Source organism: Rhinatrema bivittatum, chromosome 2 (genome assembly GCF_901001135.1).
Source record: "Rhinatrema bivittatum chromosome 2, aRhiBiv1.1, whole genome shotgun sequence".
Lineage (NCBI taxonomy): Eukaryota > Metazoa > Chordata > Amphibia > Gymnophiona > Rhinatrematidae > Rhinatrema > Rhinatrema bivittatum.
Window position 1 is genome coordinate 804,053,039 of NC_042616.1, and position 71,173 is coordinate 804,124,211.

Below are 71,173 nucleotides of genomic sequence, written 5' to 3' on the forward strand. Positions count from 1 at the left end.
TGTAAAAACAAGGATCCACCCACAGTTATCACAAATAATAACAAAGATTCCACAAACTTGTCCGGAGGGAAGTGGTGGAAATCCAGGTAATATCCCTCTTGAATGATGGATAGGACCCACTTGTCTGAAGTTATCTCAACCCATCTTTGGCAGAATTGGGCAAGTCTGCCCCCTATGGCTTCTTCCTTTGGATGGGTCGGCTGATTTTCATTGTGGGGTGCGGCTGGGGCCTGAGCCCGAGCTGGCTCTCCTTTTGTTGTACTTGTTCCGAAAAGACTGGCTCTGGCCTGAGGGGCGGGCCGCTTGATATGAGCTTCTATATGGGTTGAAGCTCTGTGATCCTCTGCCCCTGGAGGTTCGGGGGAAGGATCGCTGGTTTCTCTTATTATTGTCTTCCAGTAGCCGCGGCAGTGGGGACTCGCCCCATTTGTTGGCTAGTTTCTCTAGTTTGCTTCCAAACAGGAGTGTTCCCTTGAAAGGCATCCTTGTCAGCCTCATTTTGGAGGATGCGTCGGCTGACCAGTTTCAGAGCCAGATTTGTCTTCTGGCTGCCACGGTGGATGACACTCCTCTAGCTGCGGTGCATACCAGATCAGAAGCGGCATCCGCGAGGAATGATACTGTTGGTTCCAGGGCCTCCCCAGGAGTGTTGTTCCTGGTCTGTGCTAAGCAGGCGCATGTCACCACAGCACAGCAGGCCGCGATCTGTAAGGACATAGTGGAGACGTCAAAGGACTGTTTGAGGATAGATTCCAGACGTCTGTCTTGAGCATCCTTGAGTGCTGCTCCTCCCTCCACCGGGATAGTAGTGCGATTCGAGACCACGCAGACCATGGCATCCACTTTCGGACATGCCAGGAGATCTTTGGCAGCTGGGTCCAGAGGGTACATGGCTGCCAGAGCGCGGCCCCTTTTGAATGTAGTTTCTGGGGCATCCCATTCCAGGTCAATTAGTTGCTGGACGGCTTGTAATAGTGGGAAATGGTGGGAGGTCTGACGGAGTCCCTCTAGTAGTGGGTTCGTCTTAGGTTCCCCCGAGGCACTTGTGCCAGGGATAGCAAGCTCTTTTAAGCTGTGTGTGACCAGGTCTGGAAGCTCGTCCTTGGTGAAGAAGCGTCTCATGGTTCGGTGGGGCTCTGTCCCTGGAGGGAGTTCCCCTTCCTTCAGGGGTTCTGAATCCTCATCCGAGTTGTCCGTGTCCCCGAAGGTGAAGCTTCTGGATGGTGGGATCACTTCCCTGGGCATAGAGGGTCCCGGGATGTTGAGGTCCTCTGATGGAGCCTGTGGCCGTATTATAGGAGGCCCTGGTTGCATGTGGACGAAGGTATGCAGACCTTTGAAGAATTTCACCCAGGAGATAGATGCTGGGTCTAGACTATGGGGCGCCGTGTCCCTGGGGAGCCCCGCTTGAGGGGGGGTCTTGCTGTGCAATGCTAGGTCCGGCACACTGCTCGAGAGGCTGGAACCCGGTACCGGCTGGGGAGGGCCATGAGTTGGATCCCCGCCTAGGACCTCTTCGCACTGTATACACAGGGACGTGGCTTCCTCATGCTGTGCAGCACTAATGTGGCATGCTAGGCAAAGGCATGGTGCCATGGCTTGTGCGCGTAAGATACAGTTGTGTGCTCTGGTGCATCAAAGTTGTGCACTTAGGTTTGGTGGGCGCTCCGGGAGATGTGCGCGCTGTTATGCACACAGATCGAAGTTATGCGCCCGGCACAGTAAGCGTGTGGCTATGTGCGTCGCTTGTGCGCATGGTACTTGGGTACGCGACGTTGTGCGCACAAGGTATTTGTGCGCACGGCTCGCCTCTGTGCGCATGCATCAGAACGGCGGTCAGGGCGGCGAACAGATCAAAATGGTGATGGCGACCACGTGGACAATATGGCGACCACCTCGGAGGGTCTCCACGTGGGAGGACCCTCGGATCTAACCGGGGTCTAGCCCTGCTAGGGCAGATCAACCCAGTGGCACTGGTGCCGCCTGGCGACCTGTACGATTCCTCGAGCTTCGGAGACCAGAGACTTTTAACTAGATTTCTACCTTACCTTGTCTCGGCGCTTCCCAGTCTCGTTCCGGGTGGTCTCCGGCTGCGGGGGGAGAGGGAAAATACCTTCACCGCCGCGCACGAAGTTGCACCCGCTGCCTCTCAGCCTCACCCAATGTCGGGGGCTAGGTCCTCGCCGAGGGTAGGCCGTCGGACCGAGGCTTACCTCCGAGGGATCGTGGAAATCACCTCGAGAATTCTCAACTGGGGGAGGGACCCAATGGGTGTCACCGTAGGAGAGCAGGGCTCGTCTGTAGAGGTAAGATTTCTTATTTTGGTTTTCTTTGGTAAAATTACTCTAAAGCTGTGCGAGCGAGCATAGAGTCCCTAACTGCTATGGAGACGGAAAATATTGAAGAACTGCACTTCCTGCAGGGGTATATGTACTAGTGCTGACGTCAGATTGAAATCTTGATCCGTCTCCAACTGCTATCAGGAGTACACTATACCCACTGGTCCTGAGTCCATCTGCTACACGCTAGGAAATAGATGGTTAGCACATTATATTATTAGTGAGCACATTACAAATGATAGGGCAGTCCGAGGCCTACGTTGACTTCTGACTCATAGACTGTGTATATCTCTACTACCAGTTCAGTATGTGGTAGTCAGATTCGGTTCTGCTGAATTACATCTTGCACCTAAAGATTTAAATTGTGATCCCAAGATAATCCAAATCCTCGACTAGCAGATAAAGGATATCCACTGCAGTTGGTATAAGAAAACTTATAGGATTTCAACATGATCTGCTGGAGAAAAGTCAGAGAATGCTACTGTACCCTGTGAAAGTTATACTTAACTTCTTTAATGTCATCCCATGTAATTACAGATGTAATGGCAGAATGATTAAGCTCCTTTATTGCCCTTACATAAGAGAAAAATAGGGTGCAGCAATCTCACATTGTGTGCATTTACAGCATTGCAGGGATGTTTTAAAGAGAGAGAGCACGCACAATAAAAAAGCCTATTCTCCCCCCCCCCTTTAATAACATGCAATTGACAGGTTGCCCCCAACCTTATAAAAACTGTCTAGCTTTTCCCATGCCAACCTGAAAACAAAGTCAAATTAAGGGTCCGCACATTTGCGCGCATTTCCCGGTGCGCGCACATGAACACACTTATTTTATAACATGCACGTGTTTATGCGCACATGCTAGAAAATCAACTACCCGTACATATATGCACGCACGATTTTATATCGACGAATGCTGTCTCGACTGCGAAAGTGGAGGGAATCTTAGTAGATTCATGCGGCAACGCATTAGGCCTACTCCTCAGTTCCCTCCCAATTTGCCCCAATAAAAGGGAGGACTTCCTAAACCCCCATCTAACTAGCCTCCCTTTTACCTGTTATGTTTTGTAAGGTTTGGGCGGACCCTTGGACACTGTAGCAGCTGACCACACCCACGGCAGCTGACCACACCCACTGAGAGGAGAGGATCACCTTGCTGGTGGCTGAAAGGAATCAGTAAGTTTTTGCTTGGGACATTGTCTTTTTTAAAAGTATTGGGGCAAAGTTAACTATTTGGAAATCTTATTTAGTGTGTTTGTGTGTGTGTGCTTTTAATAGTCAGAAAGGCAGGGAATAAACAAGTTAGACTGTTTGTATTTTTAAATAGTCAGTTAATAAGGTAGCTAGTAAGCAGTAGGTAGTGTGTTTATTTTTAAAATTCTGCAGAACTGAGTGTTCTGCAGACTTTTAAAGAACTGAGTGTTTGTATTTAAAAAAAAAAAAAAAAAACCCCACAAACCCCCCCCCCCCCCAAAAAAAAAAGTAGCCAGAAGCTAGAAATAAGCTAGGAGCAGTGTATACCTAAGTAAAAAGGTTGAAAGGTTCAGCTCAGTTACTCACCTTGGAAAGGTGTTGAGGTAGTGTGATTGGGTTGAATAGGTACCAACATTTGTTAATCAAGAGAGCAGTGAGTCACTCTGGCTGACTAACTGAATTTAGACCCCCGCTGGACTTGCCAAAAGTCCAGCGGAGGTCCAGGAGCAACCTCCTGCACGCACCATTGGTAATACGGCCCCGTATTGCCAATGAAGCCGGCACTACCTTTGCCCTCACTGTGTCATACGGGCGACCGTGGCCCGTATGACATAGTGAGGGCAAAGGTAGCGCCGGCGCCATTTTGAAGATTGGCAATACGGCCCCGTATTGCCAATGGCGCGTGCAGGAGGTCGTTCCCGGACCCCCGCTGGACTTTTGGCAAGTCTTGGGGGGGTCAGGAGACCCCCCCAAGCTGGCCAAAAGACCCTGGGGGTCCAGCGGGGGTCCGGGGGTGATCTCCTGCACGCGTGACGTCGGGAGTCAGGAACCAAAATGGCGCCGGCGCTACCTTTGCCCTGTCACATGATAAGGGCAAAGGGCCACCGGCGCCATTGCTTTTAACGCAGTCGTGGCCAGAGAGAGGGAGATCGCGCCGGGACCCCCCCACTGGACCCCAGGAAATTTAAAACATTTTGGGGGGGTTCAGGAGGGTGGGGGATTTGTTTTAAAGGTTCGAGGTGGGTTTTAGGATTTTTTTGGTGTGCCGGTTTTCCCTCCCTCCCCCGATTTACGATTTTTAACGATTTAAAAAAAAAACCAAAAAAAAAACACAACGATAAGATTTACCTCCCCCCCAGCCAAAATCGATCGTTAAGACGATTGATCACACGATTCACACCCCTATTCACTAATACATTTAAAGGACGTTAGACACATTCCTACTCCCATAGCAACCTAAAACTTAACTAGGAACTGATCAAAATTGAGATGAAGGCAGCAGTCCCGCAGCAAGAGGGGGGCTTCCCAGTCTTTTGCATCGAGTGTCATATGTATAATTTTTTACCCACAGATGAGAAGTTGAACATGTGCATGCGATGCAAAGAGCTCCTGGCTCTCAGAGAACGAGTCTGATCTCTGGAGGCTAGAGTGGCAGACCTGGAGGAGCTGAGGCAGACAGAAAGGTATATAGATGAGACCTTCAGGGACATAGTAGCCAAGTCCCAACTTCAGACTGGCAGCCCTGGTGCTGCCTTGGAGGAAGAAGGTCTCATGATGGGAGAGCATCAACCGGGTGCAGCAGGAAAGGATCCTGCAGCAAGGACCTGCTCTCCAGGTGATGCATTGTCCTTTCGCACTGAGGATATCTCCCCAAGGCCTACTGCCCAGGAGGGAAGGGTTAGGTCGGCCGTCATAGTTGGTGATTTGATTATTAGGAATGTAGATAGCTGGGTGGCTGGTGGGCGTGAGGATCGCCTGGTAACTTGCCTGCCTGGTGCGAAGGTGGCGGACCTCACGCGTCACCTAGATAGGATTTTAGACAGTACTGGGGAGGAGCTGACTGTCGTGGTACATGTGGGCACCAACGACATAGGAAAATGTGGGAGGGAGGTTCTGGAAGCCAAATTTAGGCTATTAGGTAGAAAGTTTAAATCCAGAACCTTCAGGGTAGCGTTCTCTAAAATGCTCCCTGTTCCACGCGCAGGTCACCAGAGGCAGGCAGAGCTCCAGAGTCTCAATGCATGGATGAGACGATGGTGCAAGGAAGAGGGATTCAGTTTTGTTAGGAACTGGGGAACCTTTTGGGGAAGGGGGAGTCTCTTCCGAAGGGATGGGCTCCACCTTAACAAGGGTGGAACCAGACTGCTGGCGCTAACCTTTAAAAAGGAGATAGAGCAGCTTTTAAACTAGAACAAAGGGGAAAGCCGACAGTTGCTCAGCAGCACATGGTTCGGAGAGAGGTATCTTTAAAGGATACTAATGATGCATTAGAATTAGGGCATCCCGACAGTGAGGTTCCAATAATTAGAAAAGTAGTCCAAGTGCCTGTAACTAAAAACTCACCTGAGCTAAAAAATTCTAACTTATCCCTATCAATTAAAAAGCAGAATAAAAATACAAACAAAAAACAAACTTTGAAATGTTTGTATGCTAATGCCAGAAGTCTAAGAAGTAAGATGGGAGAATTAGAATGTATAGCAGTAAATGATGACATAGACTTAATTGGCATCTCAGAGACATGGTGGAAAGAGGATAACTAATGGGACAGTGCTATACCGGGTACAAATTATATCGCAATGACAGAGAGGAGCAGTCGGGAGGAGGTGTGGCGCTTTATGTCCGGGATGGCATAGAGTCCAACAGCATAAACATCCTGCATGAGACTAAATACAAAATTGAATCTTTATGGGTAGAAATCCCTTGTGTGTCAGGGAAGACTACAGTGATAGGGGTATACTACCGTCCACCTGGTCAAGATGGTGAGATGGACAGTGAAATGCTAAGAGAAATTAGGGAAGCTAACCAAATTGGTAGTGCAGTAATAATGGGAGACTTCAATTACCCCAATATAGACTGGGTAAATGTATCATCGGGTCACGCTAGAGAGATAATGTTCCTGGATGGAATAAATGATAGCTTTATGGAGCAATTGGTTCAGGAACCGAAGAGAGAGGGAGCAATTTTAGATCTGATTCTCAGTGGAGCACAGGACTTGGTGAGAGAGGTAACGGTGGTGGGGCCGCTTGGCAATAGTGATCATAATATGATCAAATTTGATTTAATGACTGGAAGAGGAACAGTGTGCAAATCCACGGTTCTCATGCTAAACCTTCAAAAGAGAAACTTTGATAAAATGAGAAAAATTGTTAGAAACAAACTGAAAGGAGCAGCTACAAAAGTAAAAAATGTCCAAGAGGCGTGGTCATTGTTAAAAAATACCATTCTAGAAGCACAGTCCAGATGTATTCCACACATTAAGAAAGGTGGAAAGAAGGCAAAACGATTACCGGCATGGTTAAAAGGGAAGGTGAAAGAAGCTATTTTAGCCAAAAGATCTTCATTCAAAAGTTGGAAGAAAGATCCAACAGAAGAAAATAAGATAAAGAATAAACGTTGGCAAGTTAAATGTAAGACATTGATAAGACAGGCTAAGAGAGAATTTGAAAAGAAGTTGGCCGTAGAGGAAAAAACTCACAGTAAAAACTTTTTAAAATATATCCGAAGCAGAAAGCCTGTGAGGGAGTCAGTTGGACCGTCAGATGATCGAGGGGTTAAAGGGGCACTTAGAGAAGATAAGGCCATCGCGGAAAGATTAAATGATTTCTTTGCTTCGGTGTTTACTGAAGAGGATGTTGGGGAGGTACCCGTAATGGAGAAGGTTTTCATGGGTAATGATTCAGATGGAATGAATCAAATCACGGTGAACCTAGAAGACGTGGTAGGCCTGATTGACAAACTGAAGAGTAGTAAATCACCTGGACCGGATGGTATACACCCCAGAGTTCTGAAGGAACTAAAAAATGAAATTTCAGACCTATTAGTAAAAATTTGTAACTTATCATTAAAATCATCCATTGTACCTGAAGACTGGAGGATAGCAAATGTAACCCCAATATTTAAAAAGGGCTTCAGGGGCGATCCGGGAAACTACAGACCGGTTAGCCTGACTTCAGTGCCAGGAAAAATAGTGGAAAGTGTTCTAAACATCAAAATCACAGAACATATAGAAAGACATGGTTTAATGGAACAAAGTCAGCATGGCTTTACCCAGGGCAAGTCTTGCCTCACAAATCTGCTTCACTTTTTTGAAGGAGTTAATAAACATGTGGATAAAGGTGAACCAGTAGATATAGTATACTTGGATTTTCAGAAGGCGTTTGACAAAGTTCCTCATGAGAGGCTTCTAGGAAAAGTAAAAAGTCATGGGATAGATGGCGATGTCCTTTCGTGGATTGCAAACTGGCTAAAAGACAGGAAACAGAGAGTAGGATTGAATGGGCAATTTTCTCAGTGGAAGGGAGTGGACAGTGGAGTGCCTCAGGGATCTGTATTGGGACCCTTACTGTTCAATATATTTATAAATGATCTGGAAAGAAATACGACGAGTGAGATAATCAAATTTGCAGATGACACAAAATTGTTCAGAGTAGTTAAATCACAAGCAGATTGTGATAAATTGCAGGAAGACCTTGTGAGACTGGAAATTGGGCATCCAAATGGCAGATGAAATTTAATGTGGATAAGTGCAAGGTGATGCATATAGGGAAAAATAACCCATGCTATAATTACACAATGTTGGGTTCCATATTGGGTGCTACAACCCAAGAAAGAGATCTAGGTGTCATAGTGGATAACACATTGAAATCGTCGGTGCAGTGTGCTGCGGCAGTCAAAAAAGCAAACAGAATGTTGGGAATTATTAGAAAAGGAATGGTGAATAAAACGGAAAATGTCATAATGCCTCTGTATCGCTCCATGGTGAGACCGCACCTTGAATACTGTGTACAATTCTGGTTGCCGCATCTCAAAAAAGATATAATTGCGATGGAGAAGGTACAGAGAAGGGCTACCAAAATGATAAGGGGAATGGAACAGCTCCCCTATGAGGAAAGTCTAAAGAGGTTAGGACTTTTCAGCTTGAAGAAGAGACGGCCGTGGGGGAATATGATAGAGGTGTTTAAAATCATGAGAGGTCTAGAATGGGTAGATGTGAATAGGTTATTTACTCTTTCGGATAATAGAAAGAGTAGAGGGCACGCTATGAAGTTAGCATGTGGCACATTTAAAACTAATCGGAGAAAGTTTTTTTTTACTCAACGCACAATTAAACTCTGGAATTTGTTGACAGAGGATGTGGTTAGTGCAGTTAGTATAGCTGTGTTTAAAAAAAGGATTGGATAAGTTCTTGGAGGAGAAGTCCATTACCTGCTATTAAGTTCACCTAGAGAATAGCCACTGCCATTAGCAATGGTTACATGGAATAGACTTAGTTTTTGGGTACTTGCCAGGTTCCTATGACCTGGATTGGCCACTGTTGGAAACAGGATGCTGGGCTTGATGGACCCTTGGTCTGACCCAGTATGGCATGTTCTTATGTTCTTAAGTCCCGTGAGGGGCCACAGGTCAGGCTCAGCTCTGGACACACAAACACAGATTATATCTTTATTTAGACAGTTTGTGAAGCCACCAGAGGTGGCGGTAGTGAGTAGAAGATTGAGCCCGGCTGGGCTAGTATTCCTCAGGGCGCTGTAACAGCGGTTCCTCCGGTAGCAGTGCTGTAGTGAAAAGAACTGAGAGAATGAGTACAAGAAGACATTCACAGAGTCCCCAGTACTGAGAAACCCCGAGATAGGGAGAGATGGCCCTCGAGGAGCGAGTACCAGATCCCTGGGAGCAGAGACTCATTGGCAAGTACTCACGCAGCAGTTCCAAGTAGGAGATGGCACTGGCGCTGGAATGGAGGCAGGCCCTCGAGGAGCGAGTACCTGGTTCCAGGGAAACAGCTCTGAGGAGTAGGTGGTAGTAGTACTCACAGATGGTGTCAGTAGCGAATTCTTCCAAGTAGAAGAGGAGAAGGACACAGGCAGTGAGTCAGGGTATATGGGCCCTGATAGCGACCTGAAAGAAGCAGAGAGGCCCCTGAGGAGCTGGTACCCCGTTAGCATAAAAGAGTCCAATAGAAGTTGGAGGCAGAGTAGCTGGATACGGAGAGCGAATCTTATCCATAGGAAATCCCTTGCTAACTCAACGGCTAGCAATAAACAGTAGGCTTAAATATCCGGGAAGCGTGACGTCATCACAGGGGGTCGCCCCTGAGGTATGCGCCATAGAGGAAATAAGAATGAGGGCCGCGCGGCGCACGTGCGCCCTAAGGTACCTGAGAAGAATGGCGGGAGGCAGCCCCCAAGTCGATCTGGGGACGCCGCAGCACCAAACGTACACAAGGCGGAGTCGCAAAAAAAGAAAGGTAGGCGGAGTGAAGCCGTTGGGCAGTGACGGTTGCAACAGTACCCCCCTTCAAAGGGCGGTCTCCTCTGCGGGTACCAGGTTTTGGTTTCTAAGGATACGAGAGATGGAACTGATGGAGCATCTCTTTGTCAAGGATATTTGCCAGAGGCTCCCAAGAATTTTCTTCGGGGCCGAAACCTTCCCATGAAAGAAGGTATTCCCAAGTCTTGCCTTGTCTTCGGACATCAAGGACGGCTTCGAGCTTGTATTCTACGTCATCTTCTGCATTGATGGGTGATGGTTCCTGAGACTTGGAAGAGAACTCACTGAGAATGAATGGTTTCAGAAGTGAAATAAAATATAACAATCAGCAGTATACTGGTATTTTTTATGATGCACCCCACTGCCAACAAAATTTGTTGGACCCTCAAAACTTGAGTCAGAATTTATAACAAACTCGTTTGTAATATCGGGTCGCTTTGCTTTTATTTAAATAACATTTCTATTTTGTTCATATTTTTGTGTATTATTCATAAAAAACAACATCTCAAATGAGCTGACGAATTTAAGGTCCTTCCAGTGGACTAATAATTCTACATAATGCTGAGACGAAAAAGGAAAACTTTCCAGTCACCATCCAAAGAACTCAGTTTAAAACTTAATACTTAACGTCCAGGAAACATCTCTTGAAGCCTGGCGCTGGTTTCCCGATGTATGCATTCCCAGAAGCCATGGTCAATGCTGGCAGATCCTCGTGTGCACTTGAGGATGATGACTGGAAAGTTTTCCTTTTTCGTCTCAGCATTATGTAGGATTATTAGTCCACTGAAAGAACCTTAAATTCGTCAGCTCATTTGAACAAAATAGAAATGTTATTTAAATAAAAGCAAAGCGACCCGATATTACAAACGAGTCTGTTATAAATTCTGACTCGAGTTTTGAGGGTCCAACAAATTTTGTTGGCAGTGGAGTGCGTCATAAAAAATACCAGTATACTGCTGATTGTTATATTTTGTTTACAAATTAGTGTACTGGAATACACATTTGGTGTTGGTGGGCTATTTTGTGATTGGTTTCAGAAGTGAAACATGAAAAGTGTTGTCGACGTTCAATCCAGGTGGTAGCTTCAGACTGTAAGTGATGTTGCCAAGACGTCGAAGGATTGGAAATGGTCCAACGTAGTGAGGAGCAAGTCGAGTGGAGAGAAATTTCAGTCTAAGGTGCTTAGTGGAAAGCCAGACTTTTTCACCAGGTTGAAAGATAGGCACTTTGGAATGATGAGCGTCATAACATCTTTTGGCTCGGTCACTCGCTTTGAGTAGCATTTCTTTCAGCTGAGTCCATAATTGATGGATATCATCAGCAGTGGATTGAGCTGCTGGGGACGTCACTGAGAGCTTCGGTGGAAGTGGCGGAGATGGTAAACATCCATATACCACTTCAAAAGGTGTTGATCCAGTGGATGTTGCTGGATGAGAATTAAGGGCGAATTCAGCCCATGTTAACAGTTCAACCCAGTTATTCTGACGGCAACTCACATAGGCCCGAATGAACTGTTTCAGGGTCCTATTCATCCGTTCTGTTTGGCCATTTGATTGAGGATGATAGGCTGATGTATAGTCTAGAGAGATGTCGAAAAGTTTGCAGAAAGCCTTCCAGAATTTTGCCGTGAAGTTGTGATCCTCTATCCGATACTATGTGCTTCGGTAGGCCGTGAAGGCGAAAGATGTGTGTTATGAAGAGCTTCGCAAGCTCCAAGGCTAAAGGTAAGTCAGGCAGAACCACGAAATGGGCCATCTTGCTGAAACGGTCGACTGTGACCCAAATGGTATTCATACCTCCAGAGAGGGGAAGATCAACTACAAAGTCAGTAGCGATATGCGTCCAGGGCTGCTCAAGAGCTGGAAGCAGTTGCAGCAATCCCCACGGTTGGCCAGATGTAGGTTTGTGCTTGGCACAGTTGGCACAAGATGCTACATAGGAGAATGTATCTTCCTTGATAGTTGGCCACCAATAATACATCTGGAGTTTCAACAAGGTACGGCGTTGACCAGGATGGCCAGCCAGCTTGGAATCATGAGCTCAATACAGCACTTTCTTCCTGAGATGTTTAGGCATGATGGTTTTTACCAGCGGGCACAGAATGGGTAGCACCCAAGGTGACTTTCTTCGGGTCGATTATATGCTGAGGTTCTTCTGGAACATCCTCCGAGAGAAAGGAGCGTGACAGGGCATCAGCTCTGGTGTTCTTGTCTCTGGGGCGATATTTGAGCACAAAGTCAAAACGGTTAAAAAATAAGGACCACCTGGCTTGTCTATGGTTAAGACGTTGCGTGTGGCGGAGATACTCTAGATTCTTATGATCTGTAAACACGGTAATTTGATGTTGAGCACCTTCGAGCTAAGGCCGCCATTCCTCGAATGCCAACTTAATAGGCAGGAGCTCTTTATCTTTGATCCCATAGTTCTTCTCTGCCGGAGAGAAACGTCGCAAGAAGAAAGAGCAGGGACGTAATGCTTTGGAGTCTCCGGTTTGGCTCAAAACAACCCCCATACAGACGTCAGAGGCGTCGACCTCCACAATGAATGGCTTGTTGGGGTCTCCTTCCGGGTCATTGCAGTTAAGGGCACAGTTAAAGAAGAGTAATTCTTTATGAAGCTTCTATAATAATTGGTGAACCCCAAAAATAGTCTCAGGGCCTTCAGGATGGTAGGTTGGTACCAATTTTTAATACTCTCTAGTTTTTGGGGATCCATCTGGAAGCCATCTTTAGACACAATGTAGCCAAGAAAAGGCACAGAGTCCTTAAGGAATTCGCACTTGGATAGCTTGATGTAGAGCTGATGTTCTCGTAGTCTTCGTAGTACTTGTTTGACGTCCTCAAGATGGGTAGACAAGTCCTGAGAAAATATCAGGATATCATCTAGGTACCCCACGACACTCTTGTACAACAGGTCCCGCAAGATGTCGTTCATCATGTTCTGAAACACAGCGGGTGCGTTGCACAGGCCGAACGGCATTACTAAGTACTCGAAATGACCATCTCGAGTGTTAAAGGCTGTTTTCCATTCATCGTCACTGCGATTGTGAACTAAGTTGTAGGCCCCCTTCAGGTCAAGTTTCGAGAATATTTTGGCACCTTGAAGCTGGTCGAACAGCTCTGAGATTAAAGGCAGGGGATATCGATCTTTGATCATGATCTCATTCAGACCTCGATAGTCGATACAAGGACGCAAGGTACCGTCCTTCTTCCCCACGAAGAAGAATCCTGCGCCGGCTGGAGACTTTGATGGTCTAATGAATCCCTTCTGTAAATTTTCCTCGATATACTCAGACATAGCCTTGTTCTCTATAGCAGAGAGTGGATAGACACGTCCTTTAGGAGGTTCAGTGTTAGTGTTATGGCACAGTCGGAAGATCTGTGTGGGGGAAGGATGTCAGCAGCTTCTTTGGAGAACACATCACTGAATGATGCATACTGAGGCGGCAGTCCTGGAATCACTGGAGTTGTAGGCATGCAGAGGACAGGAGAAACCTCCTTAAGTCACTTGCCATGACAACCTGGGCCCCAACGGGAGAGTTCCAAGGTGACCCAGTCGAATTGAGGCTGATGCGACTGCAACCAGGGTAACCCCAGAACGATAGGGTGCATAGCCTTTTCTAACACAAAGAAGGAAATTGACTCACTATGGAGGGCTCCGGTGCGAAGGGATACCGGTTCAGTACACCAGGTCACATCACCCGGCAAAGGCTTTCCATGGATAGATGATAAGAGCAGTGGAACTTCCAAAGTGACGAGGGGAATCCTCAAATGTTCCACTAGGCGTCGAAGTATAAAGTTGCCTCCTGCCCCTGAATCCACCAGGGCAAGAGTTTGAACTTCGGAAGGTCCGCAGATCAGGGAGACTGGGAGAGATAGTGGAGGAGAGGTCGTGGTAAGGCCTAAGAACAGTCCTCCCGCAGGACGTAGGCCCGTCCATTTCCCGGATGAATTGGGCATGTTGGGACATCATGACCAGTCTGTCCACAGTACATACACAGGCCATGCCTCTTCCGAAGTCTTCTCTCTTTTGAAGTCAGGTGACTGCGACTAAGTTGCATCGGTTCTTCTCCACTGGCGACAGGTAATTCTGGAACTATCTGGAGTGCACGTTTAGCACAAACCTCCTTCTGAACCGGTCTAGTGGTAGGCTTGAGTTCTTTCACCTTATCACGAAGCCGGTGATTAATTCTAGTAGCCAAAGCCACTAGTTCATCCAGTGAGTTAGGTGTCTCATGAGCGGCCAGCTCGTCTTTCAAGCGAGTATCCAGACCTCTGAAGAGGGTTTTCAGGCATTTGGAATCCCAGCAAAGTTCCGTTGCAAGAGTCTTAAACTCTATTGTAAAATCAGCCAGTGGTTGGTCACTCGAGCAGGATCGTCAAAAACGGACTTAAACAAATCCAAAAAGCCGTCAATATCCTGCAGAATTGGATCCTTACGTTCCGAAAGCATTGAGGCCCAAGAAAAGGCTCTTCCATCAAGATAAGATAGAATATAAGTAGTCTTGGCGTAGGCCGTGGGGAAGTGAAAAGGCTGTAATGCAAAATGCATGCAGCACTGATTTAGAAAACCTCTAGTCCTTTGAATCTCTCCAGAGAAACGAACTGGAGCAGCCAGAGGTACAGTAGTCTTTATAGTTACTTCAGATAACTGACCTTCATTACTGGAAGTGGTGCCTTGATTCTTCTGTGCGTGTAGCTGATGGAACGCAGAAGTGAGTTTCTCCTATGCGTCTTGTTGTTCAGCAATGCGCAAGGCCAGGCCCGGAATTGCCTGCAGAGCATTGAGCTGTGCCGGATCCATGGAGTTAGCAATCTGTTATGTTTTGTAAGGTTTGGGTGGACCCTTGGACACTGTGGCTGCTGACCATGCCCACGGGGAGAAGTCCCATGAGGGGCCACAGGTCAGGCTCAGCTCTGGACACACAAACACAGATTATATCTTTATTTAGACAGTTTGTGAAGCCACCAGAGGTGGCGGTAGTGAGTAGAAGATGGAGCCCAGCTGGCCTAGTATTCCTCAGGGCGCTGGAATAGCGGTTCCTCTGGTAGCAGTGCTGTAGTGAAAAGAACTGAGAGAATGAATATAATAAGACATTCACAGAGTCCCCAGTATGGAGAAGCCCTGAGATAGGGAGAGCTGGTCCTCGACGAGCGAGTACCAGATCCCTGGGAGCAGAGACTCGTTGGCAAGTACTCACGCAGCAGTTCCATGTAGGAGATGGCACTAGTGCTGGCACGGAGGCAGGCCCTCGAGGAGCGAGTACCTGGTTCCAGGGAAACATTTCTGAGGAGTAGATGGTAGTAGTACTCACAGATGGTGTCTTTAGCAAATTCTTCCAAGTTGAAGAGAAGGACACAGGCAGCAAGTCAGGGAACATGGGACCGAGTACCAGTTCCTGCTAGCAACCTGAAAGAAGCAGAGAGGCCCCGAGGAGCGGGTACCCCATTAGCAGAAAAGAGTCCAATAGAAGTTGGAGGCAGAGTAGCTGGGTATGGAGAGCGAATCCCATCCGTAGGAAATCCCTTACTCACTCAACTGCTAGCAATAAATAGTAGGCTTAAATATCCGGGCAGCGTGACGTCATCACAGGGGAACGCCCCTGAGGTTCGTGCCATAGAGGAAATAAGAATGAGGGCCACGCGGCGCGTGCGCCCCAAGGTACCTGAGGAGCATGGCGGAAGGCAGCGCCCAAGCCGGTCCGGGGATGCCGGAGAGGACGGCGGGCAGACGCCGCAGCAGCCAGACGTCCACAGGGAGCAGGAGTCGTCGCAGAAAAAGAAAGGTAGGCGGAGTGAAGCCGTCGGGCAGCAACGGTTACAACATTACCCTACGAACTTCAGTCCTTAAAATCCCGCTAACTACCCTTTTTTTCATATTTATCTACTTACACGCAGCCCAAAGTAAAAGCAAGTTACGCAGTTGTGGGATCCCAGCATGCACTAGCGTGCATAACGGACTGCATGCTGCAGTCCCAGTCCGCCCATGCCCCGCCCTCTCCCCACCCTTTTCTGGCAAACCTTTTTTATCCATGTACTGGGAGATACATACGTATCTCCCAGTACATGTCCATGTACTGGCAAATCCAGGAGATACATGCGTATCTCCTGGATTTGCCAGTACATGGACATGTACTGGCAAATCCAGTACATACTGGATTTGCCACATGTACTGGGAGATACATGCGTACATACTGGATTTGGAGATGTACTGGATCCAGTACATACTGGATTTGCCAGTACATGTACTGGGAGATACATGCGTATCTCCCAGTACATGTCCATGTACATGGCAAATCCAGGAGATACACGCGTATCTCCTGGATTTGCCGCGTGCAGTCCTTCTAAAATTTACCTCTAAGCATTTTTCCTTTAGGCACAGAAAAGGATAAAACCTGTAGTAAATAGCACCCTAAGCAGAAACCATGGGAACAGAGAAAAGTTCAAAGTGGTATAGTGAAATTGAAAGGTGGAAAGGATCAATGTGTGGAGAGAGATGAAGAAATGGCAGAAATATTAAACGAATACTTCAGTTCTGTGTTCACTAAAGAGGACCCTGAAGAAGGACCGTCGCTAGTTAACAAGAAACTGGAGGGGAGTGGAGTAGATGTAACTCCATTTACAGTAGAAAAAGTATGGGAAGAGCTGGAGAAACTGAAAGTGGACAAAGCCATGGGGCCTAATGAAGTTCATCCCAGGATACTGAGAGAGCTCAGGGATGTGCTGGCGGGTCCGCTGTGTGACCTGTTCAATAGATCCCTAGAAACGGGAGTGGTGCCGAGTGATTGGAGAAGAGCGGTATGGTCCCGCTTCACAAGAGTGGGAACAGAGAAGAGGCTGGTAACTACAGACCAGTTAGCCTCACTTCGATGGTGGGAAAAGTAATGGAGTCACTGTTGAAAGAGAGAATAGTGAACTATCTACAGTCGAGAGAATTGCTGGACCAGAGGCAGCATGGATTCACCAGGGGAAGATCCTGTCAGACAAATCTGATTGACTTTTTTGACTGGGTAACGAAGGAATTAAATCAAGGAAGAGCACTCGATGTCATCTACTTGGATTTCAGCAAAGCTTTGATTCGGTCCCGCACAGGAGACTGGTGAATAAAATGAGAAGCTTAGGAGTGAGTGCCAAGGTGGTGGCCTGGATTGCAAACTGGTTGACGGACAGAAGACAATGTGTGATGGTAAATGGAACTCTCTCTGAAGAGAGAGCAGTTTTAAGCGGTGTACCGCAAGGATCAGTGTTGGGACTGGTCCTGTTCAATATCTTTGTGAGCGACATTGCGGACGGGATAGAAGGTAAGGTTTGTCTTTTTGCGGATGACAATAAGATCTGCAACAGAGTGGACACGCCGGAAGGAGTGGAGAAAATGAGACGGGATTTAAGGAAGCTGGAAGAGTGGTCGAAGATATGGCAGCTGAGATTCATTGCCAAGAAGTGCAGAGTCATGCATATGGGGAGTGGAAATCCAAATGAACTGTATTTGATGGGGGGAGAAAGGCTGATGTGCATGGAGCAAGAGAGAGACTTTAGGGTGATGGTGTCTAATGATCTGAAATCGGCGAAACAATGTGACAAGACGATAGCTAAAGCCAGAAGAATGCTGGGCTGCACAGAGAGAGGAATATCGAGTAAGAAAAGGGAAATGATTATCCCCTTGTACAGGTTCTTGGTGAGGCCTCATCTGGAGTACTGTGTTCAGTTCTGGAGACCGTATCTCCAAAGAGACAGACACAAGATGGAGGCGGTCCAGAGAAGGGCGACCAAAAAGATGGAGGGTCTTCATCAAATGACTTATGAGGAGAGATTAAGAATTTAAATATGTACACCATGGAGGAAAGGAGGAGCAGAGGTGATATGATACAGACTTTCAGATACTTGAAAGGTTTTAATGATCCAAAGACAATGACAAACCTTTTCCGTCAGAAAAAAATCAACAGAACCAGGGGTCACGGTTTGAAGTTCCAGGGAAGAAGACTCAGAACCAATGTCAGGAAGTATTTCTTCACGGAGAGGGTGGTGGATGCCTGGAATGCCCTTCCAGAGGAAGTGGTGAAGACCAGAACTGTGAAGGACTTCAAAGGGGCGTGGGATAAACACTGTGGATCCATAACGTCTAGAGGACGTGAATGAAGAGTGGGTGGCTCGCGGGAATGACGGCTACTACCTGGAGATAATACCTTTATTCAATAAACATACACATGGTTAATGCAACTCCAACATTGCTCTAAGACTCCAACATTGCTCTAAGCTTCAACGGCAAGAGGAAATGTGGAAAAAAGGATTTGCATTCACAAAAAAGCGGGAAGTAGCTTGCTTGTTGCGGCGGTTACTACCCCAAACCAAATAAGCCTGATACTTCATTTTCAATGCATATCCAGCATAACTCTCTGCTTCAACGGCAGGGGAGAAAGACTGATACTTCACGCATATCCAGCCTAGCTCTCTGCTTCAACCGCGGGGGAGAAAGACTGATACTTCACGCATATCCAGCATAGCTCTCTGCTTCAATGGCAGGGGAGAAAGTCTGCTACTTCACTTTCAATACATATCCAGCATAACTCTCTACTTCAACGGCAGGTAGAATGAAGAAAAGTGGATCTATATACAGACAACAACCAACAAGGACTGAATTACATAGTCTGGGTAAACAAATAAGCATGGGTGTAGCTTGCTTATTGCGGAGGTTACTACCCCTAACTAATTAAGCTAGATATTTCACTTAGATGCTGTTCCAACACTGCTCTCTACATTAATGGTGGGGGTGGAAGGGAAATAGAACCAAAAGGTTACTAAGAGCCAAGAGAAAACAGATAAGTATGAGAAAAAAAAAAAGTGCGAAACTTGCTGGGCAGACTGGATGGGCCATTTGGTCTTCTTCTGCCATCGTTTCTATGTTTATTTTATTTAGCATTTTTTATATACCGAGGTATAGCAGAGTTGCCTTCACTCCGGTTTACATACAGAAACAACATGTTACATAGAACGATGTATGAAGATTACAATTTAAAATTAACGATAGTAAATACAACAGGAGAATGTATAACAAGATAACACAGGATAGAACCCTGAATAGATGTACATATATCTCATGAAGCATTGAAGGGCATCTGTATCATTGTAACAGGGAGATTGAAAAATGGCAGGAATATATAAAAGAATTTTAAAGTCATTGAGTGCTATCTTTAAAAGATTGGCTGAGAAGCCAGGGTTTTAAGTCTTTTTTGAAGGATTTTAAGTTATCTTGATTGGTGAGGCAATGAGGAAGCGAGTTCCAGAGCTTAGGGCCGATGATGGAAAAGGCTCTGTTTCTGGTGGAGGATAATTTAGCCTGTGGAAGTGAGGGAATCACTAGATTAATTTTGCTGGCGGTTCGTGTAGTACGTTGGGAGCAATGGATGTGAATGATGTCATCAAAGGCGGAATAGTCGGCATTGTATATTGCTTTGTGGAGTATGGTGAGGACTTTGAATTCTGCTCTTTTTTCAACAGGGAGCCACTGTAATTGGTTGAGAACAGGTGAAATGTGATCAGCTTTTCTTGTACCTGTTAGAACTCTGGCTGCAGCATTCTGAAGGAGCTGCAAGGGTCTCAAGGAAGATTTTGGAAGGCCGATCAATAGGGAGTTGCAGTAATCCAAACCTGAAAAAATGAGGGCTTGAAGGACAGTTTTGAAATCATGGGGGTGGAGTAGGGGTTTTAGATGTTTTATTATTTGAAGTTTGTGAAAGCCTTCCTTTATTTTTGTGGAGATGTGTTTTTTGTAGATTAGGTCAGTGTCTAACCAAACACCCAGGTCTTTAACGCTCTCTTTGAGAAGGACGAGGGTCTTGTCAAAGTAGAAGGGTGGAATTGTTAAATGTCCAGGATATTTTTTGGCAATTAGGATACATATTGTTTCTATGAAAGACGGAAGATGCAAAACCTGGAGGAAAACATGTTCTAGTCTACCACAGATCTAGGAATGGGACAATGATCCTAAGCACAAAGCGAAAGCAACAATGGAGTGGATCAGCATTAAGAAAGGCAATGTCCTCGAGTGGCCCAGTGAAAGCCCAGACCTGAATCCAATAGAAAATCTGTGGCAAGATGTGAAGACTGCAGTTCTCAGACCAGGGCCAGTGCTAGCATTTTTATTGCCCTGTGTGAAAAATTGCTGTGCTGCCCCCTCCCCATTCTGTTTTTTTTTTTAACACAACATTTTTGTTGTTTTCCCCAGTAAACTGTTGCGCGTCCCGTCTGTGCTAGGCCCGCGCTCGGGCCTGCTCACCTTGCTCCTGCGCTGTTGGGCCCCAGGCCGTCCTCTCCCACTGCCGCTGCAAGTGCCTCCCATCTGCGGCACTTGCCGCAGATGGGAGGCACTGTTACCTCTCTCACCAAATCCTGTGCTCCACTGAGAATTAGAATTATGTACTAGGGCTGACGTCAGATTAGTTTTCGTAGAAGCCTCTCATGAGGGACTTTGTCAAACGCCTTCTGAAAATCCAAATACACTACATCTACCGGTTCACCTTTATCCACATGTTTATTAACCCCTTCAAAAAAATGAAGCAGATTTGTTAGGCAAGACTTCCCTTAGGTAAATCCATGTTGACTGTGTTCCATTAAATCATGTCTTTCTATATGCTCTACGATTTTGATCTTGAGAATAGTTTCCACTATTTTTCCCGGCACTGAAGTCAGGCTCACTGGTCTATAGTTACCCGGATCGCCCCTGGAGCCTTTTTTAAATATTGGGGTTACATTGGCCACCCTCCAGTCTTCAGGTACAATAGATGATTTTAATGATAGGTTACAAATTTTAACTAATAGATCATGGCGTACCTGACTCACTCATATGCTTACCTCACCTCGGTCGGATATAGACCCTCATCAAATACAGAATAAAGACATCATAAAGTATAAACAGAAATGTGCAGACAAAAACTGAACTGGAAACTGCAACAAGCCAGATTCTGTATGCAGTGCAACAATGGATAAACAGTAACCATTCCACATAAAACATCAAACAATAAAATCAAGAAATATAAAATATATTAATACTACACAAATTAATTTTTAAACAGCTGATAAACAGAATGTCCAATAGATAAAATCTCATTGGGAAATATTTAAAATATTTCCCAAACACCAATAAAATATTTCAAAACAGAAAAAACACATCAAACAACTAATAAAAATAAAAAAGATTCACCACGCTCCATACCTGAGAATATTTTATTCTAGTCACCAAAAACTATAAATAAATAGGCAGACAAAAACTGAGCTGGAAACCACAAAAAAATAGACACTGTATATGAAAAACAAAAACATTACTATTCCTCATAAAACATCAAACAACTTGTTCGATGTAATTTAACCTTGGTTCGATGTAAACCGATGTGATATGTCTTTTCATGAACATCGGTATAGAAAAAGTTCTAAATAAATAAATAAGAAATATAAAATACAATAGTAAAACCACACTAAAATAATGAACAAATATTTGAAAACTGCTGACAAAGAAGATCCAATAATTAAAAATGTTTTTAATTTACTGAAATATGTTTTTTGTGGTTGGAAGACACATCAAATAACATCCAATAATTAAAAATAATAAGGATAAAACAATCTTGTGCTCTCCATACCTGGGAATGTTCAATTTCCAGTTATCCTAAGATTGTCATGCATTAGCAACAGTGGATGCACAAATTTTCTCACCCCTTCCTCCCATCCACATAAATATATAGAAACATACAAATGACAGCAGAAAAAGACCACACGGCCCATCCAGTCCGCCCAACAAGCTCCCACACTTATTTTCCCATACTTATCTATTTCACTGACCACCAAGTTCAGGGCCCTTGTTGGTAACAGAAGCAATCTCCTTTTCTCACACACTCAGAAAAACAGAAGCACGCTCCACTCTCTCTCACACATACAGACAGAAGCATGCTCACACACATACACACACAGAAGTACCCTCCCTCTCTCACATACACACCACACACAAGCACCCTCTCTCTCACATACACATCCCACACACACAAGCACCCTTCCCGTCTCACATACACATCACATACGCACAAGCACCCTCTTTGTCTCATATACACACCACACACATGCAAGAACACTCCCTGTCTCACACACACACACACACACACACACACACACAGAAGCATCCTCCCTTCTCACTTACAGACACAAAGAAACACCGTCCTGATCTCAAATACATGTGCTCGCACACACACACACACACACTGGCCCTCAGCTAAACAGCTCCAGTTTTTGGCTCTGCCGGCCTGGTCTCCAGCAGCGGCCATTGGCTCCAGCCAAAGTCCCTGCCAGCCTGGTCTCCAGGGGCAGCAGCAGCTCTAGTCTTTGACCCTGCCAGCCTTGTTTCGGGCAGCGGCCAGCGACTTCAATCTTCGGCCCCACAAGCCTGGTCTCTGGTGGCGGCCAGCAGCTCTTCGGCTCCGCTGGCCTGGTCTCCGGCGGCGGCCAGCAGCTCAAATCTTCAGCCCCGCCAGTCTGGTCTCCAGAGGTAGCCAGCGGCTCCAATCTTCATCCCCGCCGGCCTGGTTTCCGACGGCAGCCAGCAGCCCCAATCTTGTGTGTTAAGGAGAAGGGGAGTGCAGGCCCCACGCAGCCGCTACACTGAAAATTAAAAGCAGAGAACTGAGAGAAGAGCTGATATAGGCTGAGGTTGGACACGGTGGCTCCGCAGGCCTGGTGGCGCTGCGACCAACACCAACCATGTGATTGGGCCTGCCTGAAGCCCCACTGGGCCAATCTGCCCCCGGCCAGGATCTCCCCATCAGACATTATTTTGTTTAATTTGTAAACCACCATCTCAAAATATACAGCTTTCATTTTTGTTGTTTTACATTTTTCGTTCTACCCTGGCTTGTCCTTCCAAGGGGCCCCACTCCCCCCTCCACACAGCAAATGTGTTTCTTCTGCTTCTTCTTCTCGAGACCTTCTCCATCCCGGGCACCCTGAGGCCTGCCTGGTCAGGGATGAGAGCACTGCTTTGAACCCCACCACCACCACCACCACCTCTATCCTCCCTTCCCAGGGTCAAGGGGTGCACAACCTTACTTAACCCCAACCTTGCCATAAAAGGAAATTGGAACATTTTTAATGGGGGGGGGGGGGGGGCGCGGAGTGTTGTTGCTCTTGATGGTGGTGGTGGTGACCTTCTTACGTCAGATTGCGGGGGGGCAGGGGTTGGGTCGAGAATCCCCCCCTTTCCCTGAATGGTGCTGGTGAGGGCGGGGAGGGTCGCGCCGGGGGGGAGGGGGGGGGGGTTCCGCGGTTGCTCCTCACAACCGGCCCGGAGGCGTCAAAAGTAAATAGCTCCCCCTCCCACTCGCCTCGCGGCTGTCTGTGACGTGCCCGCCTCGCGCCCCTACCTCACAGTGGCCGCCGTCACAGACCCGCGCTGACTATAAAAGCGGCGGGCGGCGGGTCGCGCGGCCATCAGTTGTAGTTGAGCGGTGGAAGGATCGGACGCAGTTCTCTGGAGGGCGGCTCGCTCGAAGTCGTTTTCCTTCCCCGCCCCCGACCCCCTTCGGGTTTTTTTTTTTTCTCCCCCCCTCCGTTTATCATCGTTTCCTTTTTTCTCTGGGGTGGCTAACCGTCGTCGTCGCGCCAGGCGGAAAAGGGCCGCGCCCCCTCGCCGTCGCCGCGAGCAGCCATGGACGCGGTGCAGAGCCCCGAGGTGGACGGCCTGAGGAAGCAGAACGTGCGGCTGCTGACGGAGAACGGCGAGCTGCGCAAGATGATGGCCCTCATGCAGGAGAACCTGGAGCTGCGCTACGCCCTGCGCGACCACGACAACCGCGCCCGCACCCTCTCGCCGCCGCCCCACGGCAAGGACCAGCCGCCGCCGCCGCAGCCGCACCACCACCACGAGCGCCACAACAAGGAGCACCACGAGCACCACGCCAAGGACTACCACGAGCACCACAACAAGGAGCACCACCACCACCACGACCACCACCCCAAGGAGTACCACGAGCACCACAACAAGGACTACCACGAGCACCACAACAAGGAGCACCACCACCACCACGACCACCACCCCAAGGAGTACCACGACCACCACCCCAAGGAGCACCACCACCACCACGACCACCACCCCAAGGAGCACCACCACCAAGGCAAGGAGCACCACCATCACCACCACCACCACGGGATGGACGTTTGCCAGTCCGGCAAGGACACTCCCTTTTCTTGCGGCAAGGACAGTCCTCCTTGTGGCATGAAAGATCTTATGCCAGGTACACGGTCTCTAACCCTCTGGCCCCCACCCACTACGTCCCACTTGCTGTAGCAGCTGAGTACACACAGTGCAGTTTTGGAGGTAAGGTAGGTGGAGGCCCCCCCCCCCCCCTCCCTCAGGAGCAGCATCTCTTTAGGGTAGGCATTTCGGAGGAAAAGGGGGGGGGGTGGGGAATTGGGACACATCACAGACACTGGACACCCAGGGGATGAGCGCTGTGGTACATGGCTCCCTGATCTGGCCGCTCCAGTACGACCTCGTTGTGGAGAGACTAGAGTTAGAAGATCAGTGGGCCAGAACAGCCTGGGAAGACGATAGCACCAAGGAGAGGCACTTGGTGCATGATCCCCTGTAGTTTAAGGTAGCTTGGGACACTGCAAAAGGGGTGGGGGTGGGGGGGGAAGGGAGCTTGAGATGATCCTCTGGCAAGGATAGCTTTTGTACTCTAGGTTTTTTGTTTTTTTTTTTGTTCTAGAGGTGAGAGGGATTGAGAAATTATCCCTTTTGGCCAGTATACCGTGAGAAGATACTGCACTATGAAAGGTTGGGATTATCTCTGTCGTACTCTTTCCTGGTTCTGGATTTACATTATGGAATCCTGATGGGGGTGGTTCTAGTCCTTCCTGGTACCTTTATTTGCTATTGGACTTTGCTCAATAAAGCAGGAGAGGTGCCCTTCCTATCTTCCAACTTTCTAAAATATTTGGGCGGGAGGGTCTGTGGGCACATAAATCTAGAACTGTGTGTAATCCATATTGTGCTACCATTTTTTTAGGACACAGGAAACTCCTGGAAAGCCTGACAAAGCTCCAGGTACAGGATGGGAACAATAATCTTCCCAAAGATCTTCACCTTCAAAGGATGCTTGCAGATTATATAGATAAAAAATAGATCCTCCAAGAAGATTTACATACCCTCTCAATGCTTTTTATTAATTTTAGAAAAAGTAAAATTCTGAAAAAAAAAAATTCATCTGAACTAGAATATCACTATCTGAACCATAGAGAGATGGTATAAATAAAAATATCTTGACTCATATTCTGGACAATTTTTTTTTCTTTATTGGGGATTGAAAAGTTCGACAATGGAAAAAATAAACAATAAAAAGTCTTACTTTCTTAAAATCTTCAATGTGCCTCTAATATTTGTAGGGCCGAAGCCATTAATGGTCTTAATCCTTGTGTTTTACACCCACATAATTTAACCATGTATAAAATGTCCAGTGCAGCCTGATATTTTTCTTTGGATCAGCTGGAGGCTGAGAACGAGTTTTCCCTTCATTAATCTCAGCAAAATGTCTGAGTATGTATTAAACAAGAAAGGAAAAGTATCATGTGATACACACAAAAATACTTAGCTTAACAGTGCATGCGTTAAATATTACAAAACATAACATAATCTACTCTTATAGAAAAAATGTTACTGACATCACCAGGTTCAAAGCCAAATCTGGAAGTGTTAAATCACTTCACAGCCCAAAACGAGTGCTTCCCAATGGACCGAAACTTGGGCTAATAATTTTCTGAATTTACTTTGAGCCCCATTGTCTATGTGGCTCATTCCTCTGTGCATAGAAATTATGATGCAAATATGTAAATATCAATATTTCTGATAAATGATATGAAGCAAAAGATATTGTGGATGCCCACCATTCGTATTTCTTGGAAAATTGGTTATACATTGTTTTCCCTAATGAAAGTACACAGTTAAATGCACAAAACTTTATTGGACGATTTGAGCAAACTTGTACATTTTGAGCCATTGCCCTTTTAGAGTATATGCAGCATGGAGTCTAGTTTCAGATATATTTCTGGCCTTGACCCAAGGCTAACCAGCACCCAAAGAGAAATCCTAGCTCTGTATATGCTGTGGCAAGGATAGCAAATATTTATTTAGAAAATGAGGCCAATATTCAGCCGTGATCAGCTGAGCTAGTTAGCCAGATACACATTTATTTAATATATTCTACTATCTTATAGTTAGCCAGGTAAGTTTCAGGCTAACTATAGGACAGCCAAATAACTGCCCTAGACTTAAATCAGTAATTAAGGGGATTATTTACTAATCACTTTTCCTATAGACACAGAATGGGAGAAAAGGCTTAGTAACTCAAGCCCTAAGTAAGATAAAGCTTAAAAATCAGCTCTTATCCGGCTCAGTTTGCTAGATAAGTAGCTCTCCCCCAAAATACCCCATCCCACTCCTCACTTTACAGGCTAACTATTTAGCTGGGTAAATAGCCAACTAAGTGGCAGCTGTCAGCTGTGCCCAAATGTTGAAATAGGACCAGATCAGTCCAAACTTAAGTGGTGCTGAATATTGACCTCTGAAGTAAAACTTAATTTTAACTGTCTGATTTACTGATAGCTAAAGTCATACTTTAAAACTCCACAGAAAAGCAGACATGAAAACCTGATTTCTTTAAAAACTATAGTTTGTTTTGTTTTGTTTTAATGTAGTAAGGTTCATCCAGGGCTTCTGGTGTTGTTGCAATATACAGCCAAATGTCAAGTGGTTTGGTGACCTCAACTTCCAAGACCAGCACAGCTTTGGAGAAGACCAAGGAGCTGATCTAGATCCCAGAAGAAGAAATCAAACTCTTCTTCTAGAAGACGAGGAGATGCCTTTGGAAGTAGAGGCCTGGGCAGCAACAGGAAGACCAGGAACACTAGTGTTCCCTTGGATACAGAGGTGAAGTAAACATGCACATAGACAGGGATACTGTCTAAAAGTCTGGTCATTACAAGCGAAACCAGGAGATGTGGAGAGATTGAGGAGTACTGAGGACTTGCCAGCATTGGTAAGGGTAGGCGTAGGGGTGGAAAAGCTAGTTTCTTCCAGTGTAAGAAGGTTTAGTAATAGATGAGAAAGTATCCCAAGGCAGAGTGCTGGACAATGCTAAGATTGCAAACAAGGAAGAGGCATTGCACAGCTGTCTGGTCAGCAGTGGTAAGTCCAGAAGAGAGGAAGAGAATGACTCCAGGAGTAGAAAGATCGCGTTTGCGCTGAAAGGACCAGGAAATGGTGAGCATCTGTCTCTTTAGGTATAGAGGTCTAGTCAGCAATGGCAAGACTGAGAGGTGGAAAGAGACTCTCAAGGAATAATGAAGACTTGACAGTACTGGCAAGTGCAGTAAATGGTGAAAAGATGTAACTTCTGTAGGCGGAGGTCTAGACAACACTGGTAGAACTATAATATGGGAGAGACTATCTGCAAGGGTACAGAATACTAAGCATGATTATGAGTGAAAGAACCTACTTCCCCATATTCCTTTCTCTGTGGCTAACATTGTTATCCAACCTATAACCATGGGTTATCTTTAACAACTCTCTCCTTTGCATACATTCCCCCTCCCAAAACCAAAAAAAAAACCTAAAATGTTATTGCTTTCTCAATACAAATACCAGAACAGGGGAACCAGAACTAAAACATAGCAAAGGTGTCATGATTGAACGCCCTGGATGGTCCTTGCATAACAGTGGGTCACAGTGCCAGGCTTGCTGACACCTTAGCTAAGATCTTTTCTGCTGACCATTGCATTTTTTTGGCTCTGGTTCCCCAGTTTTTGTCATTTGTATTCAATTTAGTTGGGGTTCCTGTGGGCTGTCTATTACTCGGTATGAATCATTGTTTTCTCAATAACATCACTGAAATCTGTTCCTTTCTTTCTGCACGCACTAACTACCAAAGCTCTGATCCACTCTTTATCACCTCTGGCTTAGTCTACTGCAGCCTGCTCCTCACAGATCTTTCAATATACAAAACCATCTCAAAAACAGTCTTCAAAATTCAGCTGCATGACTTTTTCCAATGTTAGGACCCTGTAATCCGTTCTGTCCAGTCACTTCAGCCCCATCCACTTCATAAAGAAGTTTGAACTGCTGCTTGTAGCATTTTCTCATTACTTTCACTTTCTTATGTCCCCTACAGCCCTCCTTCATAGGGTAATTTTGAAAGGGATTTCTGCGGGGAAAATGGTGCTTTTATTCACAGAAACAGTCCTTTTGAAAATTGCCTGGTTGTGTGCATGTAAAATTATATGCATACACCCTGATGTAATTTTAAGCACATCAGGGAGAGGTGGGTATGGGTATGTGTGTGTGTGAATGTGTAGGGGTGGGAGGCAGAATCTGGGCAGGATTTCCATTTACATGCATGTTAATTCTGCCATCCTTATTAAATCCTGCGTGAAGGATCATAAACCTAGTGCAGGAACCATAGGTCTGTTTACACTCCCCTCTCAAAAGAAAAAAAACATGGAATACTGGTTAAAAATTTGACATATTACTCATTATATTGATTCATTTTAGAAGGAGCCACAGAACACCCCATTGCAATAGTCCTCTGTCAATGGTGCCCTGTCCAGCACATAATGGTGACAAAATGTATCCCACGCTAAAATCACAAAACACATAGCATTTACGAGGTAGAACTACACCTCTACCGTTATATGAGCGTATCAATAAATGCACGTTCATTTTTATGATATGTCCTATTCTCCTGGGTAGAAGGATCTTCAATCTATATATAATGTGCTTAGAAGGAAGTGGTGTCTTTTGGCAGCAGAGGACCAGAAAGCTTCTCTGCATCCTGCCAGCAGAGGCCGACACAAACCATCCACGGTTTCAGCTTCCAAAGACCCCCCCACACTCCAGCCGCAGAAGAACTGAAGGCTCCTCTGCATACGTCTCCCAGTACAGGACTCCAGGTTTCAGCTTCTACAGCTCCTGCGCTCTTTCTGGCAGTAAAGAACTGGAAGGATTATTTGCATACTTCTCCCAGCAGCCCTAGCAGAGGATACTGTGAGAACCCTCTAGGCTTCAGCTTCCACAACCTCTAAATACTTTCCAGCAGCAGTGGCTTCAAAGACTTGTCTGCATACTTCTCTCAGCAGCCCCAGTCGAGAACACTGGGAGCCATTCAGGCTCAGCTTCCACAGCTCTTGCACTCTTTACTGCAGCAGAAAACTGGAAGGCTCATTTGCAGACTTCTCCCAGCAGAGGACACTGCAAGCCATCTAGGTTTCAGCTTCCACAGTCTCCACACTCCAGCAGCAGAGGACCAGAAGGCTCGCCTGCATGTTTCTGCCAGCAGCCCCAGCAGAGGACTGGAGAGGATAGTGCAAGGCCTCAGCTTTCACGTCCCCCACATTCTCTCCCAACAGCAGAGGTTCAGAAGGCATGTGCCAAAACACTTTCTATACATTTTCAACAGATTTATTTATTTGGTACCTTAGCAGGGAATTAGTTCAAAACAAGAGTCAAGGTGTAACAAGGTAGTTACAATTAATCTACTTATAGTGAGTGGATGGTCGCTAACAAATTTAAGCCAATAGATTAAAAGTTTAGATTCATTTAAACATTCCTACTCCCTTAGAAATGTTTAATCCCTAACACCTGACCAAAATTAAGATGCAGAAAGTAATCCAGCAGCAGTAGGGGGGCTATCCACTCTTGCACTGAGTGACACGTATGACTAGCAGCTCTTGCACTGAGTGACACGTATGACTAGCAGCTGGTGAGAGTTGTATAGGTGCACCTGCTGCAAAGAGATCCTAGCCCTCGGAGAATGGAGTCTGATCTCTGGAGGCGAAAATGGCTGGGGCTTGGACTGATGGAAAGAAGGCTGTGCTGTAGTTGGGGGGGGGAGGGCTTGGCCTGTCTGTGGAGTCCCCACCCCACGGGTTTTGCTGAACCTGGCAGGCTGTGCGAGATCTGGAATGGGGGAAGGGCAATAACTAGCCTCCAGGGAATATCCATGGATGGCTGTGCTGCTGCTTCTGGGGAGTGGGATAGCCTGGACTGAGGCTGGGTGGTGGTGGGGGGAGGCAGGCTGTACTGCTCCTGGGGCTGTGGGATCGGGGAGGCAGGCTGACATGGGGCTGAGTAAGCTGTACTGAAGCTCAGAATGAGAGGGTAGGCTGGGGGGAGGAAGGTAATTCATAGGAGCCTCTGGAGCATTTCCATGGATCAGCAAGTAGACAGAAATCGCTTTAGCAAGACAAAACACAAACACAGGAGTCTCAGTCATCACCAACCACTCCCTAGATACTTGCAACTATCCGCTCCAGTTCACAAGAGTACGGGTTGGCCACCCTTAATGAGCTCACCACTGAATGTTATGTCCATGCGATTGGGATGTGCACCAGCCTGTCTGGCCGGCCATGAGTCAAAAAAGACAAATCCACACTCGTGAAACCATAAACCAGGGCTTCCCAAACTTTTATCCTAGTTGACCCTGCTTTTTACCACTTGAAAAGTCACATGACCCCAAAGGAAAACCAAAACAAATTAGCAGGGGGTGTGGTCGCCTTCAATCACTCTCACTCCCATGCTCCCACGACTCCTGCTGGTCCCATCTCCAGGGGTTTTAACAAATTCACTGTAGATTTGGTTCCGTGTTTGAGTCTGGACACAACTGATCAAGAATAATATGAAAATCTTAAGATTTTCACATCCATCAATTTCCTGGCAAAAGAAAAAAAAACCTCATCCTTTAACTACTTTTGGTGATGTGCATTTATAAAAAGGCATCGCTACAGGGTGGCAAGTGCTACCCCCAAAAGTATGGCTTGCCACCCCAGTGTGAAAAACGTCAGCTCAGGCCAGGCTAAAAAGTCCGGCCCAATCCAGTGACATGAAGTCCTGCAGCCGTCCTGATCTTCCTCCTCTCTCCCCTGAGCTGGCAGCAAGAGCAGGGTTGAATCAAGCATTATCTCTTGCTGCAGCGGGGCCAGTCTCGTGGCACAAGCTGCACAAACTCGATACTGGCCCCGCAGCACGAGTAGATGACAACATCCGATTGAACCCTGCTCCTACTGCTGGCCTGGGGCAGGGAAGAGGATCTGGATGAGGAGAGCACGTAGCTATTCCCTGCTAAGCACGGTGTCTGCCGTGCTTAGCCTCAGTGGAAGAGATGCTGATAGTGCAAAGGGGGATGAGAACATCTGGAGGGAGAGGGAGGGAATGAGAAAGGAAAACATCCTTGGGGGAGGGGGAGAGCACCTGGAGGGAAGGGATGAGAAAGCAAAAAGCAAAAGCATCCGGAGGGGGAGAGAGTGAGAAAAGGGGAAGAGCCTCGAGGGAAGAGTTAAGGGTATCTGGAGGGAAGGAGTCAGAAGGATAGAGTCTCGAGCAGGGATGAGAAAGGAGGAAGAGCTTCTGGAGGGAGGGGGAGAGGAGTGAGAAAGTAAAAACCTTTCAAGGGAGGGTTGAGAAGGAGGAAAAGATTTTGAAGAGGGGGGTGCCTGAGATGGCATGAAGGAAAAAAGGGGTCTGTGAAGAGCCGAGTGTGAAAATGAGGTTGGGGAGGAGGTGAAAGAGGGAGAATTGAAATCTAAGTAGGAGGTAAAAGAGAATAAAGGCTGGGTCATGCCTGGAGAGGATGTTATTGAGACTGTTACAGATTTGCTAGGGAGTTAGCAATCTGTTGATCTGTTAGCGAAGTGCTAGGGAGATAGCAATCTGTTGTATATCTACTGCTCTAGTTAGCAATCTGTTATGGAGAAGATGCTTGATGGGAGGAGCTATCAGGAGGAGCAATCTGTAGAGAAGGCTCTGTGTAGCGGGCTCCTGGAGAGGGAGGAGTCAGCAATCTTGTAGTGTCTCAGATATCATCTTGCTAAGGAGTAGCAGTTCTGTAATGAATCTGATATAGTTGTGCGTAGTCATCTGCCGATGGCAGATGACTATGCCCCCGAGAGGGAACACCGGCTAGGCTGGAGTATGGAGACAGACACACATTCTTTTATTAAACAGGTTATTAGAAACCACCAGAGGTGGCAGTAGTGAGCTGATATGCCTGGCAGGGCTGTAGTCCCTCAGGTACTGGAACAACGATCCCAGGATGGCTGAGCTGTTGAGAAACTGTAGAAAGTGAGTAGGCAGAGTTCATGAATAGAACTAGATGACAAAACTCACGTAATATCTCAAGTAAGCTCAGGAGCTGGAAAGGATTAGGCCCTCGAGGAGCGAGTACCTGGTTCCAGGGGAAGCTCTGAGAGAGCGATGGTAACTCACAATTGTTAGTAGCAGCGATAGCTTCCAGGCAGTAGAGAATCTTCAGAGTGTCCAGGAACATGGGCCCTCGAGGAGCGAGTACCGGTTCCTATCTGTAATCTGAAAAATAAAAGAGCGAGGCCCCCGAGGAGCGGGTACCTCTGGTAAGTCCGAGGAGGCAGAGTAGCTTGGATAGGGAAAACTTGTCCGTAACCTTATCCCTTCCGTATCCTTGCTAACTCGATTTGTTAGCGTTTTCAAAGACCTTTAAATATTGGAAGCAGATGACGTCATCTCAGGGGGACGCCCCTGAGGCTCGCGCCCTTGCTGGCACAAGAGTCGGGACGCGTGCGCCCTAGACATCAGGACAAGATGGCGGAGTTGCAGCGCCGGTCCGGGAACGCCGGAAGGAGACGGCATGGAGACGCCGTGGTAGCCAGCCGTCCATCAGACCCGGAGGGAGTCGCCACAGAGGTAAAGAGGGCGAAGTGAGGGCGTTGAACAGGGACAGATGCAACAGAGGATGAGTGACAGGAAAAGAACTGGGGCTAGTGAGGGGATGAGAGCAGGGGAGAGGTTCAACACAGAGTGTGGAAATGGAGGTCTAAGGAATGGGTGAAAGGGGGCCTAGGAGCCTGAAGAAGTAAGAGACAAAGGGGAAATGGAGGGGCTGAGGAGAGGGTAACAGCGGGAGATGGAAGACTGGTGGTAAGTGAGAAATGAAAAGCGGGAGACAGGACTGGAAGGTAAAGAAGGGGAGATTGGGGGTAAAATATAGCAATTACTGGATGGAGAGGCAAAGAAGAAAGACATGGAGAAAAAAGATGACAGAGAAAGATCAATGTTAGAGACAAATGTAAAGGAAGGGAAGAAGACAGGAGGAGAAAGAAGAACTGGAAAATGGAAAGAAGTCTGTGGAAAAGGTCTTAGAAGACCAACATGAAAAAAGTGGAAAAGACTAGGGCCGACTCAATTAGAAAAATAAAAATGCCTTGACAACAGAGGTGGAAAAGAAAAACAATTATTTTCAATGTTTAGACATTAGAAAATGTCTCTTGTTTTTGCAGTTTGAAAAGTACAGGAAGAAATGCATTTCTGTTTCTCCAGCTTTGCATTGCTTATAGAGTCTGGCTTCTTGGGATTTCCATTTCAGTTTTTGTCTGCATGTTTCTGTTTCTATTTGTGGCCTCTTACTCTGTATTAGGTGAGGGAGCTGTCAGAGCTCTGCATGTGTGACCACGGTGAGGGACTCTGTGTAAGAAGGATCTGTTGCAATCCAGTTTGTTCAGTTTCCCCAGTGGGAAGTGCGTTGGTATTTCCAAGGCCTGGTGTAACATTTGCTGCTTTCTCGTAGGTGGGAGTTTGTGCTGTTATGATACATGGTAGATTTACTATGTTGGTGTCTTTTTTTTGCATAGCTTTATGTTACTTTGCAAAGTGTCTGGCAGTGGAAGGAGTGTGTGTTGCTGTTCCTGAGGTGACGCTTTTGAATCTATATTTATTTGACTGGTAAGCTGTAATGGGAAATGCTCCGCCTCCGCTGTTGAGGGGATTTCTGTGGATGTGGCGGGTGCTGGAGATGCAGGGTTTACATTGAGACTGTGTTCCATTCTGTGTAGACTCCGTGATTACAATTGTAGTTTTCCTGGATGGCTGAAACTGGCTGGTGGTTTCCTTATGCACAGAAAGCCCTTAGGACTTTTTCTTGTGGTGCCTTTTTATGGCTAATTTGAAGGGGTGTAGGGAAGGGCGTGTTATTTGGAAATGTCACTTAGATTTGCCCCCCTCTCCTCAGTCCCCCTACCCCAAATACTTCTGTCTGGAGAAGTCATGCCAAGTTTGTAGGTTCCCATGGTGCCTCCTAAAGGTGGAGGAGAATTATGCCTCTCTCTCTCTCTCTGTCCACTTTTTGCAGCTTCAAAGGATCAAAGCTGCATCTGAAAGAGAATAGACACAAAAAAAAGGCTGTCGGCACAGGAGATGACTAAAACGAGGGAAGAAAGGGTACGCTGAAATACTGCAGGAGCAGGAATTGTCATGGGAAGATTTTTTGTACCAACCGAAGAAGGTGCAAGAACACACTTAGGCAATCCACCTTTCAAGTATAGATGTTCTTTAATGAAAAGTCTTTCACTCAATGTAATCGGCAACTCCACACAAACTTGCAAACAATGTTTAAATAGGTCCCCCGACACGGGGCCGTGTTTCGCTTTGTCGCTGCATCGGGAGGGGCCACAAATATAATTGGCAATCTACAACATAAAAAACATAATATGGTGGATCGCTGGACAATAGAAGGCTACATAACTTATAACATGAATAAAGTCCGTACATACCTTTCAAACCAATCCGGGAGCGCGAAGCGCCCCCAGTGGAATACACTGGGGGCGATCCACCATATTATGTTTTTTATGTTGTAGATTGCCAATTATATTTGTGGCCCCTCCCGATGCAGCGACAAAGCGAAACACGGCCCCGTGTCGGGGGACCTATTTAAACATTGTTTGCAAGTTTGTGTGGAGTTGCCGATTACATTGAGTGAAAGACTTTTCATTAAAGAACATCTATACTTGAAAGGTGGATTGCCTAAGTGTGTTCTTGCACCTTCTTCGGTTGATACTTGCTTATGTGCAAGGTTTGCTTCTGTTTTGGAAGATTTTTTGTACCCCATTTGTTACTTTTTATCTGTTTTCTCATATCAATTTAATTCTTTGCCTTTCATGCTTTGTTTGCTTTGACTGTTATCTAAGGGGCCGATGTACTAAAGAGCGCTAACATCAGCCATTAACGTGCATAAGCACACGCACTAACAACTGATGTTAATGACATGCAAATGAGAGAGTTGGTAAAGTACGCTCGTATTTTCCATAGGGACAGTATCGTTAAAAACTTAACTACCTCTCCTTATAGGGGACCTGCTGAACCTGTAGGATCTTGTAGTCCGATCATCATTCTTATACTATTTGCACACTGGAGTTTGACGCACATCCATAACCCTCACTTTCCATCCCTTAAAAGGGAAGAGTTTCACTTGATATGCTTGGCCTGCCACAATGCACCTTCTTGGCCGGGCGCCCTCTGGTTTCCAATGCGGCCCACACCCGCGGCCCTCCATGCTGTGAGACGCTGCCATCCAACACGGTGGAATGCTGCTGGCCCAACCAGCCATGCCTCCCCGGCGACGCCACCAAGAAACGTGGCCAGATGCCGCCGACCTCTGAGCGCCACGCCTCTTGCTGGCACTTAAAGGGACCGCTTTGGGAAATCCCCCACGGCCCCTACTATTGATGTCAGATCCAAGCCTATCAAAGGGCAGAGCTCCAGGCACAACTTGCCTCAGCAGCAGGTCCAGCTACTTGCTAGGTAGTGTGGTGTGGCTTCCAAGCATTCCTGTCTTCATTCCAGCCTTGTCCTTCAGTCTTCGTTCCAGCTTCGTATTCAGTCCTCGCCCAGCTGTCTTGATCTTCATCCTATTGTCTTCAGGTGTCTTCTGTCTTCATTTCAGTTCATCTGTGTTGCCCACCTGTTCTCGTCCTCACCTGCCTGTCCTGCCCATCCGTTCCCTCTTCTTCCTCGGATGGGTACCTGGCATGACCATTGCTTGGTCCTCAAATACAACTGACCACTGCTTGCTTCTGACCATTGCTTGGGTCTTGGATACGACTGACCGCTGCCCTGCCTCGGACCAGTGCTTGGACTTCACATACATCTAACTGCCCGCCTGCCTACGACCCTCACTAACCATGGACCTACTCTTCTGCCATCAGCAGAGACCCCACCTAAGTCCTGCTGGCCCTGGAAGCCAAAGGCTCAACCCAAGGAGAATGAGGGCTCGTGTAGGGGAAGGTCCTGATGGGTCTCTGCCTCATTTGGGTCCACCTGACGACGGTGGGTAACCTCAGGGCTATTCCCTGAAGGTGATGTCAATCCTGCCTCAACCCAAGGGTCTAGAGATACAACATCACTATTCTGTCTGGCACTTCTCCCCCACTCTCACATCCCCGTCGCAAGATCACCCTCCGTAACCTTTCAGGTAGTTGGAATGTTTGTACTGTAACATTTCAGCCTATATAAACCGAGCCAGTGAGCACAATTACCAGCAGTTATAACAACTATGCTTGTATAAATCATTGCACACAATTAGCAGCAGCTATTATACATTTAATACTGATGTTTACGCAAACTTTAAATGTGGAGGGCAGCTCTGCATTTTTGCCTGTGCCACAGAACGGCTCCACGCCTCGCTCCTGACATTGCATGCCAAAATATATATTATCATTCTGCATGATTTTAATGCAATGACACCCCACCTCTCCTGGGTGCGGAAGAGAGCATGCCGCCACTGAAATGGATAGGAAGAGGCAATGTAATGTCAGCTGTTAGTCTGGAAAAGTCAGAACAAGGCTGAAAGAAATGACCAGACCCCCTACTATGAAAGTGATCAGACCCTTATTATATCGGTGTTAGCAGAGCCCCTGTTAACAGATTTCTTCCTGCAGCAGATTTTTCAAGATTCTGCAGCAAGAGGTAAGGCAAATTCTGTGGCAGATTTTTCAACTTCTGCAGCATTTATGTGGCAAATTTGCATACATTTGAATAAAGATTCATACCATCTGGCTATCGATTTAAGGTCAAATTTTGATTGAAAACCATTCACATTGTTTGTTTAAACCAGCGGTTTCCAACAGGTGAGGTGGGACACGCTGGTGTGCCACAAGGTCCCAGGAGGTGCGTGGCAAGGCCAACAGGAGGCTGCTCTTTCCTCCTCAGCCTGTACGGGAGCTGACCAGCTTCTCCTTTATCAGGCATGACAGGAGGCCTGCTTTTGCTTCACTCTCTTCCTGTCCCACTAGAAGGCTGCTCCTCTTTCACCCAGATCAGAACAAGACATGGCCAACTCCTGCTCTTCTGGACCCGGCAGGACACCAACTTTATCTTCACCTGCTGGGCCTGGCAGTGATGCTGCTGACGTTCTCTTCTCCCCACGGGCCCCAAAAGTGACAGACAGCAGTAGCATGAGGGAGAGAGGTGCACGCTCTACATGCATAGATCCACTGCCGACTTCTGCTGCTGCTGCTTTCTCCTCCTCTCCGCCAAAGCTTCTTGCCCTCTTCTGCTGCCAGTAAGAAGAGAGGGAGATTTTGGACTGCACTAGACGCTTTATTACTGGTTGAGAGCCAGAAGGAGGGCACACGGGCATGCAGCTAGGTAGGGAAGAGTGGGGGAGAGAATGTGGGTGCTGCAGACAGAGCGCACTCCAGATGTATTCCACGCATTAAGAAAGGTAGAAGGAAGGTCAGCTGATTGCCGGCATGGCTAAAAAGTGAGGTGGAAGAGGCTATTTTAGAAAAAAAAGATCTTCATTCAAAAACTGGAAGAAGGATCCACCTGAAGAAAACAAAGCATAAGCATTGGCAAGTTAACACAGGCTAAGAGAGAATTTGAAAAGAAGTTGGCTGTAGAGGCAAAAACTCATAAACATTTTTTTTTTAAATATATCCGAAGCAGAAATTCTGTGAGGGAGTTGGTTGGACCGTTAGATGATAGAGGGGTTAAAAGGGCATTTAGGGAAGATAATGCCATCACAGAAAGACTAAACACATTTTTTGCTTCTGTGTTTCCTGAAATGGATGGTGGAGAGATAGCAGTTCCAGAGATGGTTTTCAGGGGTGACAATTCGGATGAACTGAATTACAGTGAACCTAAAAGATGTAGTAGGCCAGATTGACAAACTGAAGAATAGTAAATCACCTGGACTGGATGATATAATACCCAAGGTTCTAAATAATAAAAAAAATGAAATTTTAGAGCTATTACAATTAATTTTTAACCTATTATTAAAATCATCCATTGTACCTGAAGACTAGAAGGTGGCCAATGTAATCCCAATATTTAAAAAGGGCTCCAGGGGCGATCCGGGAAACTATAGACCAGTAAGCCTGACTTCAGTGCTGGGAAAAATCATGGAAACTGTTATAAAGAATAAAATCACAGAACATATATATAGACATGGTTTAATGGGACAGAGCCAGCATGGATTTACCCAAGGGAAGTCTTGCCTCACAAATCTACATTTTTTTGAAGGGGTTAATAAACATGTGGATAAAGGTGAACGGTAGATGTAGTGTATTTAGATTTTCAGAAGGCGTTCAACAAAGTCTTTCATGAGAGGCTTCTAAGAAAACTAAAAAGTCATGGGATAGGAGGCGATGTCCTTTTGTGGATTACAAACTGGTTAAAAGACAGGAAACAGAATAGGATTAAATAGTCAATTTTCTCAGTGGAAAAAGGTAAACAGTGGAGTGCCTCAGGGATCTGTACTTGGACCGGTGCTTTTCAATATATATATAAATGATCTGGAAAGGGGTATGACAAGAGAGGTGATCAAATTTGCAGATGACACAAAATTAGTTAAATCTCAAGCGGATTGTGATGAATTGCAGGAGGACCTTGCAAGACTGGAAGATTGGGCATCCACATGGCAGATGAAATTTAATGTGGACAGTGCAAGGTGATGCATATAGGGAAAAATAAGCCTTGCTGTAGTTACACGATGTTAGGTTCCATATTAGGAGCTACCACCCAGGAAAGAGATCTAGGGGTCGTAGTGGATAACACATTGAAATCGTCGGTTCAGTGTGCGGCGGCAGTCAAAAAAGCAAACAGAATGTGGGGAATTATTAGGAAGGGAATGGTGAATAAAACGGAAAATGTCATAATGCCTCTATATCGCTCCATGGTGAGACCGCACCTTGAATACTGTGTACAATTCTGATCGCCGCATCTCCAAAAAGATATAATTGCGATGGAGAAGGTACAGAGAAAGGCGACCAAAATGATAAAGGGGCATATAATGACTCCCCATGAGGAAAGGCTAAAGAGGTTAGGGCTGTTCAGTTTGGAGAAGAAACAACTGATGGGGGGATATGATAGAGGTCTACAAAATCATGAAAGGACTTGAACAGGTAAATGTAAATTATTTACTTTCTCAGATAATAGATCGGCCAGGGGGTATTCCATGAAGTTAGCAAATAGCTCATTTAAAACAAATCTGAGAAAATTCTTTTTCACTCAGCGCATAGTTAAGCTCTGGAATTCATTGCCAGAGGATGTGGTTACGGCAGTTAGAGTAACTGGGTTTAAGAAAGGTTTGGATAATTTCCTGGAGGAGAATTGCATAAACTGCTATTAATAAGGAATAGTAGCTTGGGATCCATTTAATGTTTGGGTACTTGCCAGGTTCTTATGGCCTGGATTGGCCACTGCTGGACACAGGATGCTGGGCTTGATGAACCCTCAGTCTGACCCGGCATGTTCTTATGTCCTTATGAGAAGGGTAGAAGAGAAAGTGGGGGTGGGTGCTGGTGGGAAGGGAGGGGTGGGGAAGAAAAGGGTTCAGATGTTTGCTGAGTGGGATGGAGGGACTGGGCACACACACAGCTTTCCCAGCTTCCCAAACTTCCCTTTCCCTCAAAGCCTCTCATGGCGGGAGCGGGAGGGGGGGGGGGAGTTCTCTTTCCTCAGCAGCAGTTTCCCTGCAGCCCCTCTCAGCTGTGCCTCTGCACACAGCTCTCTCTCTGTTCTCGCTCTTATTTTCAGCCTCAACATCAGCCGGCTGTGCATTTTCTTTTCTAATCCTTCTCCCCTTCTATATTAAATAGGAACCACTGTTTGCCCTGTTCTTGTTTGTCCTCAGGACCCATTTGGTCCACTCCCCTAGTGCCCCTAAGGGAAGCCAGTGCACTACTTGGGCTGCTCAGCAGCAGCAGAATGTTTGGCTCTCTGAATGGAGCCGTGAGTTGTCAGACGTTCTGCAGCCTGCTCCGCCCCCACGGCTCCCTCCTGCTGCCTGCTCCGCCCCCGCGGCTCTCTCCCACTGCCTCCTCCTCCCCCGCAGCTCCCTCCCGCTGCCTGCTCCGCCCCGCTGCTCTCTCCCACTGCCTCCTCCGCCCCCGCAGCTCCCTCCCGCTGCCTGATCCGCCCCGCTGCTCTCTCCCACTGCCTCCTCCGCCCCCGCAGCTCCCTCCTGCTGGCCTGCTCCGCCCCCGCGGCTTCCTCTTGCTGCCTGCTCCGCCCCCGCGGCTTCCTCTTGCTGCCTGCTCCGCCCCCGCGGCTCTCTCCCACTGCCTCCTCCGCCCCCGCAGCTCCCTCCCGCTACCTGCTCCACCTCCACTGCTCCCTCCCGCTGCCTGCTCCACCCCCGCGGCACTCTCCCACTGCCTGCTCCACCTCCACTGCTCCCTCCCGCTGCCTACTCCGCCCCCACGGCTCCCTCCCGCTGCTTGCTCCACCCCCGCGGCTCTCTCCCACTGCTTTCTCCACCCCTGCGGCTCCCTCCCGCTGCTGGCTTCGCCCCCTCCTGCTGCCCTGCTCCGCCCCCCCCCCCCGTGGCTCCCCTGCTCCCCTGCTCCCCTGCTTCCGGGTTTGATGCATGCATTGGGAGAAAGCCTGTCGCTGACAGTTGGCCCTCGCTCTTTTTTCCTGCCTCTGAGGCTGGAAGAGCTCATTAGAACATGGAGTGAAATTAAAACAAAAAACACACTGGCAACCCAATGTGTGGGGTAAGTGAAAATCACCCACGAAAATTATTGCTGCTAAAACGCAGAAATAAAAGAGCTGATATCTGCACAGTGTTATGAGATGATCGGTTACATCTCTCCAGCATCATTCACAGGGTAAAGGTCATGGCTATCTGAAACGGTCCAGATATATCATTTTGAAACTTTCTTTGCATAAATTAACAACCCTTGCTTTTTCCAATATTTATCTCTTAGCCTAAGGATTTTGTTGTCCTTAGGTACTTTTGGTGCTTTTGCTCCTCTCCCCGCTGCACCTCCTGTAAGGGTCTCGGGCTGTTGTCGGCTGAATGAGATTCGGCAGAGCTGGAAGGCAGCGAATCTGCTGCCCCTAAATGTTTGATGCCCTAGGCCTCAGACATAATGGGTGCCTATTGACAAATCCAGGGCTAGGCTTTCTGAGACTTGTACTCTGGTTTTTGTAACTCTGATGCTTGGCATTGGAAGAGAAATTCTGGGTGTTTGCTGTATGTTACACATTACATTATAATCCCAGTTAATCACAATATAAATAGCAGTACAATCATTGGATGCTCACGCACTATAATTTTATTCCAGCTGCTTAAAAGGCTATGGGTAGTACAAATTTTGGTAGAGATTATAATTATATATTTAATGTAAACGTTGCCATAGCATGTTTACTACAGTCTTCAGGTAGGGAATGTGCCCTGAATGAAAATGAAAGGTATTTTGGGTGGTGCCTAAATCTACAATTCTTAAGTCATATATTCTAGGTTATCACCTGGGACTGATGGGTGGGATGTTCCTATATAAGCAGTATTAGTCTATGGTTATGCCACCCTGAATGTACTGATCTTGTTTCATTTTGGAAGCTAAGCAGTGCTTGGCCCTGGCTAGTACTCAGATGGGAGACTACCTGGGTATTTGTAGCTTTATTTGCAAGTAGAAAAGTGCATAGGTTGGAGGCTGCAACCAAAGTGGTCCTTAACGTGGCCAGTTAATGGCATCAATGACCCTGTATATGGACCTCTAGGATGACACAGGGCAACATTTTTTTATGAGGCAGGGTAATAATGTTCTTTATGTGACATAGGTGAGAGTTAACCCGCGGCATGGGGACATTCTAGACTCAAAGGAAGGACCTTTGTACAGATTCCTTACACAGCCCCCATAATATGCTAATTAGCACTAATATGACCATGGTAAATTTTTATGGCAGCTGGGTGTTCAGTTATTTAAATTGCCATGTACAGTAAATGGGGGATAGTGAACTCTTTAGCCATTATCCTCCCATACACCGACCTGTGTCAGCTGCTGTGAAATTTGCCGTGTGATGATTTACCATTAAAAAAAACAAAAACGTTGCTCCTGGAAATGAAGGCAGCATGAGGGCCTCAGAGCCGACTTGGCTACCTTTTTTTGGTTAAACGTTTTTGGCCCAGTTGTGTTTCCAGCTGCAGAATACAGGAAGCAGAGAAGTAACCCTCCCAGTTTTCCATGGGTTTTATTACATAATCCTCTAAATAAGGACAGGATCTGTACAGACTGTAATCTGCAAACCCGATTTAGTATCATTGGATTGTCTTAGGTATATGCCAGCAATATCAACCCTGGGTGATTGAAAGAAGGTTCAGCTCAACCAAACCACTTATAGGTTGTTTAGGCCTATCTGAAGCTGAAAGTAAAATCATCGGAGGTACCTGCATGTAATCCGCTTTGAAGTGGCTGAAAGGTGGACTATAGATGAAATAAATAATAATATGCTCACCTGCCAGTATTCTAGGTCCTGATGCTGCCTTTTTAGGTAAGTGACTAGGCTGAAAAAGCTGGACGGATTGACTTTCTGGGGGAGGCTAAGTCTTCCCCTGCTGGGCAGATCAAGTCTAAGAGGATTTATCCCCTTTTAAAGACACGGACCACCTGGAGGGGAGGAGGAGAAACGGGGGCCAAAAGACCGAATCTACCAACACAGCTCCTCCTCCTGTCTGCGGCCCATGGGAGCCTGAATAAAGAAGCTGCAGGTGCCGCCCCCCCCCCTCTCCCGACATGGCCTGTGGAGGGGGGAGGGAGGCAAAGGACCTACTGTTCTGCACTCATGCTGCAGGCCTTACATTTATTGATCCTTGTTTGATCTTCCCTGGGATGGAGAGGCAAGACAAAACCTCAATGCATCATTGTTCAGATAGCTACCCCCGTGCCCTCCCCCGACGAGCAGATTTATTTTCTACAACCTGCCCTTGCCTGCTTGTAACAAAAAATTCCTGAAAGTGTTGAGCTGAATCAAAAAAGTATAGGCAAAGAATGGTGGAAGAGATAGAAGGCTAAGACCATAGCAGAAAGGTACCCACCATAAGAGCCAGTCAAGGCTTCGCTTCTATCATTTTTATGCTCTTTATAATTTCTCCTGTTACTTTCCGACTCATCTCCTAGTTTACTGAATTAAGAACTGCACTGACCTACCATGACCTTGAAGGGCCATACACAGCGTCTCTCTCCCAAATGATTTAGCTGCCATTAATGAGTTATGTACTACCGCAGTGTACTGTCTCGTAGGACCTGCCTCGATACCGCTGTTGCACACTGAAACGTGAGAAACCCCCATTTTTATATTAAGACATTTCTAAGAATGGCAATGGAAAATAGGTTAGTGCTTGTTCAGTCCTCCTTCTTGTATGAAGATATTCCCATTTACAGATCATTATATCTGTAAATAAAAACTATGGAAAGGTCTCGGCTGGGGCCTCTTTCCTCTGCCTGTGATAATAGCATGGGGAGACGCGGAATCTGATGGTTACAGGACAAGAGCCAGAGTGAATGACTCCTAAGTATTCGTCCCAGCTGCTGTAATACTTTTGCCAACATCTTGGTGTAATCTTAGGCCTGCAACTTTAATTCCACTTTAATTGCATCTTCATGGTTTATAATTTGGAGTGCTCCATATTCAGAGAACTTGCGTACTTGGTCCAAGTGTATGACGTAACGGGTGGGATGTGTAACAGGAGGGATGTGAACAGGCGGGTTAATGCATTGGGGGATCTCGTTCTACCTGGCACTGAGTGAGTTACTCTTCTAGGTTTGTGTCGCAGTCCTAGGATTGGGAAACAGAAGGTTAACACATTTCAAGGAAAAATGAGGTATCACATTGCAAAGTGCATAGAATTCTGAACTCTTGTCTCTGAATAGAGAGTAAATTAGGGTAAGGCAGGAAAATGATTTCCAACTTGACAGGGCTTAATATGTAGACAAAAAAGGAAGAGGAACTGTGGGGTGGCGGGTGGGGGAATTGGGATCGAGGGAGGAAGAGCAGAAGCAGAATAAAATAAATAAATAAATGGCAGCTGTAGGATGAGGCAGAACCAGAGTCAGGTGTGAACTCTCTCTCTCTCTCTCTCTCTCACACACTCTTCACACTCTTCCTCCTCCTCCTTGTCCCAGTGATCTCCAGTCCTGACCAGTACTCAGTGCAAAGGATGACTGGGAGTTGAGCACTGCTGGGAACTGAGGATGGAGGATCGTTGGGGTAAAGAGAAATAGGCGAGTAGAGATAACGAGGCCCTTTCTCTCTCCCATCTCCTCCTCCTCTCTGCCCTGGGGATCCTGGACCTCCATTTCCAGCCCCTTCCATGAATTCCCCAGGGGTCCTTGCCCTCCGCAAACCAGTGATCTTAGAGCTCCCCCAGGTCTCATCCCTAATCCCTGGTAGTCCTTGAACCCCTGCCTCCCCTGAAATGTACCCTCTCCAGCAGTTCTCCTCCTCGCCTTCCTTGCCAGAGTCGGCCGGTTCTCCTCTGCCCTGGGAGATGAGGGCAGACTGGTGGGTACTGCCCTCTCTTGTCGGCCTCCTTGGACGGGGGGGAGGATGGCCTGCACTTTGCTTTCTTGGGGAGGGAAGGAAGTGAGAAGTAACTTATCCATTCCCTCCCCTCATTCATTCTTTCCTCACCCCACTCCGATCACCTCCATTCTGATCATCTCACCCACACCTCAGTCCTTCCAATCCCTTCACTCACAACCCACAGCACCTTTAATCTCTGCAAGGAGTAGGTGAGACAGTACCGCCTTTCTGGGTGGGATTTTAGGGGCTCTGGAGGGAACTAGGGGGTGGGGATAGATGTAGGTGAGTGGGGAGGGTGGAGTGGAGTGAGAGATGAGGATTAGGGATATAAAACAAATAGAATGGAAGGTGGAGGAGCAGCCTCTGAGCTGGGTATGGTGGGGCTGAGGGGGTTCGTGGCATTTAAAGAAGCCCCGTTTGATCCAATCAAGGAACTATTGGTTATAATAAGTTCAGCTAGGAGAACATTGGAGCTACAAGCCTTATCCTGCAGGGACCCTTACCTCCTTTTCAAGAGAGAAGGTAACTGTCAGGATAGTCCCACCATTCTTACCAAAGGGGTTACCTTACTCGGGGTCAGAAAACAGCAGGGTCAGGGTCAAGGGAAGAGTCTTAGGTTTCCAGATGTGAGGCGATGCCTGTTGAGGTACATGGAAGCCACGAATGAATCCAGAAAGTCACTAAGTCAGACAGACTTTTTATTTTATTTATAGGAGCATGCAGAGGGGACGCAGCTTCGAATGCATCAATTGCAAGATGGATCAAAGAAGCAATTCGGGTCAGCATATATAGTAGAAGGGGAGCGAGCTCCGGAGCGTCTAAAGGCCCACTCCATGAGGGCTCAAGCATCCTCAGGGGCAGAACCCAGATTAGTAGAACCAGAAGAAATGTGTAGGATGGCTACAGGTCATCACTACCCTCATTCTCGAAACACTGCGGGCTTAACCTCCAAGAGACAGGGGGCATGGCCTTCGCTACAGGGGTCTTAGGGGCAGCTCTGGGGTTCTCCCACCCAGGATAGGTACTGCTGAGGTACATCCCACTAGTACAGACTGGCAGTATGATCAGGAAGGTTCAATTAGATCTTACCTGCTAGTTGTCTTTCCTGGACTCCTGACAGACCAGTCTAGAACCCACCCCAAGAACTCATCGGAGGTTGTGAAATAAAAAATGTTCCTTTTGAATAAGTAAAACAGGCAAAAGGGAAAGACAAAAAAAAGGGTCTCTCACTCCTTCCCCCCCCCCCCCCCTTTCCTTTTATTTGCTACATTCATTGAGGGAACATGAGGAGGACACTGGCAGCGGAGGCAGAACAAAAGTAATAGTCCTGCTGAGGGCACTATCTGTTCTTTAATCACTGCCTAGATATGATTTTTAAATTTTTTTTGGTAGTATCTTTCAGAAAAAAAAAAGAGAAATGTTCAGCTTGGGCAAAGTGACTACTGACACCTTCCCTGCTACACTAGGCTATATAGAGAGAGACGTCAGTGTAAATGTTGCACTCTGCCTCCATCTGCTGGTAGGGAGGATGAATCCCACAACTGATGCTATTATTATGTGGCATTCTGGAGTTGTACTGTATGTTTTATGCTAATTTATGCATGTTTTATTTTACCCCACCACGAATGTTGGAGAGGCGGGTTATAAATCATTTTACATAAACAAATTATAACGTCATGGTTACTGTAGTTATTTCTATGGAACGGGACATATTGAGTACATTATAGGGTGGGTTAAGATGCCCAAGGGAGTGGAGCAGCTGTACTTGGGCAACAAAACCAGTTGCACTTGTTCAATAAAGGAAAGGCTTTTAAACTCTGACGTGGTGACATTTCTCCTCCAAATTCACTTTCCTTACTAATTATAGGGTGTTATAATAGGGCACCGTGAGATAAACTATTAGGCTTTTTATAGTCTCTATGCATGTTTTTGAAGCAACCTAGGCAAAGAAAGGGTTGTTGCTACTTGATGATTTTAATGTGAACTGGATATCAAAGGTTATCTAAAGAAACCCTGACCTTCAGTACAGCAGGATTGCACGGAAGCATTAACACCATATAGGTCTTTTGAGTTTGACCTTCTAATTTGCCCGCCAGTTTGCCCAGTCTGTCTCCAGGTCACCAAGACCCCTCTGGTTCGTCAGCCTGCACTCCCCCTTGACCCTTGACTGTACTTGGCTGTAAAGAGTTTCATTCTCACACCTGATAAATAGCGGAGGTAAATATGCGCAGGTAGCACCCATGCACACGCTGGTTATAAAATAGCAACTTAATGTGTGTAATTGTTGATTCCCTGCCTCGGAATGCCCCGAGCCACCCTTATTTCACGCACCAGTGCCTGCGCGAATGTGCACCATTTGCACGCGCGCGCATCCCTTTTCAAGCTTACCTGTAAGACCACACATGGGCGAGCCACATAAGGTACCAAATAACATGCGGAGAGACAGAATATATCGAGGAGCACTAAAATATCGCGTGAAGTGATATTTGGCTTGTTTGCCTAAACTCGCCCACCTTTTTATCACGTGAAAATGAACTCAACGCACGATGAGGGGGTCATTTGCTAAAGATTTTTTCCATAGACACAAAATGGGAGCAAACCTTTAGTAAATAGGACCTGATACTTGTTCATTTTTATCGTGGCTAAGTAAATAGACCCCCCCAAGTTAGTGCCTCTAAGGGCAGAATTTCCCAGCAGAAGGAGCTTTCTGTTATGATGTTTGAAAGCATTTTGGGGGTGTTTCTCTGTGTATTGGGCGTCTTTTCCTTCAGATCCCAGTTTGGTTTCCATTTCTGAAGCATACGAACGTAAGGATTGCAATGCTGGGCCGGACCGAGGGTTCATCAGGATCCCAAACACTAAACAGATGCCATGTTGCTGTCGTGCATTGATAAATAGTGGCTGTTGCCTAAGGCGGTCATTTTCAAAGGCGTTGCAGGTGTAGATGTAACATGCTGGCGTAGCAATTTTCAAAAGCCATTTACGCATGAAAAGTGCCCTTTAGCGGGTAAATCCTATGGACAATTCAACGGCCTATATTGCAGCAATTTTCCAAAGCCCACTTACACATGGAAAGTGCATTTGCATGCATAAAACTCACTTTTAAGTGTGTAAATCCTTTTGAAAATTACCCTTATATTCTATTTATTTATAAATACTTATTATCTGCCTATATTAACAAAATGCTAAGCGGAGTGCAAACATAAAAACAATAGCAGTACAATAAAACGTTGTCGTCATAAAACATCTTTAAAAATCAACCATAAAAGCTTCTTTAAACAGGATCGCATTTCATTTATTTCATTTTTTTTCAGAAGGCCCTAGGGTCAGAAATAACCCTAAGTCCCGCCGATAGCGCATTCTATAATATGGGACCAGTTGATGAAACAGAACGATTACGGGCTTCACGTAAATGTATATCATGCATGCTGGGAATCTCAAGCAAGCACGGAGAGGCAGATCTCAGCTCCCTTGTTGGAAAATAATTTCTTTCTAAGCCTGCCAAGCGGTAAAGGGGAATTTTCCCTGACCGCCTTCATAATTAACAGCGATCTCTTAAATTTTATTCTCTGAGACACTGGCAACCAGTGATGTGTTCCTATTTTGAAACAGATGTTATCAATCTTGCTGCAGAGGTTTGTAAATACTGCAGCGCACGCAGTCGTGCCTTCGGTAAGCCAGTATACGAAAGAGTTCCAGTAATCGACCACTGAAATAATAAAAGCTTGAACAATCGTTCTAAAATCATCAGGCTCAATCAAAGCTTTCAAATGCCAAAGTACTGAAGCTTATTATAATAACATTTTTTGCTAAATTCATTTTCATCTGTGGTGGAATAAAATTGTATTGTGAATCTACTTACACTGCCAAGTTTCGCACCTGATCAGCAGATTTTATCTCTGAACCAAGTACCGTCATTTTAGATATCTGTTGCCTTTCTCCAAACCTTTTCCAAGGCAATTACATCTTTTTTTTTTTTTTTTTCATTTTCCAAATGCAGAAAAGGTGTTTTGTGGTGTCTCTATGTCCCAGGTCTTACCCTTCAGGAGCCCAAAGAGAGGGAAGCTGGAAACACTGCTATGAGTCCCACCGCCTCAGCTGTAACAGTGTCACTTCCCCTTGTGGGGCTAAATGCACTTGGTGATAGCATCAGTTCCGACAATTCCCTCATAAATATTTTCCCTTGACAAGCTTCACAGTGCAATATATTACATAGCCCTCTCTGCCAGACATGACCATCCGGGTACTTATAACTAATAATTCAGGGTATCGTGCCTTCTATCCTGAGCCAAAATCAATCTTGCACCCGATAAGAGGTGGGAGCTCCTTGATGATTCATCAGAGCTGTTTTGATTCTCCACAAGTTGGGAATCTACTGTGGTTCTTTAACATGCGAGGCACGACACATCCAGTGGTGGTTTCCCCTTCCGACTGGTGCCCAGCAGAAACTCTTAACTGCCCAATTCTAGGGGTGATGGTTACTGCAATATGGCGATATAACGCTAGCAGCCCCCTACAATGGGATGGCAGTGATGTTTCAGCTGGCTGATTAAGGAATGGGTATGTTCTGCCTCTGAGCGATCTCTCGCTGATTTTGCCACACATAGCAGGCTGCGTGTCGCTGCCGTCTCGCTGCTCGTGCCCGTCACCCTCTAGCGTGCACACTGCACTGACATCGATGCCCGTGCTGTGCCGCACACTCTCATTTCTATTGACTGCCGGCAATCGGACATACACACAAAGTACTCCTCCCTACCCACCCCCCCCTTTCATGCACTTTCATCATTTTAGGTCTGTACATAGAAACGGCAGCATCTATGTCACACTTTCAATACAGTTTCCCAGTTTCACTCCATTCGTAGTGATAACATCCCAAATAGTTCAAAACATGTTCTTCTTTCGCATAAAATCACAGTCCCAACACCCTTGGGTCCCTTTCCGGGTGCCAAACGTGTGTAACCCCCACTGACCAAGGCTCCAGGACTACATGCGTGTCCAAGGACACGCATGTAGTCCTGGAGCCCAATTTTCCTCTTTTCCCTTACATTCCGTTGTGCCCCAGATGTTCCAGGATTCCCCGTGGGGGTAGAATTCTCTCCTAGGCTCGATGCATTGGCCTTTAGTTTTCTGAATCTGAATATCAGTAAACACGCTGGACTGCAGGAACAGGTTCCAGCAGAGCTTTATTGATTGATGAGATATGAAATGAGCCCTTTCACCGAGTGCAAATCCTTTTGTCAACGCACCTGTGACTCCATAGTTCTGCTTTACATGATTTTCCCAGCCAGCTTTTCCCTACCAGCTTAGGGACGGTTTGGAAGCTTCTTCCAAAGGGAGACTCTACTGGGGGGCAGGTGACCAATTTAATTCTCAATTTAGCATACCTTGACGCAGGTGTCTCGAAATGACAATCTCACACTCCCCTGGTATTTCTCAGTCCTTGGTTTGCCAGTAGGGTTCCTCTTTCCTTGAATATCTGGTAGGCAGGCCTGGATTTGTCAGTAGTCACACTAGGCCTGTGTCTAGGATGGACTGAAATCAGGGCAGCGGGCTGGCTGAAGATTTGCTGCTATCCAGGCCCCGTGCTACCGACTGTACAATTGCATGAAGTGGCACATTTGGGAGGGTGGCAATAGAGGGGACATCAGGGTCAGCTGATTCAGAGTCTGCCATGCAGACACTGGTGGAAATGTAAGAGGATGAGGACCGGGCAGGCTGCTGCAGCATCTTCTAAGGAGCACAAAGTTGCTCCTTAGAAGTAGAATGGCTATGATTCCGCCAAGCTATTTTTTTTCTTTTTTAATTCTCGGTTCCGCACTATTGCACAGGCGATAATGAGGCTGAGGCTGAGAGTGTCAATGGCCAGCAGAACTGGCCTCAGAGATTCAGAAGCATCAGCAGGGTTGGGGGGGTGATGGGGCCTTGCCCCCAAAATGGAAGCGTCACTGCTTTTACAGCCGCCAATGGATCCCTTCCCACTGGTGGCCAAAGAAGAGGCCCAGCGGGGCCACTGCACTTCTCCTCCGTCCGGCAGGCCATCAGCCTCACTTCTCCCACCCTTGGTGAACAAGAGGCTAGCGGGGCCATGGCATATCCCCTCTGGTTGGGGCTGAAGAAGAGGCCTGGAGTAAGAGAGAGCCTATCATAGAGCCTGTGTGTATGGGAGAGAAAGCCAGTGAGTGTGTGAGAGCTTGTGCATATCTACGAAAGCCTTTGAATGTGCATGTGAGACAGAGAGAACCAATGAGTGTGAGAGCATTTGTGCATGAGTGTATGTGTGCGTGTGAGAGACAGCCAGTGAGTGCGAGCATACCTTTATATGAGAGCGAGTGAGTGTGAGAGTGCCTGTGTATGTGTGCATTAGTGAGCATGTGTGTATGTGTGCGTGTGAGAGACCGCCAGTGAGTGCGAGCATACCTTTATATGAGAGCGAGTGAGTGTGAGAGTGCCTGTGTATGTGTGCATTAGTGAGCATGTGTGTGAGTGAGAGAGAGGGAGTGTGTATGAGAGAACAAACGTGTATGTTAGAGAGTGTAGGTATATGAGAGAGAGAGAGAATAAAGTTTGTGCACCCTTTTCTTCCCTCACTAATCCACAACAATCAGGGTGAGTGGAAATGAAAAGATCACAGGTACGAACAGCAGAGAATTTTTTAAAAATCCCTATTAGTTTTAATTATTTGGTTTTATTTGAGGTGTGCTGTTATGAAATCTTTTACTGGTGCTTGTTAATCTTTTTAAAACTTTAATGAGTTTTTAATTATTGGATGTTATTCTGTTCATCTGTTGTTTTGAAATATTTATTCTTTTTATTAGTATGGTCTATATTTTATATTTCTTCTTTGGGTTGTTTGACTTTTTATGAGATACAGTGATGATTCTGTTTTTCCATTGCTGTGCTGCTTACAGAATCTGATGCAGTTTTCAGTCCAGTTTTTGTCTGCATGTTTCAATTTCTATTTTATGGTCTGTTTATTGTGCATTTGGTGAGCGTCTCTGTGCTGTACAGTTTTGACTGAGGTGAGGTGTTCTGCTAGCGTATAGTTTCCGTGTAAGGATCTATCACAGCCTGATTTATTCTGATGTCCTAGTAGGAGGTGTATTTTGAATATTATTTTTATTTGGTGTGGGCCAATGGGAAATGTCCTTGTTCTGCTCTGCACCCTTTGTTGGGAGAGTTTCTGTGAATGCAGGTGCATCGTTTGTATTGGGATTCTGTCCTATCCTGTGAAAATCTTCAGAGGGATAGCCGGGTTAGTCTGGTGCAGCAAAATTGTCAAGAGGCGAGTGGCACCTTATAGACTTAACCAGTTTACTGAGGCATGAGCTTTCAAGGACAGAGTGCATCGGACGAAATGGACTCTGTCCTCGAAAGCTTATGCCTCAATGCATTGGTTAGCCTTATGAGGTGCCATTCGCCTCTTGTCATTGTTGTCCTATCCTATATAGACCCCAGACTTCACTCCCATTTAGAATGATTGTATTAATTAATGCTCTCTAATCATTTAGCGATAGCTTTACTAGATGGTTTAAACTGGCTAGGGGTTTATCTGCTGCGTAAGGGTTTGTTTGCTGCACGTCTAGAGATGTCACTGGCATGCATGCCCAGCACTTTGCAACCGTGGTGCAGATAATGGTGCAAAATGTTTGTAGTAGTGCCTCCTGCTTTATGAGCAATGGTATTCTGTCTCAGCACGGACAGAGTTTGGTAAGAGGCGAGTGTGACGAGAGCCATGGGACCAGCCGCCCCCGCTGGGATTCAACCTACAGGGTGGTTTTCCCATCACAGGTCACATAGGATGACTCCCTGCTGACAGTTCCATGGGTCACGTAATATTTCATATTTAAAAGTGCGATGTGCAGTTATGTGTTTTATAGGACACTTCGGGGGAGGGTCGGCTGCCAAGCGGGATTGACTTGTTCGGTTATCGACGACATCTCGGGCCTGCGGCCGTGCAGGCTTGAAGGCAGCTGCTGCAATTGTTTTTCCTGCGAGGCTCTGTGAACAGAGACGGGGAGAACGGGTCAAGGCTCGGAGGAGATGGAAAAAGAGAGAACAAGGGGTGGGGAAAGCCTGGGAAACAAACTGGGGAGGGAAGGGAGGGTTGTAACTGGGGGTGGGAGGAAGAGTGAACTGGAGGGATGAGCCTGGGGAGCAGGAGGGGGGAAATACAGCAACCAGGGCATCGAGACTTGGGAGAGGAAGGGGGGGGGGGAAGAGAGGAAAAGGGAGCACTCTGGAGGGGTTCAGGTGGGGTGGGAGGAAGAGCAAGCTGGGAGTTGTGGAGAGGAGGAAAAGTGAGCTAAAGGGTCAAGCCTGGGGAGGAAGCGAGTCGGAGAAGGGGAGAGCTGTGGGGCTTTCAAAGCTTAGAGGGGAAGGGCTCAGACCTTTTCAATACTACTGAGGGAATTCTGCAGCTTCGAGTAGTAATTTACAGTGCAATACGTTGATTGTTGTGTTTTGACAAAAAGTCTGTGTTTTTTTAGGTTGTTGTTTTTTTGTGCAGAGCTCCCCCAGGAGCAGATCACATATGGATCCTAAGCATGGGAAAGCCGGCCCTGCTGTACCTAATCTCGCTCAGCACAGACCTGCCCTCTGCTTCCCGACCCAGCCCCCTCGCCTGCCAGGATGGGAGAGGCTGTGCCTGGAAAAGGCAGAGCAAAGGGGGCTCATTTTGGGGAGGGTAGGATGGGGGGGTGAGAGGATCTGCTGGGGGAGGTGTCTGTGTGTTAAAGAGAAGGGAGCGAGGGGAAGGGATTGGTGCAGGCTTTCGGGCCGATACAGTAAAGTCCGCGGGAGAGCGGACGAACGCCCACTCTCTTAGCGCACGCACCAGCCCTTCGCCGGTGCGCACAATTCTCTATTTAAATTAGGTGACGCGGTAGATCCGGGTAAAAGGAGGCGCTAGGGACGCTCCTTTTTGACAGGAGCGGCGGCTGTCAGCGGGTTTGACAGCCGACGCTCAATTTTGCCGGCGTCGGTTCTTGAGCCCGCTGACAGCCACGGGCTCGGAAACCGGACGCCGGCAAAATTGAGCGTCCGGTTTTCGGCCCGACAGCCGCGGGCTGAATTCAAATTTTTTTTTTTTTTACTTTTTTTACTTTTCGGGACCTCCGACTTAATATCGCTATGATATTAAGTCGGAGGGTGCACAGAAAAGCAGTTTTTACTGCTTTTCTGTGCACTTTCCCGGCGCCGGAGGAAATTAGCGCCGACCTTTGGGTAGGCGCTAATTTCTGAAAGTAAAATGTTCGGCTTGGCTGCACATTTTACTTACTGTATCCACGGGTTGGATGCGCGTTTTCCTCCCCTTACTGAATAAGAGGTAAGGGAAAATGCACATCCAAGAGCAGGTTAACAGTGCACAGACGTCCAAGAGAGCGCACTGTACTGTATCGGCCTGTTTGTCTGCGTATGCCAGGTTGGATGGGAGGTTAGAGAGGGGGAAGCAGAATCGAAACAAGGTAGAGTTACCTGCCCCCTCCCCCACACCCACCAATGCCATTCACACCCTCTTACCTTTGACTTTGGATCCTTTCCTTCAGATGCTTTTGATGCAAGTCCAACATTGCTCTCTGCTTCAACAGCAGGGGAAAAGGGGAATTGGATATAGACAGCAACCATCAAGGGCCCCGACTTTTACGGTCTGGGGAACTGATGAGCATGAGGGTAACCTGCACAGAGCAGCAGTTACCACCCTTTACAGAAGGCAAGGGATTACTACCCTTAACAGAAGGCATGGGATTACTTCCCTTAACAGAAGGCATGGGATTACTTCCCTTAACAGAAGGCATGGGATTACTACACATAACCAATAAACCTGGATGCTGTTGATGCAAGTCCAACATTGCTCTCTGCTTCAACAGCAGGGGAAAAGGGGAATTGGATATAGACAGCAACCATCAAGGGCCCCGACTTTTACGGTCTGTGGAACTGATGAGCATGAGGGTAACCTGCACAGAGCAGCAGTTACCACCCTTAACAGAAGACATGGGATTACTTCCCTTAACAGAAGGCATGGGATTACTTCCCTTAACAGAAGGCATGGGATTACTACACATAACCAATAAACCTGGATGCTGTTGATGCAAGTCCAACATTGCTCTCTGCTTCAACAGCAGGGGAAAAGGGGAATTGGATATAGACAGCAACCATTGAGGGCCTCAACTTTTACAGTCTGTGGAACTGATGAGCCTGGGGGTAACCAGCACAGAGCAGCAGTTACCACCCTTAACAGAAGGCAAGGGATTACTAAGCTTAACCAATAAGCCTGGATGCTGTTGATGCAACTGCAACATTGCTCTCTGCTTCAAAGGAGGGAGGTGGGGGCTGAAAGGAAAGGGAAATTTGGATTCAGGGACAACCAACATGAGCCATAGCTTTTTTACAGTCTGGGGTACTGATGCTCAGACATTAGGGAAAAAGCACAGGACGGCTTCTACGGCCAAGGCCATGAGCAAAGCACGTCAAGCAGCTCCAACTGATACATGGGGGTAACCTGCACGGCGCGGCAGATACTACCACGGAAAGCTTGCAGGGCAGACTGGATGGACCATTGGCCCTTTCCTGCCGTCATTTCTATGTTTCTCTGTTTATTTGGAATTTCCTGGTTTCTAAGAATAATTTATTATTATTGGAAAAATAAAGCTAACTCCTCTCTCTCTTTCTCACAGTAATTGGTGACAGTCAGATGAGGGTGGGAGGGGGAGCAGCTCGTCATTGGTGGGGCTTGAGCGGCCGAGGAAATCCCCTGTGCTAGCTGGCTCTTCCTCTTCCACAGGCAGGAAGCCTGCACACTGCAGTTTCTTTTGGTTAATGCGCACATTACTATCAAATGCTCATGCGGGAGATGCTACATTGCAGGCATGTACACGCTAAGGGGCCTATTTTAGAAAAATGGGTTAAGAGGCCTGGCTCTTGAAGCAGGCATTTGCTTGCGCTATCCGCTCAAACTGCTTGTGGTTCAGGTTTTAAGCTTCTTATTTGTTTTTATCTGTTGCTTTTTTTTTTAGTATTTTGTAAGCGATTTGACATGATGTTTGTTAAACTTGTCAATTGCCTAGAGTCGTTAGGAGTTGGGTGATCTGCAAATGGAAAGAATATATAACTAAATGAATGTGCAAAGCCAGAAGATGTAGGGCAATGGCTGAATTTGGTGGAACACGGTTGCCATATGACACCCTCCCCACCCCCCCCACACCCCCCCGAAAAAGATACACACGTTATTGGGTGCACATACGTCTGCTGAGAGAATTTACACGCATACTTCAAAACGTACGCGCATAAATCCCAACCCTGCCCAAGGCTCCAGTCCATGGAACGCCCGCCCCTAGGAGCGTAAAATCGCATGCAGGCTGTGCGAATGCTCGGAATCCTATGCATGCATTGGTCGCACTGTTTTCTAAAGGCCTATCGGGTAGATTTTAAATGCCCAGCGCGCGTAAATCCCGGGGTTTATCCACGTTGGCCGGGCCTTGCACGCACCGGACGAATTTTCAAAGAGGCCCGGCCACACGCGTAAACCCCGGTATGCGCCCATAACTGCCAGGCCTCTTCAAAGGGGCGGGGTCTGGGCGAGGCGGGCCGGGTCAGCGCCATCGACCACCGTCCCCGAACACTCGCGCACCGGCAGCTGGCCGGCGCACGCAACTTACTTCAGCCTGGGGACCTGAAGCAAGTCATAAAACAAACAAACAAACAAAAAAAAGATAGGTAGGGTTTAGGTGGTGGGGAGGAGAGGGGAAGAGGGAGGGAGTTTAGGGAGGGGGGTAGGGAAGTTCCCTCCCAGTCCGTTCCTTAATTGGAGCAGACTGGGAGGAAACTGGGGAAGGCCCTAATGGTTCACCGCGCGGAATTTGCAGAAATTCTCCCCCTCCCCTTGCGCACGCCGCCCGTACATACGTGCGCGGATTATAAATTACAGAGCGCGTGTTATGAAATCAGCACATCCGTGTGTGCGGGGGCCAGGAAGCACGCGCACATGGGCGCTGCTTTACCTGCAGAAGTCCCTTTTAAAGTTTCGCCTTGCGTATCACTCAAGCTCTGCCCATCACTGGGCCGTGAGCTTCCGCCCAGTATATCCTAGCGAGGCCCCTCCCGAAGAAACATGGCCGTGGCGGGGGACTTTAGGGCATAAGAGAATTCTGTAACCGAGGCAGTGATAACATCAGCACGAAACTAACAAAGATGTTACCTTGCACTTGGCGTTTGGAAATCTCGTGATTGCACCGGATCATTAAAATAAATAAATAAATATATATATATATATTACTTTTGGATTTCAATTATTTCCTCGTGTTTCTTTGTTTACATTTGCACTTTGGCATGTGCGGCTTCTCCACTCTTGCTGGCACTTCGTATAACGTGACACCCTGAAATAATCCCAAAAACGGGGAAAGAAAGGGCACACCCTACCTAGGTTTATTGTTTACATAACCTGGGTATAGCGAGGCTAACATAAGGACGTTTTGTTTTCAGACGCCAGATTTTTACACCTAATCTAGAGGCATCATGCATGCAAGAAGCTCTTCAGCACAGGCTTTTGGGATTAAACTGGTTCCTTCATTGACTGGCTTGGTTATTCGCTGGGAGTGGATTTGTATGGTAAATCTGTTTTTATTTTTAAAAAGCTTAAAATAATGAACATTACAAAGTATATATCTGATTACATTTATTTTTTGTAAAACTCTTATGTTCATTTTTCTCTTCCTAGTCCATTTAACTCCCATCCCTCCTCCCAAAACCACCCCTCCATTCCATTCCTCCCTCCCTGCACCAATGGGGTTCTTAAATTTATTCAGTCCTTATTGAAATACATTAAACATCTTATCCAGTCCTTATTACAGTACATCAAAGATCATCTGTTAGATATCTATACGATTAAGAAAAAGACTTTTTGAGTCATGTGATAATGTTAGTATAAAGGGTAGCCAAATTGCAAATTGGGAGTGGATTTTAATAGTAAGACAGAAAGCAATAACGACACGGGAAAACAACGATGGACTACAATGATTACAATTGGTAAGAGAGCAGTAAAGCTGCAGAGAGCAACAGTGTGTGTGGTGGGAATAACCCACATTAGGTAGTTTCAGTAATTACAGAGGCCAATAAGGCACTGTGCAAATACAGGCATGAGATACAGAGAACAGCTACGAAATGACAGTGCATTAACAGAGTTGCAAGACAAACACGTAGTCGGAGGTGTCGTGGAGGCATTGACAAGAGAGCAATAACGCAAAGCGAAAATAGGAAAAGTAAAAAAAACGAAGTTGCAATTCAGAATCTTCAGTGATGGAGCCCCTCCGCATCCTCTGCACTTGGTCAGAGTCCAGCTCGCAGCAGGGTGACGATGAAACCCGCGGAGGCAAGCAGCACCAGGAAGCTGGTTTTCTCACTCGTTGCTCCGCTGACGTTACACAGGTCGGTCCGGCAGCAGGAGACGGAATAGCCTACGAAGGCGCTGTTCACGTTGGATTCGGTACAGAAGCTGGCACACGCCTTAGTGATGCTGACATAGCTGAGGGCACCTAAACCAGCAAGAAAGACAGCACAAGGGCCGTGTTACTCCAAACTGCATCTACCTAGAAGGATTCCCGCCTGGGCTGTGCACTGCCATAAAAAGCATAAAGAGAGCAATTTTCACAGCGGTTTCTGCAGGTAAACAGTGTTTTACCAAAGGAAATTGACTGTCTTAAAACCGTCCACCCTGTATGCAGGCAAACGTACGTGTGTGTGGCTCCACAAAGCGTGGACTTTCACCCCCCCCCAGCGTAATGCATGTTTGTCCTGGGCCGGGATTAGGTTGGGCAGGAAACAAAGTGTGTACTTTTGAATTTTCCAAACTTTGCATTTTTTTTTGGGACGAAAAAGTATCCACAGAAAAGCAAGTGCAAATTCTTGTGGGTGCATTTCTTCCTATTCTATTTTTAAAGGGAAAGTTACAGGCAAATGTTTCCTTTGAGAACTGGTGCAAACTCCCAGGGTAATATGTGGGCTTTGCATCAAAAGGCATAGTTCTGAAAATGACTCCAAATGAGATGTGAGTAGTACAGCAAATCCCGATGAGACACGTATTCAGTTGACTTGAATACGTGCCACATCAGTAACTGCTTCGTTGGACCTGTTTCCAACCCTTCCACATGTAAACCATTGAGAGTAGAGTGGCAGTGTCCTCGACATTCATTGGGAACCTGAATATCTGTAGACTCTTTTGGTTACTGAACTGGAAGAAAACCTGAAGAGCTTCTCTCTTGTGACTCGCCGAACTCCCCGGTGGGATTTTGTTGGAGTTTTACCAGAATGCCTACACATGAGTCAGGTGACATTTTTCATATTTTCGAATCATACTTTATATTGCTCATGGCTCGTCTACTTTTTGTGATCCTTCAAATGTTACTTTTCTCTTTCCTTGGCCATGAACTCCACTAAAAACCATATCTCTTTTGCTCATCTAGCGTTTACCAGCTTCCAGACTAGTTTACCACCTTGCTACCCACCCCGGGGCTGCCCTGCTGGTCTATGAGGCTCCTGGATGGAAACTGTTCAATGGAGGGCTACAAAACTGATATCGGGTCTGCAACACAGGAAGAAGCTGAAAGAACCGAAAATGTACTTGGAGAAAATAAGGAAGGATATCCTAGAAACATTCTAATATTTAGCAGGTTTCTATGAAGTGTAAGATGGTGCCATATTCCATAAGAAAGGACATTTCAGGACAAGGGACATGGCATGGGGTTGGACAGGGGGAGAATCAGGGAGAAAATGAAGAAACCCTTCTTTACTAAGAGGATGGTATATGCATGGAATAACCTACAGAGATGGTGATAACCTTAGCCACGTATGGGCAAACTATGGCCTGTGGACCAGACCCCGGACTGTCGCCATGTTCTATGAGGCCCGCCTTCCTCAAGCTGGTCTTCCATTCTCTCCTGCCCACCGACGCTATGGACCGTGGTGGTCATCAGTAGCCCAGTGTCGCACCGATCGGCACTTCATTTCGGACCTTTGCTGATGACGGCAGCATGGGCGGACAAAGACAGGCGCAGACGCCCTTGTTACCTACAATGCTGGATATTTAGCCCAAGGGCAGCATCAGTGTGAGTGGTGCCATCCAGTAGATAAGTCTCTGCAGATTTTCTCCTCCTACCTGTGGCGCGTGTTGTTGAGAAGGAACACTCACAGGCTATTGAGCATGAGGACGGACGATCTAAGAAAAACCATCAGAATCCCTTTGACTGTTAACAATTAACAGCTGAACGGAATCTGTTGTCTTTTCTACAGTCGCCCATGCTCATTAGCTCGTGTTTGTTCCTTTAAAAAAAACCAAAAACCCTCTCCGTGAAAACTTGGCAAGCAGGCAGGGTAATGCAGGGTAACGCTTGCTTTAGTGTCAGAGTTGGTGAGTAACATAAGAGCCCCAGGTAATATTTTATTTTGGCATCTTAACTGTTCTTGCCCCATGCTTTCTCCTGCTGGTTATGGCTATAATTCTCTGGTGCCGGTTTGCCCCTCTCACTTTGTCGTTGGTGCTGCTTTCTCATAGTAAACCCCTGGAGAATGCTCTCTCTGGTTGAGGAAGCTTCAAGGGGGATGCCCCCTCCCACTGGTGGCTGTTGCAGATGAGAACCAATAATGTGACCCCAGTACAATAACATTTGCCCATTCCTGACCTAACATGAATTTAAATATAAAGGCACTGATAAGAGCATGGGTATAGGTGAGGTAGGGTAAGTGAAATGGGCAGTCTATATGTCGATCTAGGTATGGAAAGTTATATAATCATCTACCCCTAACTTCCAGAGCATTAGTTAGCTGTGCCGTACTCCCAGATAAAGAGGAAGTAAGGTGAACCAGCATGAAGCTGCAGCAAGCTTAAGAACATAAGAACATGCCATACTGGGTCAGACCAAGGGTCCATCAAGCCCAGCATCCTGTTTCCAACAGTGGCCAATCCAGGCCATAAGAACCTGGCAAGTACCCAAAAACTAAGTCTATTCCATGTAACCATTGCTAGTAATAGCAGTGGCTATTTTCTAAGTCAACTTAATTAATAGCAGGTAATGGACTTCTCCTCCAAGAACTTATCCAATCCTTTTTTAAACACCGCTATACTAACTGCACTAACCACATCCTCTGGCAACAAATTCCAGAGTTTAATTGTGCATTGAGTGAAAAAAAACTTTCTCCGATTAGTTTTAAATGTGCCACATGCTAACTTCATGGAGTGCCCCCTAGTCTTTCTATTATGTGAAAGAGTAAATAACCGATTCACATCTACCCGTTCTAGACTTCTCATGATTTTAAACACCTCTATCATATCCCCCCTTAGCCGTCTCTTCTCCAAGCTGAAAAGTCCTAACCTCTTTAGTCTTTCCTCATAGGGGAGCTGTTCCATTCCCCTTATCATTTTGGTAGTCCTTCTCTGTACCTTCTCCATCGCAATTATATCTTTTTTGAGATGCGGCGACCAGAATTGTACACAGTATTCAAGGTGCGGTCTCACCATGGAGCGATACAGAGGCATTATGACATTTTCCGTTTTATTCACCATTCCCTTTCTAATAATTCCCAACATTCTGTTTGCTTTTTTGACTGCCACAGCACACTGAGCCGATTTCAATTTGTTATCCACTATGACGCCTAGATCTCTTTCTTGGGTAGTAGCACCTATTATGGAACCTAACATTGTGTAACTATGGCATGGGTTATTTTTCCCTATATGCATCACCTTACACTTATCCACATTAAATTTCATCTGCCATTTTGATGCCCAATTTTCCAGCCTCACAAGGTCTTCCTGCAATTTATCACAATCTGCTTGTGATTTAACTACCCTGAACAGTTTTGTATCATCCACAAATTTGATTACCTCACTTGTCGTATTTCTTTCCAGATCATTTATAAATATATTGAAAAGTAAGGTCCCAATACAGACCCTGAGGCACTCCACTGCCCACTCCCTTCCACTGAGAAAATTGTCCATTTAATCCTACTCTCTGTTTCCTGTCTTTTAGCCAGTTTGTGGTACATTCTCAGATATAACTGGTAGAGATGAGTGGTGACAAGCCATCTAGCATGGGCAGCCAGTTGGCTTGGCTATATTTCCCAGCTAAGGACATAAAAGATAAGGAACAATCTCTGCAGATAGTCAAGCTTGTATGTTTGACAATTGGGAGATATCCTTACCTAGAGCAGTGTAAATAGGGGTGACCAGGCTAACCGGGTACACCAAATGGTCCTTACCTGCCAGTGTATGCAATGGTACTATGAAGAACAGCATAAAACACTTTTCTGACATGTAACTAATTAGCATGCATCCTGTGCTCTCCCTAGTCTAATTCCCTGGCTAGTCATTCAAGAAATCAATCAGATTTGCTAGACATTGGCTCTCTAGTGTATCTTTTACTAACTCAGAATCTGTAATATTATTGCTGGATTCAAAATACTCTACAATTATTATTTCCTGTACTCTCCCCTGCACCAATGTCAGGCTAACCAGTCCATAGTCTGTCAGTAGAGCTGCCACTGTCTCACTAAGCTGCTAATGAGGGTCATTTTCAAAGGCATTCATCCAGGTGCAGTTTCATAGTGCTCTCCCTGAGATTTTAACAGAACTAAACTGAACTGACTTGTTTCCTGATAACAAAGAAATAAGGAAAGGGTGATTCTAAGCAGCAGGTATGTCAGGGGTGCGTGAAAAGTAGGAGCTGGAAGTTACTAGGCATTTGGCAGGAGGCTTTCTCTTCTCCTGACTCTTGGCAAATTATGTTGTGATCCAAGATCTACAATATGTGTGGTGTCCATCATGGGAGGGAGAGCCTGCGGAGCCTGAGGTATGAGGTCGGCAGAAGGTGGAAGAGGGGCTGGCACCTGCAGATGACGTGACAGCATCTCACAGAGTTTGGATCACGAGTCAGTCCTTCAGCTGAGTCCTAGCAATTTGACGTTAAGTTGTGTTACTCGGATTTAGTTTGTGTGCATGTGTGCGTTGTGCCATTTGTATTGTGCCTCTCCTGAGCCCTTTCTTGAGGCTTCTGAGCATGCTTTTCCCATCTCTGTAGCTTCCCTGGGCAGCCAAGGTTATCCTATCTCAGGAGAGGTGGCGTACAGGCAGAACTCATCACAGCAGAAGAAAGCAGGCATGAGTGGTTGTAAAAGAATGTTTCTCCTTGGCAAAGCAATGTGTGCAAATGGGATGAGACATTTTGCTTTCATTCTTGGACGTCTGAGTACCTGAGCCCATCCTAATTACCAGTATATCATTGACTTTACCTTCCTTCTAATTATGGTAGTCTTTTATATTTTCCCACCAGGTTTGAAAGGCGTGTCTTTTCCTTTCTTCTCCTTGACTTCTACAGAGATGGGCCATGCGTTCGGGTTTGAGTACATTTAAATGTGGTAGGGTGGTGACTGAAGTGTGGATTCAGATGTTTTTCCTCTCTATTGGCACTATACGGCACCAAAGGTTCAACCTGCTCCTCTCCCTTGAATGCCGAGCATGACCCTCTGAGCTACTATTTACTCATTGGGAACAGAGGAACTTACCGAATCCTGCTCGTTGCACACTGGTCCTACAGTAGGTGTCGGAATCCGAGCAGTTGGTTGGTGTCAAACACTTGCTGTTACTTGACTCGTTAAGACATGTGTAGCACGTCAGAGAGCAAACTGCAACGAGAGTGCCATGTCATCTTCATTACGTAAGCTGTATCTGTTGATGCTAATAAACTTATTGCAAAAACTCCATGCCACCTCGACTCTGACAATTTTAAAAGGTCTGGAAGGACCTGTCCCTACTGGAAAACCTTTTACTTATGTCAAGTGGCTTTACAATAATATTTATTTGCAAAGCAGTCAAATTAGAAATACATTATTATAATTTACAATGTAAGTTACTATTAGTTATGAAGCAAATCAATTGTAACTGGATACACTGAGGTTGAAGGGACTTGCCCAAAGTCACACAGAGAGTCAGTGGCAGAACTGAGACCTAAGGAACTAAAGGGGGCTTTTTATCTACCCACGATGCGCATTAATGCACGTTATTAGTAAATAACCCCATTTCAAATAATGGGCATCACGGGTTGATAAAGAGACCCCCAAAGTGACCTACTGAGTGCCACACACACACACACACACACATAATTAATCTGCTCATTTCCCCCACATACTGCTGATCCGAAGACCCTCCCTGACCTACCTTCCTGCCTTCGCTTGTCTTCTCTTTTACCCTTCCTTTTTGAACTTCGTTCATCAGGCAAGTTGCTCTTATCTGTACCGCCAGTTCCCATCTCTCTGCTTTCCACCCTTCTGTGCCGTAGGTGCTTTGGAAATTCCCTGTTTATGAATTTTATGACCCGCACCCAACGGAATTGTTTCTAGGAAGATGCGGAATATGAGATTTGAGATCAAATAAATATAGACTCTCTTAGTGGGTACATCCTGCTCCCTCTCCGGCCGCTTTCAAATCTAGTCTAAAAACTCACCTGTTTGAGGTTCCATTTCAACACCCAACCGCTTCTCCACAATAAATCCCCTTCCCATTTGTCACGTATGTTTGTCTTGACCAGACTGCAAGCTCCATGTCTGAGCAGCGTTGCGTTATGTCTCTCCTTCGCTTCCTTCCCCTCCCTCCCAAATCCTCAGCCAGGCCTGCTCAGCCCGACTCAAGCCAAACCTCAGTGCTCACGCCTTCCACTCTTACTCCCCTGACACTCTCTCTCTATATCTCTCTCTCTGTCCCCTCCAGTCCCCAACCCATCCCCTTTCTTGCTCTTCCATTTGGTTCCAGCAGCCTGTCCCCTGCATCACCCTTCACCGCACGCTTTTGGTTCATGAGGCCCGGGCAGCTTCTAACCAGAGTCGGGGACTTTCCCCACCTTTGTGGAATTTCCAGTAATCTGGCCTTTCCAGCAGCATTGCTACTGCCACTTATCGCTGCTGCAGCATTACGTAGCACGTTAAGAGACGATCCTTGCTCACTAGAGCTTGTAGTCTAATCGAGATGAACATGCAGGCCAAAAGAGATATGGGGGATTTGGTTAAAATCAATAGGGCTGTGATATCTGTGGGCATGGGAAAGCAGTCTGAATGTCCCTGCAGAGCAGTGCCTGGAAGGTTTATGGACACAAGAGGAGAGAAACTTTTACATTGACTCTTCTTGATTCATCCTAGCTGGTCTGAAAGAAGAACTTGCTTGAAACTGCCTGCTTTTCAAGGATACACGCCAGCTATATACAGAGCTCTTCAATGGGAATTTTTAAATATATTTTTTGTATGTAATTTTGTTAAAATTGGTGTTCTTTTTGTTTTTTTGGGTGTGATAATTTAAATGTCTAAATTTAAAAAAATGTAATTAATAATTGTTTACTCATAGATGGACGGTTTCTTGTATTGAATATGTCTAATAAGGAAATAGATAAAATCCTTTTGTGGATAAATTATTTAAGAATGTATTTGACCACCACTCATTTGTCCTTTGCACAGTTATGCGGGTAGCCTTGTTTTCTGATATACTTCGGAGTTATTTGAATCAGCTTGTGTTCTGTCCTGGTTTCATTCCGATAATTCGGAGTCCTGGTTGTTTGGGAGGGGTATGCATTCAAACTACACCCACCCTCTTTTACAAACTGCCGTGGTTTAAAGCTGCCGGAGAAACCACGGCTGTCCCGTGCTGCAGCGTCCTGTCGCAGTACCAGTGCACTCGGTGGCTCCCATCGCCTTGGGTGGGGGGGACGGACGACCCTGCAGATTCTCTCAGTTTTAAACTGCAGAGCCATAAATGGATAGATAGGGCCGTACGCGCTGAAACAGAGCTAAGTACGCGATGCAGGATAGGTACATACGGGTCGATACAGTAAGGCCACGGTAGAAACAGTGCGGCAGTGTCAGGCGCACCCTTCCTCCCCGCACGCACAGTTCTCTAGACCTAGCGCCTGATACTCTCTTCTAATTGCATGCAAATGCATGCCGCGGCTGTAAAGCGTTAGGGAAGGGTTATGCCCGCGTAACCCATTTTACTGTATAGGCGCTTAATACAGCGCCTATACAGTAACCTGGGTGCGCTGGTACCTGTCATTTCAAATGACATTTGGAATGACAGGCACCAGGAAGTGTAAAAAACACGAAAAGTCTTTGTTGCTTCGTCGCTGTGTCTCTCTTCCTCCCGGAGCAGGGCGCGAAAGCAGCCTTGCTCCGGGAGGAGGTGAGGCACAGCGGCGAAGACAGACGGGAGAGGAGAAAAAGCAGAGCCGAGCAGAGCCGAGCAAAGCGAAAGCGTGCGAGCAAAGCGAAAGCGTGCAGCAAGCCGGCGCAATAAACCTGCGAGCAGAGGCAATAGCAGCGGTTCGGTAAGCCTGGCACCCTCCTTGATGTAGTACGTCCCGGATGCCCCCCCCTCCCCAGCGCGCCCGCCACTACCCCTTTCATCAGCTGCATCCACTGCGACCCGGCAGTCCCGTGAGGCCTACAAAAAAAAAAAAAAAATCCCCGGCTCCCGCGCCCCCGCACTGGCCCGCAGACTCTACCCCCCTCCCGATCGGGCGGGTAGGCGGCGGCGAAAACCAAAGCAATTTTTTTTTTTTTCAAAAAGCGACATCACACAATGCATAAAATAATTTCTCCAGCCTTAAAGCGACTTACTTTTGGGATCTGTCAAGTAAGTCGCAAAAGTAACTTACTTTTCTGAAGCCATCACGATCGTAGCTCAAGACGAAGATGGCCGCCTGCACGGGGGAAAGCGTGCAATTGGGGAACCTTTAACTGCACGTTACTGTATCGACCTGATAGAGAGGTGAATTCATGGGCACGCGTTGAGGGGACAACTGCACAGGCGCTATTAACATGTCCACTTTACTTTAGCAAACGTTTTAGAGAGACAGGATGCCGGCCTGGCTCCCCGTAGAAAATCAGCGTGTGCAACGTCTGCGCGTTAGAAACGCCCGTGCATTTGAGCAAGCAACGGGGCGGAGGTGGGGACTGGGGCGAGTTAGCGCCCGCTAATCTGGAAACTGAATGGATGCGTGCTGGGTTCCTCCCCGACCCCGAAACGCCTCTTTTTAACGCAGCTAAAATAGCACGCGCTAAGGGACTGGTGCACACTTTTCGCCCCATTTGAAGAAGGCAATGTCCAGTCAGGCCATTTCACCCGGGGAAATACCTGCTTTACAGGGTACGAGCCTTTTAAAGGTGGCCTCGCAGAGACGGGCAGAGAGGGAGGCAGGCAGGCAGTTACACCATAAAGCGTAGATGCACAGACACACAGAGTAGGTAAGACAGCTGCATGCATGCTGTAGGAGAGAGGCAGACACGGACGAATGGATGGATAGATAAAAGAAAACATTTAAAGCCTGACTCATGTCTACGGAAAGAAAAAGAGTCCCTAAATTTGTAGCAATACTTTCCATTCATGTAGGCAAAGACACAGGAGGAAGCAGAAAATGTTTAGGGAAGAGGCAAAGGTTTTTTTTGTTTTGGTTTTTTTTTTTTTTCTTAATTACCTGAATTTTTAGGGCAATGTGTTAAAAGAAATAGAGACTGCCACAGTCACTCAACAATTGAAACGTTAACCAGCCAAGAACAGCGACCTGCAGAGACGGTTGTCACCTGAAACAAAACCTATGACAGTCCTGAGCAGCTCCCTGAAAGTCAATATTTTACACTGCCAGCCTCAGTATACGCTGTCCGTATATAAACCTACGCACAGAAGCCAGAAATGAAAACGTTTTGCCAGCTGTTCATCAGTTTTGTGCCTCCCTCCTTCGTTGGTTGCACTATGCATGCAGCACTAGGAGGCGTGAGAAATGAGCATCGCTCACCTGCCCGCAGGCACAGGGCTGCAATCACGAGGGAGGTCAGCAGCGCCTTCATCTTCCTCGGCTCCTCAGAGAGTGCGGGTAACATCCCAGCAGCTCCCGGGGACTTTATATTCCCCCACCACATTTGTTTTTCGTTGCTATGAAGATAGAGATTTCAAGCATCGTGTGCCAGCACGCAGGGAGCAAACAGGCTGTCAGGAGTATGACAAAGTGCCATGTCAGTCAGGGCCAGTCCCGTGCAGCAGGAAGGGATCACTTTAAGCCACCTTCAATCTCACCTTAAGTCCTGTACCAGGAAGTCCGTGAAGGGATCGGTCCTATTTCTCTTTGGAAACCAACCTTGACGAGCCCTAACGCTGGCAGGAGCGGCCGCGCCGGGCCTTTCCCCCGAACCCTTGGCACCCCACGCACGTGTCAGGAGGCGGTGATGGGCCATGGCTTTAACCCCAAGCATTACAACTGCGGACTAAAACATCCAGGAGGGCCAACTTTCCATAGGGTGCCCAGCTGAAACCTACAGGGCTGGGTTGCAGTTGAAAATGCACTTAATACACAGCCAGCTGGATTTAATCCTGCCAACCCAGGCGCCCAGGGATAGCTTGCTCTCTTATAGGCCGATACAGTAAAACCCGCGGGAGAGCCGGCGCTCTGAGGCGAGCGCCCGTTCTCCCAACGCGCGCACAGGCCACTCTCCTGTGCGCGCGATTTAGTAAGCAAATGAGGGCCCGCGGCAAAAAGAGGCGCTAGGGTTTGACAGCCGACACTCAATTTTACCAATGCTGGTTCTCGAGCCCGCTGACAGCCACGGGTTCGGAAAATGGACGCCGGCATAAATGAGCGTCCGTCTTCCGACCCGCAGGCCGCCGGCCGATTTAAATTTCTTTTTTTAAATTTTTGACTTTTTTTTAAATTTTGGGGGCTCCGATTTAATATCGCTATGATACTAAGTCGGAGGGTGTACAGAAAAGCAGTTTTTACTGCTTTTCTGTACACTTACCCGGTGCCGGCAGAAATTAAAATGTGCGGCTTGGCTGCACATTTTACTTTCTGTATCGCGTGGGAATAGCTAAAAGGGCCATCAACGTGCATTTGCACGTTGCGGGCGCTATTAGTTTCGGGTGGGTTGGACGCGCGTATAAGGGGGTAAAGCTAGCGGGTCGAAAACGCGCGTCCAAACCCGGGCTTACAGTGCGCTCCTCTGTATCTGTACTGTATCGGCCCGTTAGCTGGCTGCTACTGAAAATTCAGGACTCGGGCGTCCAGACGCCTTGGAAATCTTATACACCTGTCGCGACTGAGCGTGCATCACATACAGCTTCGCTCCACGCTGGAAAGGAGCAGGGGGGTCCCTTTACACACTTAAAGTCACATTACTTAATAATCACGGTCGTTTTTGTATTGCCAGAGTGCCTTCTAATGTTTTTAGCTCAAGGAGGTTTACAACGGTTTTCAGGTATACGTCCCTGCTCCAAAGAGGAGTGCCTGAGGCAATGAGAGTCCAAGGTCAAAGAAAGGTCGGGGGATGGGGGGAAACGACTATTTCTGAGGTCAGTGGAAGGCCGAGCTTCTTAGATTTGCAACTCCTCCTCCTTCTCACAGCTTACTCTGTGTATCCAGCCACAATTTTAGTGGTTGGATTTATATTCTGCTTTTCAAAGCAGATTACAGGCAGGTACTGGAGATATTTCCCGGTCCCCCACGAACTCTCCATTTTAGTTGTTTTTGTTTTTTTTACACCTGAGGCGACTCGCCCAAGGTCACAAGGAGCAGGACCAGGATTTGAACCCTGCTCTAACCGCTAAGCTAGTACTCCAGAATGGGCCTGCTGGCTGGATCTGTTTCAGTTTCCAGTAGTAGCCTGCCGTGCCTCTCTGGCAATAAAGGTGACACGTGATACCGCTGGGTTGCAGGCACTCACTTACGGGCCGATACAGTAAAAATCGCGGGAGAGCGGGCCAGCGCCCGTTCTCCTGTGCGTGCGATACAGTAAATTTATTTATTTAAATTAGGGTCCGCGGCAAAAAGAGGTGCTAGGGACACTAGCGCGTCCCTAATGCCTCTTTTCGGACAGGAGCGGCGGCTGTCAGCAGGTTTGACAGCCGATGCTCAATTTTGCTGACCTCGGTTCTCGAGCCCGCTGACAGCCACGGGTTCGGAAACCGGACGCCGGCAAAATTGAGCGTCCGATTTTCAACCCGCGAGCCGATTTTAAATTTTATTTTTTTAAATTTTTACTTTTTTAACTTTTGGAGCCTCCGACTTAATATCACCATGATATTAGGTCGGAGGGTGCACAAAAAAGCAGTTTTTACTGCTTTTCTGTGCACTTCCCCGGCGCCGGCAGAAATTAACGCCTACCTTTGGGTAGGCGCTAATTTCTGAAAGTAAAATGTGCGGCTTGGTTGCACATTTTACTTTCTGTATCGTGCAGGAATGACTAATAGGGCCATCAACATGCATTTGCATGTTGCGGGCGCTATTAGGTTCCGGGGGGGGGATTGGACACACGTTTTCGACGCGCTATTACCCCTTACTGAATAAGGGGTAAAGCTAGCGCGTCGAAAACGCGTGTCCAATCCCCCCCCCCCGGAACCTAATAGCGCCCGCAACATGCATTTGCACGTTGCGGGCGCTATTAGTTTCGGGTGGGTTGGACGCGCGTATAAGGGGGTAAAGCTAGCGGGTCGAAAACGCGCGTCCAAACCCGGGCTTACAGTGCGCTCCTCTGTATCTGTACTGTATCGGCCCGTTAGCTGGCTGCTACTGAAAATTCAGGACTCGGGCGTCCAGACGCCTTGGAAATCTTATACACCTGTCGCGACTGAGCGTGCATCACATACAGCTTCGCTCCACGCTGGAAAGGAGCAGGGGGGTCCCTTTACACACTTAAAGTCACATTACTTAATAATCACGGTCGTTTTTGTATTGCCAGAGTGCCTTCTAATGTTTTTAGCTCAAGGAGGTTTACAACGGTTTTCAGGTATAAGTCCCTGCTCCAAAGAGGAGTGCCTGAGGCAATGAGAGTCCAAGGTCAAAGAAAGGTCGGGGGGGGGAACGACTATTTCTGAGGTCAGTGGAAGGCCGAGCTTCTTAGATTTGCAACTCCTCCTCCTTCTCACAGCTTACTCTGTGTATCCAGCCACAATTTTAGTGGTTGGATTTATATTCTGCTTTTCAAAGCAGATTACAGGCAGGTACTGGAGATATTTCCCGGTCCCCCACGAACTCTCCATTTTAGTTGTTTTTGTTTTTTTACACCTGAGGCAACTCGCCCAAGGGCACAAGGAGCAGGACCAGGATTTGAACCCTGCTCTAACCGCTAAGCTAGTACTCCAGAATGGGCCTGCTGGCTGGATCTGTTTCAGTTTCCAGTAGTAGCCTGCCGTGCCTCTCTGGCAATAAAGGTGACACGTGATACCGCTGGGTTGCAGGCACTCACTTACGGGCCGATACAGTAAAAATCGCGGGAGAGCGGGCCAGCGCCCGTTCTCCTGTGCGTGCGATACAGTAAATTTATTTATTTAAATTAGGGTCCGCGGCAAAAAGAGGTGCTAGGGACACTAGCGCGTCCCTAATGCCTCTTTTCGGACAGGAGCGGCGGCTGTCAGCAGGTTTGACAGCCGATGCTCAATTTTGCTGACCTCGGTTCTCGAGCCCGCTGACAGCCACGGGTTCGGAAACCGGACGCCGGCAAAATTGAGCGTCCGATTTTCAACCCGCGAGCCGATTTTAAATTTTATTTTTTTTATTTTTTACTTTTTTAACTTTTGGAGCCTCCAACTTAATATCACCATGATATTAGGTCGGAGGGTGCACAAAAAAGCAGTTTTTGTGCTTTTCCGTGCACTTCCCCGGCACCGGCAGAAATTAACGCCTACCTTTGGGCAGGCGCTAATTTCTGAAAGTAAAATGTGCTGCTTG

At 46.9% G+C, this 71,173-nt stretch overlaps 2 protein-coding genes across 5 annotated transcripts; one reads left to right on the forward strand and one right to left on the reverse strand.

Moving 5' to 3' along the window:
• Positions 1–23,278: 23,278 nt before the first annotated feature.
• On the forward strand, positions 23,279–26,926 carry LOC115085761 (uncharacterized histidine-rich protein DDB_G0274557-like). 3 transcript variants are annotated; one of them, XM_029592143.1, is made up of 3 exons: positions 23,293–24,069; positions 24,547–24,614; positions 24,847–25,199. In XM_029592143.1, the coding sequence occupies exons 1-2, from the start codon at positions 23,484–23,486 to the stop codon at positions 24,591–24,593; spliced, it is 633 nt and encodes a 210-aa protein (XP_029448003.1). In that variant the 5' UTR covers positions 23,293–23,483; the 3' UTR covers positions 24,594–24,614; positions 24,847–25,199. The 3 variants fall into 3 exon arrangements, with proteins under 3 accessions (XP_029448001.1, XP_029448003.1, XP_029448002.1); XM_029592141.1 differs by lacking the exons at positions 24,547–24,614; positions 24,847–25,199 and adding an exon at positions 26,531–26,926 and having other exon boundaries at positions 23,279–24,069; XM_029592142.1 differs by lacking the exon at positions 24,547–24,614 and having other exon boundaries at positions 23,306–24,069.
• Positions 26,927–57,123: 30,197 nt separating this feature from the next.
• Positions 57,124–67,353, reverse strand: LOC115085762 (lymphocyte antigen 6E-like). 2 transcript variants are annotated; one of them, XM_029592145.1, is made up of 3 exons: positions 63,637–63,813; positions 62,985–63,104; positions 57,124–57,967 (listed from the first exon to the last, which is right to left on the reverse strand). In XM_029592145.1, the coding sequence occupies exons 1-3, from the start codon at positions 63,725–63,727 to the stop codon at positions 57,762–57,764; spliced, it is 417 nt and encodes a 138-aa protein (XP_029448005.1). In that variant the 5' UTR covers positions 63,728–63,813; the 3' UTR covers positions 57,124–57,761. The 2 variants fall into 2 exon arrangements, with proteins under 2 accessions (XP_029448005.1, XP_029448004.1); XM_029592144.1 differs by lacking the exon at positions 63,637–63,813 and adding an exon at positions 67,253–67,353 and having other exon boundaries at positions 57,126–57,967.
• Positions 67,354–71,173: the final 3,820 nt, after the last annotated feature.

Excerpts from the sequence above, each read along its gene's own strand:
- LOC115085762 (XM_029592145.1), bottom strand. The coding sequence starts at position 63,727 with ATGGGAACTGGCGGTACAGATAAGAGCAACTTGCCTGATGAACGAAGT. Across the intron at positions 63,105-63,636 it reads AGACAAGCGAAGGCAGGAAG|TTTGCTCTCTGACGTGCTAC; the intron begins GTAGGTCAGGGA and ends CTCTCGTTGCAG. Across the intron at positions 57,968-62,984 it reads TGTGCAACGAGCAGGATTCG|GTGCCCTCAGCTATGTCAGC; the intron begins GTAAGTTCCTCT and ends TTGCTGGTTTAG.
- LOC115085761 (XM_029592141.1), top strand. The coding sequence starts at position 23,484 with ATGGACGCGGTGCAGAGCCCCGAGGTGGACGGCCTGAGGAAGCAGAAC. Across the intron at positions 24,070-26,530 it reads CATGAAAGATCTTATGCCAG|TAAGGTTCATCCAGGGCTTC; the intron begins GTACACGGTCTC and ends GTTTTAATGTAG.